This window comes from Triticum urartu, chromosome 2A, assembly GCF_056163025.1.
Source record: "Triticum urartu cultivar PI428250 chromosome 2A, HENAU_Tu73, whole genome shotgun sequence".
Taxonomy (NCBI): Eukaryota; Viridiplantae; Streptophyta; class Magnoliopsida; order Poales; family Poaceae; genus Triticum; species Triticum urartu.
In genome coordinates this window covers 365,502,597-365,574,685 of record NC_141874.1, presented here as the reverse complement: position 1 = coordinate 365,574,685, position 72,089 = coordinate 365,502,597, and positions in this window count along the sequence as shown.

Sequence of the window (72,089 nt, the reverse complement as noted above, 5' to 3'; positions counted from 1 at the left end):
ACCAGGGGCTTATTACAAAGGGTACTGTTTAGACCCGGTTTACACCATAAAGACCGAATACCTTAGGGAGTGTTCGGCGTCGCGAGTTTGGCCTTATACGCATCAGCTCCGAATCATGTCTTTGGTCAAATGTTGGGTTTGCCCGGCTCCTGTGTTTTGCTGCCTTATGTTCCGCTCTATCGGCTAAGGCGGCACCAGGAGAACTACTGCGATTGTGCCCTGGTTCATCCGGACGAGCACCTCAGTAGAGAAAGCCAAAAACTGACTTTCATGATATAACGTGAGACTGGTCAACCACTCGATGACCTATCGGAATCTTCGGGATTCCTCCGCATTAACGAAGGGCCATTTCTCGGCCAGGCATGTACGCACCCCGAATCGGGGCAAGTGCGGAGCCACCAGGGGCTATATAGTAGCCCCACTGTCAAACTCCTATGGCTAAGTGAAAGTGTAAAAGCATTATAGTCCGGTTACCTAGTTCGCTGCGCTATCACCTCCTTACTAGGACCAAGACGTTGGATTAAGTGTGAATACGCGTCTTCTGCGAATGCCCCCGCATTGTATGCGTGGGGGCTGAAGCCGACGACTGCAATCTTTCAGGTTATATACATATATACATAAACGGCCGCACAGGAGGCATCACAATACTTTCGGGAAAAAGTATAAACACAACCTAGATAAATTTAATAAAACATTGTTTTTACAATGGGAATACATGTCACTCAAACATAATATTCTTCGAGCACAGGGCCTCTATCAAACGAGCATGCTCAAGAAATTCTTCAAAATAGTGCTCGGCAGCCACTCGGCCTATGGCCGAACCCTGCGCCATGACAGTGGTAGCATCCATCTCTGCCAAGTATGCTTTGACACGGGCAAGGGCCATCCGCGAGCCTTCTATGCACGCCGACCTCTTCATCGCATTGATGCGCGGCACCACACCAATGAACTACTACACCAGGCTAAAATAACTGTTCGGCTTTGGCCTTTCCGGCCACAGCTGATCCACGACAGACCTCATGGCGAGTCCGGACAACCTATTGAGTTCGGCCCATTCGGCTAGCTGATCGGTCAATGGAAGCGGACGCTCTGGAACGTTAAACTGCGACCAGCACATCTTGTCCACTTCACGATCTGTTTGATCTCGGAAGTATTCGGCCGCATTGACAGCGCTTGCCACCAAGTCCAGATATGCGTCTGCCGAACTACACAGCCGATCCAGAGGGGCATACCGCGGATCTCCAAACTTCCTCCGCAGCAAAAAGGGCTTCCCAAACACAATGTCACATGCTTCACGCAGCTCCTCCTTCGCTCTCATGGCAGAACGGGTGTCTTTGGTTGCCATCGTAGCCTTTTCAAGGTCTGTTGCCTTCGCTCGGTTTTCTTCCTCAAGGAACTGGCAACGGTCGGCAGTGTCTTTCAACTTTACAACCATCTTGGCCTTTTCTATTTGCCCTCGCAATGCGCAGCCTTCTCGGCTCTTAACTCTTCGGCCACCTTCAAAGTAGCCGCATTACTACTCCTTGCTTGTTCTTTGGCCCGGACAAGTTTCGTCCGAAGGGTCTCCACAGTGGCAGCTCCATCTGCAGTGACAACATATTAAAGATATTGGCATCACGCTGCTCTTACTATGTGACATTCACCAGAAAATATCACTTACCCTGTGCCTCATCAAGCCGCTTGTTAACAAGCTCGATGTCGGCATCCGCCGCATCCAGTTGCCGCTTTAGTTCGGCAAACTCATGAGTCTGGCTAGCCACTGGAGCTTCCACTACCTGCACATAAAGGCGGTACAGTTATTACCTGGGACTACGATCCTCTGTTTGCCTCCGTTCTCGGTGACAACCAGAGTCTCAGGGGCTACTATCTACAGAGGGCACACCTAAAAATGTGCGGTATTATCACAAAGGTATATCATTTTACGTACATCAAAGCCCGTTAGTAGACTCATAAAGGCGTCATGCAACCCGCTTTCGGCGGACGAAATCCTTTCCATCACCGTACCCATCAACGTACGGTGTTCTTCCGAGATGGTCACTCGCTTCAGCAGATCCCTCAGTGCGTCTGACCGCATACCAGACGGCGCCGGACTCTTTTGTTTGCCCTCTTCAAGAGCCGGATGCTGGGGACTTCGGGTGACTATAGGATTATCTTCTGGCCTCACCGGATCCGGAGAGGCCCTCCGTGATGACAACTCAAGGTCGCTCGCTTCTTGAGCGGGGGAGTCCGGGGGAGGCGTTTCGCTCTCCATCATCTCCGGAAGAAGGTCCCCTGAAGACGAGCTCTGTTGAGAAGGGCTAAGATCTGAACTGCAAGATAAACGCTTCGGTTATTTTCCTCGGAAGTAAGGTAGAATATATCTACTATTAAGTAGATTTTGATCACTTACGACTCGTTAGAGGGCTGATCCCCGCGCGGGCTTTGTGCGAAAAAGCACCTTCCAGGGCAGGACCCTCTGCTAGAGACTTCTTCTCCCATTTGGAAGCCTTGGTTTCCGGATCTTCAGAGGCAGTCCTCTTCCTCCCGTGGAGCGAGAGAAGGTCAGATTCTCCCCCTTTGTTATCCTCCCTCACGGAGGCGCTCATTCCCTCGGTTGGAATTGGTAGTGGTGGGGGCCCGCTTTCGCCCTCATTATTCCCCCTTTATCTTCCTTTGAGGGCTCCGGGCAAGGTGCTAGCTCGAGCATCTTTTCTAGTACCAGATTGTCCAAACCCTCAGGAAGGGGGGCTGAACATCGAATCATCTTCGCCTTTGTTAGCCAGTCCTGGTCAGAGAGATTCTCAGAATGATGTCATGATAAACAAAAGACGGTGTGTTCGACTAGAGGATTACTTACTTGGTCGGCGGTGCGGTTGCTGCTCAGGCCCACATCCTTAGTAGTATCCGGACACTCTGTTTGGGGTCTAAAAAATGATTTGTACATCTCCTCGTGCGTCAGGCCAAGGAGATTCTGAATAGCGCGTGCTCCTTCTGGGTTGAATTCCCACAAACGGAGGGGCCGGCGTTTGCAAGCCTGGACTTGACGAACCAGCATGAGTTGCACTACCATAACAAAACTAAAATCTCCCTCGAAGAGATCCCGGATGCGGCTCTGCAGTATGGGCACATCCTTGGCTGGACCCCAGCTCAGCCCCCTGCTGATCCATGACATCAGTTGTGGTGGAGGGCCCGAGCGAAAGGCGGGGGAAGCTACCCAGTTGGCACTTCTGGGAGCAGTGATGTAGAACCACTCCCATTTCCATAATCCAGACACCTCTGGAAAGGAACCTTTTGGCCATGGAGCTCCAGCAATCTTCCTTACTAATGCACCCCGCACGCTGCATACTGCCCCTCGACCATCTTCGGCTTCACATTAAAGGTCTTGAGCCACAGGCCGAAGTGAGGGGTAATGCGGAGGAAGGCCTCACATACGACAATAAATGCTGAGATGTGGAGAAAGGAATCCAGGGCTAGATCATGGAAATCAAACCCGTAATAGAACATCAAACCCCTTACGAAGGGATCCAGAGTGAAGCCTAGTCCTCGGAGGAAGTGGGAGATGAACACGACGTCTTCTTGGGGTTCAGGAGTAGGGACAACCTGCCCTCAGGTGGGCAGCCGATGTGAGACTTCGGCGGTCAGGTATCTTGCCTCCCCCAACTTCTTGATATCCTCTTCCGTAACGGAGGAGGGCATCCACCAGTCCTGGAGGCTGGATCCGGACATGATTGAAGATCTGAAGCACCTGACCTAGGCTTTGAGTGTTAGAACTCGAGGCGGGGGAGGGATTCGATTGAGCACGGGAGGAAAAAAGTAAAAGCCTTGACCCTTTATAAAGAAAGTGAATATCAAGCATCCTCCTCGTGGCCGTTTGGGACTTGCCTAAAATCTAGGAGTCCTAGGCGTGGTCGGGTTACCCACGCCCGTATTGATGAGAATCCCGTAATAAGGCGGGCACGATCTTTGCTTTGACAAGACGTGTCAAAAAACTGCCTCGCGTTAGGTGCGGGGCTAGTTAAAGGAAACGGTTCGAATAATCACCGAGCCATGGCATAATGTCATGTTGCCAAAACAAGTCAGCAGATTAGATTTGTGGAAATATTATTCTCTCTACGGTGGTATGTGGAACTTATTTTGCAAGGTCGGACACTATCCTTGTATTCAAATTCTTCCGTGGTGTATTCGGAGGAGGAACCCGCCTTGCAATGCCGAAGACAATACTGCGCGCCAGACTCATCCTCATTGAAGTCTGGTTCAGGGGCTACTGAGGGAGTCCTGGATTAGGGGGTCTCTGGACAGCCGGACTATATCCTTTGGCCGAACTGTTGGACTATGAAGATATAAGATTGAAGACTTCGTCTCGTGTCCGGATAGGACTCTACTTGGCGTGGAAGGCAAGCTAGGCAATACAGATATGTATATCTCCTCCTTTGTAACCGACCTTGTGTAACCCTAGCCCTTTCTGGTGTCTATATAAACCGGAGGGTTTTAGTCCGTAGGACAACATACAATCATACCATAGGCTAGCTTCTAGGGTTTAGCCTCTCCGATCTCATGGTAGATCAACTCTTGTAATACTCATATCATCAAGAATAAATCAAGCAGGACGTAGGGCTTTACCTCCATCAAGAGGGCCCGAACCTAGGTAAAACATCGTGTCCCCTGTCTCCTGTTACCATCCGCCTTAGACGCACAGTTCGGGACCCTCTACCCGAGATCCGCCGGTTTTGACACCGAGAAGTATCAAGCATAGAAGCAGTTTCATCATAAGTATCATGCATAGCAGCAGTGGCATCATCAATAACATGCGACATATCATAGCAGAAGCAGGTTTAGGTGTCGCAAGCTTACTGAAAACAGAAGGTGAATCAAGTGCAGAGCTAGATGGTAGTTCCTTACCTCCCCTCGTAGTTGAGGGATACATCTTGGTTCTTGGATCTTTCAAGTTCTTCATAATGATAAGCAGATATATATCCCAAGTGACTCAAAGAATAGAGCTATGCTCCCCGGCAACGGTGCCAGAAAATAGTCTTGATAACCCACAAGTATAGGGGGTCGCAACAGTTTTCGATGGTAGAGTATTCAACCCAAATTTATTGATTCGACACAAGGGGAGCCAAAGAATATTCTCAAGTATTAGCAGCTGAGTTGTCAATTCAACCACACCTGGAAACTTAATATCTGCAGCAAAGTGTTTAGTAGCAAGGTAATATGATAATAGTGGTAACGGTAGCAAAAGGTAACAGTAGTAAAAGCAATGTTTTTGGTATTTTGTAGTGATGATAGCAATAGCGATGAAAAAGTAAATAAGCAAAGAACAATACATGGAAAGCTCGTAGGCAATGGATCAGTGATAGAGTATTATGCCGGATGCGGTTCATCATGTAACAGTCATAACCTAGGGTGACACAGAACTAGCTCCAGTTCATCAATGTAAAGTAGGCATGTATTCCGAATATAGTCATACATGCTTATGGAAAAGAACTTGCATGACATCTTTTGTCCTACCCTCCCATGGCAGCGGGGTCCTTACGGAAACTAAGGGATATTAAGGCCTCCTTTTAATAGAGTACCAGAACAAAGCATTAACAAATAGTGAACACATGAACTCCTCAAACTACGGTCATCACCGGTAAGTATCCCGATTATTGTCACTTCAGGGTTACGGATCATAACACATAATAGGTGACTATAGACTTGCAAGATAGGATCAAGAACTCACATATATTGATGAAAACATAATAGGTTCAGAACTGAAATCATGGCACTCGGGCCCTAGTGACAAGCATTAAGCATAGCAAAGTCATAGCAACATCAATCTCAGAACATAGTGGATACTAGGGATCAAACCCTAACAAAACTAACTCGATTACATGATGGATCCCATCCAAACCATCACCGTCTAGCAAGCCTACGATGGAATTACTTACGCACGGCGGTGAGCGTCATGAAATTGGTGATGGAGGATGGTTGATGATGACGATGGCGACGGATTCCCCTCTCCGGAGCCCTGAACGGACTCCAGATCAGCCCTCCCGAGAGGTTTTAGGGCTTGGCAGCGGCTCCGTATCGTAAAACGCGATGAATCCTTCTCTCTGATTTTTTTCTCCCCGAAACACAATATATAGAGTTGGAGTTGGAGTCAGAGAGGCACCAGGGCGCCCACGAGGTAGGGGGCGTGCCCTAGGGGGGCAGGCGCGCCCCCACCCTCGTGCACAGGTGGTGGGCCCCCTGGCCTTCATCTTTTGCAGGTATTTTTTATATTTTCCAAAAAGTTGCTCCGTGAAGTTTCAGGTCATTCCGAGAACGTTTGTTTCTGCACATAAATAACACCATGGTAATTCTGCTGAAAACAGCGTCAGTCCGGGTTAGTTCCATTCAAATCATGCAAGTTAGAGTCCAAAAGAAAGGCAAAAGTGTTTGGAAAAGTAGATACGATGGAGACATATCAGTGTCTATACTAGCCTGATCTGCTGCTCCGGCGCTCGCTCGCGCTGCTGCTGCTGCTCCGGCTCTCTCTCTCGTGCTGCCGCTACTGCTCCGTCTCCCGCTCGCTTGCTCGCTTTACTGCTACTACTCCCCCCTCGCTCGTGCTACTGCTCTGCTCTGATTGAGCTACACTTCAGTCGACGGAATCTACTTTTGGGTCATTCGATTTTTAGGGGGTGGGGGGGGGGGGCTCGCCGGAGTTAAGGAAGAACCACCGGCAGTGGGGAGGGGGTCTCGCTGGAGAGGTACCCCACTATCTATATTAGGGTTCATGGTGGAGGCGGTGGTCACCGGCGGTGGGGGGCATGGTGGTGGGGCGATGGCATGGGGATCGCTGGAGAAAAAGCTCGGCGCGGGGGGGGGGGGGGGGGGGGTAGAGGGCTGGCCGGGGCGGTGGCGGACCGGCGGTGGGGAGGTGTTTCGGGGCGGCGAGGCGGCGGCGGACCGGTGGTGGGGAGTTGTTTCGGGGCGGCGAGGCGGCGAGGCCGGTGGTGGCTAGTGGCTCAGGGGGGGTGCAGGTTGAAGATGAACAGCAGGCCCCCCTAAACTACATGTGAAGTGCCTCTCTGCTAGCATTGCGTTCAGTTTCGACAATAACATTCAGATTCCATAGTAAATTTTAGTTTCGTCAGTTAAGTTCATAGTCAACAATTTTTACCTCATCTGTTGTAGTCAGGTGGTTTTCAATGGTAATGTATTTTACATCATCTATAGGAGATGCTACTAGAATCCCACTTGAGATTAACGATGTATGTCTTGTGCTGCTTCAGCCTCGACGTCTTACAGCTCACCGGAGCTACTCCAATGACAGAACGATCCATCACAACAAAGTAGTGCCCTGGATGCCATCTACAGATTCCTTAGATCTTCCTCCACACCTCCGGTAGCCACCTCTGCCTCAACTCCTCAGCGACCAACCCAATGATGCTGAGGTCGACACGGCTACGACAAAGAGGTTGTACACTTGTCGCATCACTTATTACTCTACATTCATGTTGATCCATTAGGGCTATTTTGGTTCAACAGAAAAACTTAGCAATAGGAAATTTTCCTATGGCACTCTACTATTCAATTATTTATGCATTTTGTTGAAAGGAATGGAGCAAAACATCCACCTGGACCTACTTTTCAAAATCCTATGCATGAAAACAAGACCAAGTGCATTAGTGGCAGAATAACATTCTAACTGTACATGCTTTCATATGGTTTCACTTTATTCTGGCCATGTTTCTTTACATTCCTCTGCTCCTCCAATTCCTATGAACCAAACACCCAAGTTGACAGAAATTATGTGTTCACAAATGCTCTGTTTCCCATGTGCATTCCTAACCTATTCTGGTGTTTTTCCTCCTATCCCTGCGTTTTTAGAATCATGCAAGCCAAATGAGCCCTTATAGAATTACTTCAGTTATAGGTAGGTGTCGAAGAAAATTTCGTGTGGCTTGTCCTGCTCCTGCCGGGACATCGTCCACCTCACCTGAGCTGCTCCATCGACAGAAGCATCCACCAAACCACACATCACGGCTCCTGACCATCTTTTGCCTCCTTAGATCTCCTTCCCTGCCGCCGGCACCCACCGCAACGACATCACCATCATCGACTCAGCAGATGAACCTGAGGAGTACACGGGTCCACAAGAGAGGTCACACTCTTTTGTTTATTCTTATGTTATGCATTGCTTAATATTATCTGCTACGTTATTGTTCTATTCACCTCTTAGACTCCAAGTCAGGTCCAAATTGATGTTCACACTTGAGTTCTAAATTAGTTGTGGGGCACATATCGAGGCGCAATTAATAGTATCTCTATCTAATATCTGGTTCACCTAGGGTATGCCTATGTTGTTCATCTTGGGTGGGAAACAAATAGTAAACCAATCATCAACTGTTTTTTATTAAACTAAAGCAATCATCAGCCTGCTATCATTATTTTTGGATCCATCCACTGGTTGTTACCATTACTCTAGATTTCTGCATGCTCTCCATACATAATCTCACTATATTTTATTGTATGCATGTCAGATATTGTACACAGTCATGCTGAACATGTAGAGAATAAGAGAAGGGTTTTGCACGGCAACATAATGTCATGCAGACATCGCTCCATGGTGGGTTCAATGGCAAACCCTTGCCCCTCTCTAGATTGTAATCCAGAGGATGATACCTGTTCTGAGGCGGATTCAGACACAGCTGACCACTCCTATTTACCACCCAAGGTGTTTGCTCTAACTTAGCATGATGATGTTAGTCATATCATGCATATGTTGCCTTGCAGTGCCTACTTTCGACATCATATATGTCATCTACTTAGTTTAGACAAGTTCTGTAATGCCACCTGTTTAGTTTCAACATCATATATGGGAATTATGCAGTCTCATGTCTTTTAGCCAGCCATAATATATGTGAAATGTGCAATGCCATCCTGTTTAACCAGGCAAAGTATATTTGAATGTTATCTTGCCCATCCTTTTCTTCATTACATTTCCATTTGTCGACAATGTTTGTACATTAAACTACTCTTCTTGTGAATCATCCATTTGAGTGGGTGATGGAAAAATCTGGAGTGAAAACAAGGCCTTCAGAGCAGACTGTCGGTGTCAAAGCCGGTCGATCTCGGTTAGGGGTCCCGAACTATGCATCTAAGGATCGAAGGTAACAGGAGGCGGGGGACACGATGTTTACCCAGGTTCGGGCCCTCTTGATGGAGGTAATACCCTACTTCCTACTTGATTGACTTTTATGAGTATAGGGGTTACAAGAGTTGATCTACCTCGAGATCGTAAGGGCTAAACCCTAGATGTCTAGCTTGTATGATTGTGATTGCCTCTACGGACTAAACCCTCTGGTTTATATAGACACCTTAGGGGCCTAGGGTTATACAGAGTCGGTTTACAGAGAAAGGAATCTTCATATCCGAACGCCAAGATTGCCATCCATGCAAAGGAGAGTCCCATCCAGACACGGGGGGAAGCCTTCTATCTTGTATATTCACAACCCACCAGTCCGGCCCATGTCACAAAGCCCGGACGCCCGGGGACCCCCTAATCCAGGACTCCCTCAGTAGCCCCTGAACAAGGCGTCAATAACGATGTGTCCGGCGCGCAGATTATCTTCGGCATTGCAAGGCGGGTTCCTCCTCCAAACACTCCAAAGTAGTTGATCAAAAGAACTATATCCGGCTCTATACAATAGTTACAACCCTGAACCACAAAGGCAAAATACTTAAAAATAGGTCATCTCTTCCGACAGCTTTTTAGGCGAGGGGTTGTGTTCTGGCCTTATTATTATTTCGAACCATTTTTCAGCCTCCCGCTTCACGTTTCGAGACGCGGTCTTCATTAACACATCTCGTCAAAGCGGAGATCGTGTCCCCTTATTGCAGGATTCTGATCAATACGGTTTTGGGCAATCCAACCGTGCCGTTTGCACGACCCCTGGTGAATAGGCGAATTTTAAGGCTCGTGGGGGGACACTCAATATTCACTGCCTTTTTAAGAAGATAAGGATCCACCTTTTTACCCCACACCTTCTTCCTCCTCAGCCCATCTGTCCTCGAGCTCTAGCGCCCCAGCTTCAACCCCTTTCGCCTCCAACTAACACTCTAGCCATGTCCGGATCTGGAGTGCAGGGCAAGTGGATGGCCTCCTCTGTCATGGAGGAGAACATCAAGGAACTCTAGGAAGCTGGGTACTTAGCCAAAGAAATCGCCCATCGGCTCCCTGCCAAGAAGAAAATCATCCCCACCCCGGAGCCCAATGAGAGGGTAGTATTCATCCCCCACTTTCTTCGCGGGCTAGGGTTTCCACTCCACCCTTTCGTTCGCGGGCTCATGTTCTACTACGGGCTAGATTTCCATGATCTAGCCCTGAATTCATTCCTCAACATCTCGGTGTTCATCGTCGTGTGTGAGATGTTTCTTCGCATTCCCCTCCACTTTGGCCTATGACTCAAGGTCTTCAACATGAAGCCAAAAGTGGTTGAGGGTCAACACGCGGAGTGTGGCGGTGCCATGGTGAGCAAGCTCCCTAACGTCACCTAGCTCGAGGGGACCTTCGTGGAAACCGTGAAGGGATGGCAACAAGAGTGGTTCTACATCATGGAACCCTGCGACACCACTGGGCCGCCACCCTTGAATTCAAATCCGGTCCTTCAATGCAGCTTACATCATGCATCAAAAAAGGGCTGGACTAGGCGTCATCCGATGATGTGATGACGCTGCATAAGTGGGTCCAAAGCATGATAGAGAAGAACACCAACCTTGCCAACGTGATCAAGGTGATGCTTTTTTGCCGGATTCTTCCCTGCCAGCGCCGGACTCTCTATATGTGTTGTTTGATCCGGCCAGTCCTCGGACCTTGCAGCAGTTCTTCGGCACAACGCACGAAGATATATGGAAGCTACTTTTCAAGGCCCAGAAGTCGTGGCCGGAAGCGACCGAAGACCTCGGCCTCAACCGCGCTCATCCAGCTACTCCAGTAAGTTTTTTAGATTTGCAAACATATCCTCAACTTGTAGATCCAAGGAGCATACCAAGCCTTCCCCTTATTCTTCAGGGATGGACCAAGAAGGCGGAGCGGATCCGGTGTCCGGATCCACTGCCCAAAGACCCAACTATTCCTCATCTGACAAAGATGCTGGTTCCGGCACCGTACCAGGCACCGGAGAAGAAGGCCAAGAAGAAGGGCAAGGAGGCCAGAAGTGGCCTTCACCGTAAAGGTACTTCGGATGCAACGTCCGAAGATACCAAAGCTCCCTCCTCCCACGACGGAGACAAAGACGAAGAGGTCGAGGAGGAGAGCAATTCTCCCCTTAAGGGAGGAAAGAAGAAAAGGGGGGCTTCCACAGACCTAGAGGCGGAGGCGTCCAAGAAGGGGAAGCTCTCCCTTTTGGAGGATTCGGAATCGGACATCGAAGCCATCCCCGAGCGGAACCCCAGGCCGAAGCCCCTGGCCAAATCGTATTCAAAGATAATGCATATGTCCGGGTTTTTATAAATTATAGGGTGATATATCATCTATGTTTCCAGTCCGGCCCGTGATCTCCCCCAACAATCATTGTCTTCAAGGAATTCTTTGGCACCAAAGATGATGCAGAGCGAGTCGCCTCCACTAGCCTCCCCGCCACATGCCACAGATGACATCGAGGTGTTATCCCAAAGGACCTCTCCAGGCCAGGGAGAAGTGCGGAGGGCCGCTAAAATGGTGCCAGAGGGCAATGCGTCGGCAACTGGAGAATTGGGGGGCGTAATCCCCATGGAGACTGATGGGGGGGGGGCTTGACCAGTCCGGCCCCCAACTGAATATTGCTTCGGTGTCCCACACAGCTCCGGATCCCGAGCGAGCAGTCCCCTTCGAAAGAGGGGGGAGTGCCGACTCCACCGATGACCTCCATCAATCTGGAGGTGCCGGATACATTGAGGGAAGCACTTCACCATGCTTCCATCATGGATGAGCACCGTGCCCTAATGGGGACTGAACCAAGCGTTGACTACCCTGCTGACAGGTTTTGAGGTATGTGATATAATATGTGTGGTCGCTTTTTCCTGTATAATCATACACCTATGTATAGATAGTAGCCCCTGAGACACTGTTCAGGTTTTTGAAGAAAGGGCCGGATAGAGGGTCGAATATTCTAGAGGTAACATACTTGTCTATTTTGGTGAACAGGCTTCGCTGCTGGCAACTTCGGCCAAGAACATGGAAGTTTCTGAATTCCAGTGGGAACTGAAGCTCGCCGATGATGAGATCGACCAATATTAACAAGCGGTTCGATGAGGCCCAAGGTATGCTTTTAAAAGACCCCTTACAAGCCTGAATTATAATACAAACACAGAGTTTTACTCTCATGCGTGACTACTAATGATTGTAGGCAATGTGACCGAGGTCGAGGCCCTCAAGAGTGCCCTTGCCGAAGCCAAGGAGGAGGCGAGGGTAAGCAAAGCAGCCGCAGAGAAAGCGGCTGTGGATGTGGAGGCCGAAAAGGCCTCCCGCCTTAAGTATGAGGCAAGGGTGACCAAAGTAGAGCAAGCGCTCCAGGAGGCCGACACTAAGTGTGAGTCCTTGGAGGAGAGTAACAAGGCCCAAGCGGCCGATCTCACCAAGGCTCTTCAAGCTGCGAAGGAGGTGCGGTCCGAGTCCCGGGCGGCTCGCGAGGAGATCAAGCAAGCTGAATAGATAGCGGCTGGTAAGACTTTTCTTTTACAGAGTATATTCAATGGTCAAAGATATGCTTTGCTAAATCGACTGTGGAGTGCTCCAGACGCTTTCACGGATCTCCCGAGGAGTGCGGCTGATGCCGCCCAACATTTTCGGGCCCAAGATGGGAACATGATGGAGAAGCTCTTCTGGTCGCAGCATTTGGCACCAGAGCGACCAACGCTACTCAACAATCAGATGATGCAGCTGGCGGAGCTGCACAGGATGTCCGATTTGGCCATGAAGGACATCTTTGTCTGGCTATGGCCAGCCAGACCCATTCCGAGCAGCTACTTTGGCCTGGTCAAGCGACTCGGCGATGCCTTGCCCCGAATAGAGGCAGTAAAGCGCTCGACATGTATCGAGGGCGCGCGGATGGCCTTTGCCCGCGACTGGGCGAAGATGAAGGTTGCCATCATAGCCGTTGAAGGTCCGCCCGGAGACAAGGTCCACCGCACGCAAGAGCGCTACTTCGACGATGTCCTTGAGGGTGCCCATTTGATAAAGGGTCAATGCTCGAAGGATATTATGTTTGAGTAAATGTATCCAAGCCACCTAGGCATTTTATCATAAACCGAGGCTTTTGTAATATATTTGTGCCTGTTATCTTGAATTACTTCTCCTGTGCAGCTGTTTGTATGTTTGAGAGTTTGCGAGTCGTCGGGTTCAGCCCCCACGTAACTAGTACGGGGGTGTTCAGGATAGCACATAATCCCTCTTGACCCAACGTCTTGGTCCGTATAGTAGGTGTTAGTGCGGCGAGCGAGGCAATTGGACTATGCGGCTTTACCACTCTCACTTAGCCATAGGAGTTTGACAATGGGTTTGTAAGTTAGCCCCTGGTGTGTATGCAGCTATCGAACTTAGATGGCTTTAGACGCGTTTCTGAACAAAGCTATACCTTCATGTAATACGGAAGAAATTGCTAGAGATTTAGTAAGTCACCGAATTGCGGACCAGCTCTCAGCGCATCACGACAGTCAGTTTTCGGCTTTCTCTACTGAGGTGCTTGACCGGGCTAGCCGGAAACAGAATCGCAGTAGTTCTCCCTTTACTACCTTAGCCGAAAAACGAAACGTAAGGTGGCAAGCACAGGAGCTGGGCATCCCAACTATTGACCAAAGACGTGATTTAGAGCCGATGCATATAATGCAGTCTTCGGGACGCCGAAGTATACTCTGAGAATGTTCGGACTTTCTATTTTTGAAGATATGTATATGGCTTGAATAGAGTCCCTGGCGATTTAAGTTGTACCTAGTTGTATATGCCAATTTGAATGTAAAGTGGGAAAACAGAAAAAGGCCAATACCAAATGAGGCTAGGCGAAACTGTTTCCATTATAATCTGATTGGTATGTCCAAACATATTTTTACAGAAGATGCAATAAGCATCACCGCTATTTTACATGCCGAGAACAAGGGAAATCTGTATACAGGTCCTAAATTTGAAAAATGATCTAGAAAATCCTTTGGACATACTGCCGCGCGTCTGCGCTGCTTTTCACCTTGGTTTAGGATCCTTTGAGAGGATCGACAATCGAGTATGTATAAGGGGCCTAGAAGGGGGCCCTTGCTAGCTCTAGTAATTGATGCGGGTTGTAAAGAACCTGAAAAAAGAATAAAAATAAGAAGAAAAAGGTGGTGCAATATGTAGGTCCGGATAGGGCCAAGCCGTATCGTGGACCCTATGTTTAGCATGCCTCTGTCCTTGCCCATGGTATTTTTAATGCGTAGTTATGTATGCGTAGTACGCATGCCGCTATCAGGCTCGGGCATTGGCGGAGGCCGAATTGCTAATCTAGCTCTAGATGAGTCAGACTGTCATTCTATAGGGTAGATCGGACTCGTTTAACAGTGTCCGGGAGCTTGACTGCCAGTGTGGTTTTCGGCTTAGTGAGGCCACCCTGCGCCTCGGCTGCGAGGGCCGCGGTATGCTCCTCTATACGGAGGGAGCGCTCCATGTTTCCATTGACTGTTATAACGCCACATGGTCCAGGCATCGTAATCTTGAGATAAGCGTAGTGCGGGACTGCATTGAAACTGGCGAAAGCGGTTCATCCGAGTAGTGCGTGATAGCCACTTCGGAACCGGACAATGTCGAAGATCAGGTCTTCGCTCCGGATGTTATCCAGTGAGCCGAAGACGACTTCTAGCGTTATGGATCCTGTGCAACAGGCCTCTACACTCGGTATTACCCCTTTAAAGGTGGTTTTAGTGGGCTTGATTCTTGATGGATCAATGCCCATTTTACGAACGGTGTCTTTGATAAAGCAGATTGAGATTGCTGTCGCCGTCCATAAGGACTCATGTGAGGTGGAATCCGTCGATAATTGGATCGAGAACCAATGCGGCCGATCCTTCATGATGGATACTGGTCGGATGGTCTCTGCGATCGAAAGTGATCGGAAAAGCTGACCATGGGCTAAATTTTGGGGCAACTGGCTCTATGGCGTAGACGTCCCTTAATGCGTGCTTGCGCTCCCATTTAGGGATGTGAGTGATGTAGATCATGTTCATCGTTTTGACCTCGGGGGGAATTTCTTCTGTCCCCCTATGTTCTGTGGGCAAGGCTCTTCATTGCCGTCCTCGCTGGGTGGCCCTTTCCCCTTATGTTCGGCGTTGAGCTTGCCTGCCTGTTTAAGGACACAACAATTTCTATTGGTATGATTGGCAGGCTTATCGGGGGTGCCGTGAATCTGGCAAGGCCAATCGAGTATTCTGTCCAAACTAGACGGACCATCTCTGTTTCCTTTGAATGGCTTCTTCCGCTGACTGGGTTTAGAGCCACTGAATCCGATGTTGACCGTTGTGTCTTCGGTATATTGGTTGTTGGATCGACGCTTGTGCTTGTTGCGTCGTGGCTCGCCATTGCCATTCATGGCTTCGGAGGTGCCAGGGTCGCCGGTGCTATTGCTTCTACGAGCTAGCCAGCTATCTTCTCCCACGCAAAAGCGGGTCATAAGTGCGGTAAGGACTGCCATGGACTTGAACTTTTCTTGGCCGAGGTGTCGGGCGAGCCACTCATCTCAGACGCTGTGTTTAAAGGCCGCGAGGGCTTCCGCATCCAGACAGTCCATAATTTGGTTCATTTTAATTAAGTACCTGGTCCAGAGCTTCCCGGCTGACTCTCCGGGTTGTTGGACTATGTGACTGAGGTCATCGGCGTCTCGAGGCCAAACATTGATACCTTGGAAGTTGTCTCTAAAGGCATCCTCCAAGTCTTCCCAGCTGCCGATGGAGTTCTTTGGGAGGTTGTTTAACCAGTGCCAAGCTGGTCCCTTTAATTTGAGCGGGAGGTATTTGGTGGCATGGAGGTCATGACCGCATGCCATGTGGATATGGAGAAGGAAATCTTTGATCAATACTGCGGGGTCTGTCGTACCATCGTATCATTCAATGTTGACAGGTTTAAACCCCTCTGGGAACTGATGTTCCATCACTTCATCGGTGAAGCATAGGGGGTAGGCAGCGCCCCTGTACTGGGCGATGTCGCGGCGTAGTTCGAACGAAGCCCGTATGCGGTTTTCGGCCCGGGTGAGGTTGTGCCTGTCACGCCAGCTCTGATGGCCATCCTCTCGCGTTGGGGCACGCCCCCTCGATCCATAGATTGATCTTGTCTGACCGGCTCTATTGTCCAGGTCCTTGCGTAGGTCATAGGTGTAGCCCCGCGCCGCTGCCTCCCTGCCCCAACGGCAGGGTGGTGTGGGCTGGTGTTCAGCATGAGAAGCCGGTCTGTCCCATCGAAGTGGTGGTCGGTCGGGCTCGTCATCAGTTTTGTGCTCTGGCGGTATTGGCTCAAGGGCCTCGTCATCGAATTATGGTAAGAGCTTGCACTATAGGTAACTCTTAGTTGGGCATTCGAGGCCGTACTCCTCGGCTGCCAGGACATTAGTCCATCTGTCATTGAGTAAATCCTGATCAACTTCTTGAAGTGGCGATTAGCCGGCACTTAAAGCACTCTTGTTCGAGGGGTTCCTCCAGCATGATGAAATCTTCGTCGCCGAGGCTCACATCCTCTTCAGAGATCGGTAGGTAGTTACTGTCCTCTGAGTCCTCGTTCCCCACATGATCGTCAGGGTTAACTTGCCCATCCTCCCAATCATCCTGTTCGGATGTTGGCTCGACAGAGGCTTCGGGGTCTTCGGCGTTCTCTATAGTGTTATTGTCTTCGGTGCTGGTATTGCTGTCTTTTTTGCAACGCGATTTTGAGCGGCGCTGCTGACGTTGACGCTTTGGAGGTGCTTCGGCAGGCTTGTCCTCAACCGGATCCTTCTTGTCGTCGTCGGCATCCTCTTTGGGTGTATCCACCATGTATACATCGTATGTGGAGGTGGCCGTCCAACGTCCGGTAAACGGAGGGTTTTGGACTTGATCGTCTTCGGCATCGTCATCCATACCGTTGATGTCTTCGGAGGCATAGTCCAGCATGTCGGTTAGATCTTTAACAGTGGATATGAAGTGGGTGGTGGGTGGGACATGAAATTCCCCACTCTCAGCTCCTAGTCCGAGCTGGGTGTAATTCAGAAGCGATTCCTCTGTTATGGCGAGGGATCACATTAAGTCCAGAGCCTCGTTTAGGAGCGAGGTTTGGTCATAGAGTCAAGTGTTCGATGGGTCGACCGGGGTGAGGGTCTCCTGGCCGCGCCCGCTTGTCGCGAACCTCGAGAGTTCGGATTTAGAGTCTGAGGGAGAGTCCGGCGCTCTAGCGACAAGGGGAGTTCGGTTCGTCTTTGGGTTTGCTGATGACGCTGTCCCCTCCGGATCTCCGGTAGTGAGCTCCATAATTGTAGGGAGTCCGTCGGGCTCTAAATTCCCGTCTTCGGACCCGGTGGTTTGCTCTGGATCTAAGGACGGAGCGGCGGTCGGGGCTGCGAATCCTTAGAAGATCCAGTCTCCTCGGATATCAACGACATAGTTTAGGTTCCCGAAATTGATCTGATGACCAGGGGAGTAGCTGTCGATCTGCTCAAGGTGGCCAATCGAGTTGGCACATAGTGCGAAGTCGCCGTATACAAAAATTTGGCCGGGGAGGAAAGTCTCCTCCGAAACAGCATCATTGCAGATGATTGAACGAGCCATCGAACCTTACGTCGACAGCACAAGGGAACTCTCAATGAAAGCACCGATGTCGGTGTCAAAACCAGACGATCTCAGGTAGGGGGTCTCGAACTGTGTGTCTGAGGATCAAAGGTAACAGGAGGTGGGGGACACGATGTTTACCCAGGTTCTGGCCCTCTTGATGGAGGTAATACACTACTTCCTGCTTGATTGACTTTGATGAGTATAGGGGTTACAAGACATGATCTACCTCAAGATCGTGAGGGCTAAACCCTAGATGTCTAGCTTGTATGATTGTGATTGCCTCTACGGACTAAACCCTCCGGTTTATATAGACACCGGAGGGGCCTAGGGTTATACATAGTCGGTTTAAAGAGAAAGGAATCTTCATATAGAAACGCCAAGCTTGCCATCCACGCAAAGGAGAGTCCCCTCAGGACATGGGGGGAAGCCTTCTATCTTGTATATTCACGACCCACCAGTCCAGCCCACGTCACACAGCCCGGACGCCCGGGGACGCCCTAATCCAGCACTCCCTCACAGACAGTGCTACCTGTCGAAGCAGATCTCTTGCTGGGTACTGATAGCTCCTCAGAGATGGATTCAGAGGAAGATGACCAGTCCTATTCCCCCACCGAGGTGTATGCTCTAACTTGGCACGGTTATACTACTCATATCATGCATATGGTGTCTTGCATTGCATAGTTTAGACATCATATACACAATATTCAACACCATGTTCTTAGTCGAGTCATCATATATGCGAATGCCCTCTGCTTAGCATATAAATCACATATGTGAATTAAATCATGCGATCCTGATTACTTAGATAACATGTATGTGAATTATGTCATGCGATCCTGTTTAGTTAGTCATCATATCTTCGAATTATGTTATGCTATGCTATCCAGTTTAGATAGACATCATATATGTGAAATTATGTCGTGCTATCCGTTTTAGTTAAACAATATACATGTCAACTATTTCATGCCCTCCTTTTCCCACCCTTTCTATTGCATCTGTCTCTCATACAATGTCTGTACATTCAACTATGTTTCCTGTTTATCAGCCATTTGAATTGGAGTGGGTGATGGCACTATCTAGCGGAGTAAAAACACAGTCTTCAAATAAAACAGTGCTACCACTTGGTGGAGATAGCACCCCGGTTGTCCATGCACGAGAACCAGCCTACCACACATAACCCAGACTCTCACAGATTTTACCCCTACTGTGATGGACAGAGAACCAACTTCACCCAATCTAACCCCAACTGTCGTGGGTTTGTCACAGCAAATGTCCTCGTGAAAGGACTTAGTCGTGGAGCCATCGCTACGGGTTAGCTTAAAGGGGTTAAACCGGACAAGGGACACGGGGGATTTTATACTAGTTCGGCCCCATCGATGAAGGTAAAAGCCTACGTCTAGTTGTGATTGGTATTGCTAGGGTTTCGATGACCAGGGAGCGAATCCGCTTTGCCTGGCTCTCGAGTTGTTGTCTGTTGTCCCTAAACCGCGGCCGGGTTGCCCTTTACATACATAGGTTGATGCCTGCCGGTTTACAGAGTCCCGAGGCCGGATCATACACGTCTCCGGCTCGGTCTCTATTCCTTCTACTTACAATACAAGTTATATGAAACAATCGGTTTACATCGACAGGCTTTAACCCGCCTTTGGGCCTTGGGCCTTCGTAAAGCGCCATCATCTTCACGTCTTCATGGGCTTCTATCTTCATGGAGCTAACCCGGCTACTCCTAGCCGGTTTACCTCCAGTAATCATATCCCCAACATTAGGCCCCAGATTGATTTGAACTTGTTCATGTCAATCTTCAACACTTAGAAAAATTCTTGCCCTGTCACCTTCATATAGATCTGGTAAACCGCCGTGATGTCATCCTTTAGATCCGTAGTAAACCGCCCTGACGTCATCTATTCGTTGAAGCCGAAGATTCCCTTCATTAATGAATATACAACCATCGTGGCGACATCCTTATTAACTATCCATTTTTGAGCTCCTCGATTTCCGCAGTTGTCGCTTTATCGCTTCGCCTTATAAATAGGACCACGGCCCCTTCTCCTTTTCCCCTTCGTCTCCTTCACTTCTTATTCCTCCTCGCGACATCTCCGCCCCTGAGCGCCGCCGCTGTCACCGAGCTTCGCCTCCGTCTCTCCGCCGGCCACTGCATCAACCTGGTTGCACCGGAGGACCGCGGCATACCTCCGCTGCTTCAACAGCCACTGTAAGTCCCTTCCTTTCTCCGTTGTAGATCTATCTAGGGTTTCCTTGTTCGTCGAAGTTCACCGAGACTCTGGCGCTGTTCTTCCCTTCTTTCTTCTTAGTCCATGGATAAACACTTCAAACTTGATATATCCACGTAATGTCTTATCTTCGGTTACCAAAACAAACCTTTATGAACATAAAACACTAATCTGGTCCCTTGTGAACTGCTTCGAGATCAACCTTTTAGGTCTAAATCCTTTTATTTTCCTGTCTTACGGTAGATCCAAAATTTCACTGCAACCTTATGAAATCTGTTTTTACCTTACTTAGTCATTCTTGCCTTAGATCTGTATCCTCTTTACCACATAGGCAGTTTACCTTTGTAAAAGCAATCTATCATATACCATTAGCCCTCTGGTGAACTGGATAAGCCTTTTACCTCCGTTGTTATACTCCGGTTTAACAGTATGTGCATTCCTTTGTTCTGATATTGCCTTGTCATTCATTATAGTATTAGCCTCTGGTTTGCACAATTTACATACTCGTATGTCTTTGTTCTGTCGCATCTTATGTACCACCATGAACGATTTGTAAACCGGTATTTCCTTTCAGCTTTTCGTTTGCAATTGCCAAACAGTTTTATGCTTACAACTGGGCTCCATCCTGGGTTACCGAAGAACAGCTTAACGGAATGGTCCGGATTGGTACTTTTCCCAAAAAGAATGAGATCCGGTGGCGAGTTCCAGGAACGGAAAATCCCCCTACCCCTAAGCAGGGTGAGGTAGTGGTATTTGTTGACCATATAGGTCGTGGTTTCAAACCGCCTGGGTCAAAGTTTTTCCGGGATGTGCTTGCCAGTTTCCAGCTCCATCCTCAAGACATTGGACGCAACTCGGTGTCTAATATATGCAATTTCCAAGTCTTCTGTGAGGTTTACTTACAAGAACAACCAACTGCTGAGCTATACCAGGATTTTTTTCATCTGAACCGGCACACTGAATTTGTAGACGGACCCAACACTGAACTTGGTGGCGTCTCTATTCAAAAAAGGAAAGAGGTTGAATTCCCTCATGCAAAGCTACACAGTCACCCCAAAGATTGGAACCAAACATGGTTCTACTATAAAGATACTTCCCCTGAAGACGAGAATCCTCTGCCGGGTTACCGCGCCCACCGGCTTTCTGACACTCATCCACTGCCGCAATGTTTAAGTGCTACATAACGGGCCTCCTATGCCCCTCAACTTGATAAGCTCCATGCTTTTATGGCTAACGGTTTATCAGGCGTCGACTTTGTGCGTTGCTGGATATCCTGGAGCATCTTGCCATTAAGCCGCCGCTCTGGTTTAATGTGTGAGTACACTAGTGAAGTAGAAGACTCCCAACGCCACATCAACATTCAATTAACTGATGAAGAAGTTACTGAGGGTGTCAAGAAGATTTTCAATGAATCGGAAGCTGTCTGCCAGCAAACCAGTTTAAACCCCTTCTACACAAAAAACAAACCGCCTGCTGTAAGTACTGTCCTTCCTTTTTATCTTCAACATCTTCTTAAACTACTCAACCTGTGAATAACCGTCTGCTTGTTTATAAACAGGGTGATGATCCATTCTGGAAGAAGAAACCTGTAGAGAAAGCGGCAAAGCCATCCCGTCCCAAACCAAAAGCCGTCAAGAGAACCTCAAAGCCGAAGGCGGCTGAACGCATCAGTACGGAACTTGATGACGACACAGATGAACCAGAAGTTGAGGTAGAGCTTGATTCACTTGGCTCCCTTTTCATGCATCTCATTAACAATGATACTTATCAGGAGGATGTGGAGCATAGCCAGGCTGACGATGTAGAGGTAATTACCCTTTCCTCCGGTTCAGACTCTATGCCAACACAAAAAACCCATCAAGTGGTCCGGAAAGTAAGCTTTTCTCATCCTCTTGCTTACTTGGATCCAACATTTATTTTGAAGACACATCAGCACGAGGCTCGACGGACAACCAGGCACAGTGGCCAACATGTCACTTCAGCCGGTTTACCTGACACCCCAGTTCGGAAGCGCCGATCTGAGGTCTCCCCCACTTCTGACAATTCTTATCCCAAGGTAGGTTATTTCCGACAACCTCTTAATCCATCCGATTCAAATTATCTGGTGACACCTCCCTCATCCTCTGGCGAGTCAACAGTGACTCAACTTCCTCCTCTCAAAATCGTAGCTGGGTAAGTACTTGAACTCCTTCTTTAGATGTTGTTCATACTTTGTAGTGTGCTTTAACTTTCACATCTGTTGCTATTTTAGGGCCAAATCTAGACCCAACAAAAAGGCTCGGGCGAACAATCCGCCCGAAGACCAGGTGGTTCGTGAACCCGAGCAAACGGTTGAACCGGAACAGACGGCTGAACCGGCGTGTCCAAATCCAGAAGCCATGTTTGACGAACCACCCCCTCAAGATCTGAATATTGATAATCAACTAGAGGCTAACACTGCAGTACCTGACAGTGAACCGGCAGATCCATTCTGGGCTGACGACATGTCTTCCAGTCCAGTGAGAGCCACTGACACTCCACCATCACCCGTAAAAACTACCAGAGGCCAAGGAGATGATGTTATCATTACCGGTGTGGGCCACAACTCTCCTGGCCATCCTGTAATCTTGGCCAAACATAGTGCCAAGGAAGAGCGTGCTGCGATGGAGAAGGGTAAATGGAGCACTGATTTGTCAAGCTATGCCCATCTCAGCGCTGAAGAACTCCACTCCGGTTTTTTAAACCGTCTACACTCAAACCGTGATTATGAAGCCGGTTTGGTAAACCTAATGAAGGAACGCTATGAGGTATTTTCATCACCTTTCCTTTCTTGATTCCAAAGTATAGACATCAACCCAAGTAGCCCCCAAGGGCCGGTTTATGATGTTAATCATAAACCGGGACTTTGTAATATCTTAATCCTTGCATGTTGATCCTCAATATGTCAAGTCCTCAGTAAAAAAAACCGATATTTTATCATTGTATTCATGTAATTTTCATCGGTGTAGCCCCCAAGGGCTGGTTTAGCTTTGCAAGGTAAACCGGGTCTTGAATCAATGCGTCAGTTTTGAACAGATGTACATTAGCCCCCAAGTGTTAAGGATAATGCTCGCATTGTACTTGAGACTTGTGAAAGATTTGTTGATAATAGAGCAAATAGGCATTAGCCCCCAAGTACAAAGTGCATGACTTGTTATACGCTTGGTACTTAGAAAATACATATCCCATTGTTGATATATCTTCGCCATTGCTGGCCGAGCTGAGCAAGAGGGATGCTCAAACCGCTGATCTTCAAGAGAATGTAAAGTCTCAACAAGCAGAGGCTTCCAAAGCCAAAGAGGAGCTGACCAATGCCCTGGCAGCTATGGAGAAGTTGAAAGAGACTTTCAACAAGGAGTGTGCTGACTGGGAAACAGAAAAGGCCGGTTGAGCCAGGAAAGTTGAGGATGCAGAAACAGCCCTGAAGCCAGTGGTAGACGAACTGACCGGCTTGAAGCGGCAGATTGATGCCATGATGTCCGTTATGTTTGGTAAGTACCTGCGCATGCCGTTTGTCTAGTTCATAAGATCTTATCATTGACCGGTTTACTAATACTAAACCGTGACAGGCACCCGCATTGCTCATCTGAGATCTGACATGCGGATGAAGCTTAAAGCGGCGTACACCTTAATGGAACAACTATATTCTGGATCCCAGCGTGCAATTTGCACTGCAGCATATAACAAGCCGCCGCAGTCGTTGATAAAGGAAACTCTTGAGAAGCTATCCATGCTGCCTGCCCGAATTACAGAACTGAAGAAAGCAGCCGCAAGAGTAGGAGCGCTAACCACACTAATCCAGGCCAAGGCATGGATTCCGGATCTTGAAGCGGCAGATATCATTAAAGGATATCCAGGTGTGAAGGAGGACGGTTCAGACCTCATCAATGATGATCTCTGAAAGCTGACAAAGGAGATGCAGCCAATAGCCAGCAAACTGGCGGAGGACAAAGACTTATCTCATTTCCAGCCAGTTTATGATGCTGAAGGAAAGAGACAGCCTGCCGTGATCCATGATGTTGAAGAACTTGTGCCACCAATCCGTAAGCATACTTACGCTCCTGACATTGATCCCTCTAGCCTTATCCATGAAGAGACCGTGTTTCAAGCTTTAACCGGAATCGATTGGTCAACGGCTGATTTCCAACATCTTGGGAGGGATGAAGAAGATGTGACTGCACAAGATGACCCTCAACCGTCAAGCCGTCCCAATGAAGCATCTTAGACCGACGACCGGCTTACAAGCTACAGTCTGCTACTGCTTGAAAACAATTATTCAATTTGGGCCGTTTTGAAGCTCCTTGTAATAAGATAGCAGAAACACCTTTATCTGTCATGCCATCGAGCATGCTTGTGTTGCTTGATATTTTGAAATTTTGTTTCACTTTTGGGATCTATTTATGCACAGTCCATTATGCTTTGTGTTCCTGCATACAAGAACTTGAAAGTGTCCTAGTGGTTTACCATTGGAAGGGTCATGATACCCAAAAATATACATAACTTGGATGAATAACCAAGATTTGTATTAACCAGATAAAATAAATAATATCTGTGACATACCTCATTGGCTGACCAACTGCTTGTATGGTAGAGGTGAAAACACCAATCCGAAGTGTTGATAACTCCTGGCCCTCTTGCCGGTTCATATAGAAATCGTATTGGGCTAGAAAAGCCGTTGATTTGTTCGTATAATGCTGGTGACATCTAGTCAAAACTAGACCGGAGCAGTATGCTACCGGTTTAGAATCTGATCATGTACTGACAACTAAGCCCTGAAAGTCATGCTGGGTTGTAATGGACACCGGTTTATCAGAAAAATATTTATAAATCCCTTATCATAAAAACAACAAAAACAAAAGAAATATGCAAGGCTTTTCATGGGCTGCCAGGCCCTAAATAGAGGCTTTTCATGGGCTGCCAGGCTGCTGAGTTAAACCATTTTGCAAAGCCTTTTAAGATGGACCTCAATCTTTAACCAATCACCAGTTTAACTTTGACAAGTTCAGGGTCCATGGGATTGACTTGTCAAACGTTCGATGGGTCATACCAGGTTTACCTGGACGGAGTGGCTTACTTAAAGTGGCAGGATAACCCGGGGTCTTAGGTGAATACACCTGGCATCCAAGCCTGGCTTGATAGCCTATTACAAGGGTACAAGCTCATTGTTCTTTGAGAAGCAAGGAGCACCCAGGTAATATGTGAGTTGTGCTCAGTGGCTACCTATGTTTGAGCTGTGCTTAATGCAACAGACTCTCTTTGGCTCCACATAATGTCCTTTTGGCTTAAAGCCTATCAAGAGGTGTAGCTATGGTGTGAAGACAACCAAGCCCCCTAGTGATATCCCTTTTTGGTTTTAAACCAATCAAGAGGTGTATCTATGGTTCGGATACGACCAAGCCCCCTAGTGATTTTCTTTATATCCGTGTGGCTGTATAGGCCGGTTTAACAAAACGCCGCTTTGTCAGTAGAAGCTCTTGTAGGCTCACACATGATGTAAAAAGAATAGAGACCCCGCTTTATTCGAGGCTCCGGTTTATTATATAATATATACATTGTCATAAATATGTACATAAGAAGAGCCTGTGGCTCAAGTATAGTAAGGCCGAAGAAGAGCTATATTCCACGGCCGCTTGGTCTCCTCCTCCGATTTACGTGAGTCTTTGTGCTCTCGAACATCAATGAGGTAGTATGACCCGTTGTGCAGATTCTTGCTGACCACAAAAGGTCCTTCCCAAGATGGGGATAACTTTTGCATATCAGTCTGATCCTGGATGAGCCGGAGCACCAGATCGCCCTCTTGAAAAGTTCTGGTCTTAACCCGGCGGCTGTGGTAACATTGGAGGTCTTGTTGATAAATCGCCGAACGTGCTGCTGCGAGATCACGCTCCTCATCTAACAAGTCCAGTGAGTCCTGAGGTGCCTTCTCATTATCAGCTTCAACATAAGATGCCACCCGGGGCGAGTCATGACGGATGTCACTAGGAAGAACCGCCTCTGCTCAATAAACCATGAAAAAAGGCGTGTAACCCGTAGATCTGCTAGGTGTGGTGTTGATGCTCCATAACACAGAAGGTAACTCCTCCACCCAACAACCCGGTCTCTGCTTTAAAGGAACCATAAGCCAGGGTTTAATACCTCTCAAAATTTATTGATTTTCCCTCTCAGCTTGACCATTAGACTAGGGGTGAGCCACTGATGCTACATCAAGCTGGATGTGCTCACGTTGGCAAAATTCCTCCATCTCACCCTTTAACAGATTAGTACCATTGTCAGTTATAATACTGTGTGGGAAACCAAACTGGAATATCACCTTTTTGATGAATTGAACCGCCGTGGCTGCATCACACTTACTGACTGGCTCTGCTTCCACCCACTTGGTGAACTTGTCCACTGCCACTAGCAGGTGGGTCTTTTTGTCCTTGGATCTCTTAAAGGGTCCAACCATATCGAGCCCCCAAGTCGCAAAAGGCCAAGTTATTGGAATCATCCTCAACTCCTAAGCCGGAACATGAGTGCGGCGTGCAAATATTTGACAACCATCACACCTTTTGACTAAATCCTCAGCATCAGCATGATCTGTTAACCAATAGAAACCGTGACGAAAAGCTTTAGCCACCAAAGATTTTGAACCGGCGTGGTGACCAGAATCCCCTTCATGGATTTCGCGCAAAATCTCACAACCCTCTTGAGGAGAGACACAACGCTGAATTGCCCCTGTGATGCTGCAACAATGTAACTCCCCGTTGATTATGGTCATTGACTTGGAATGCCGGATTATCTGCCGGACCGAGGTTTCATCCTCCGATAACTCGCCCAGGTTCATGTAAGCTAGGTACGGGATTGTCCAATCCGATATAACATGCAAAGCTGCCACAAATTGAGCCTCTGGGTCAGGAATAGCCAACTCCTCCTCTGTTGGTATCTTGACCGACAGATTATGCAGTACGTCGAGGAAAACATTCGGTGGGACCGGTTTACACTGAGAGCCAAGGCGGCTTAAAGCGTCGGCTGCTTCATTCTTTTGACGGTCTGTATGGTCAACTTGATAACCTTTGAAATGACCAGCCGCTATGTCCACATCTCGTCGATATGCAACCATGAGTGGGTCTTTAGAATCCCAAGTGCCAGATACCTGTTGAGCCACCAGATCCGAGTCACCGAAGCACTTAACCCGGCTTAAGTTCATCTCCTTAGCCATCTGAAGACCGTGGAGTAAGGCCTCGTACTCAGCTGCATTGTTAGTACAAGGGAACATCATGCGGAGGACATAACAAAACTTGTCACCTCGTGGGGAAGTTAATATGACTCCAGGCCCCGAGCCCTCCAACTGTCTGGGTCCATCAAAGTGAATAGTCCAATACGTGTTATTTGGCTTTTCCTCTGGTGCCTGCAACTCTGTCCAATCATTGATGAAGTCCACGAGTGCTTGGGATTTAATCACCGTGCGAGGTGCATATTTGAGCCCGTGAGATCCAAGCTCAATAGCCCACTTGGCAACCCGGCTGGTTGCCTCTCTGTTTTAAATGATATCTCCCAGAGGGGCTGAACTGACCACTGTGATAGGATGACCCTGAAAATAATGTTTGAGCTTCCAGCTTGCTATAAACACCCCATACACCAGCTTCTGCCAATGTGGATATCTTTGCTTTGATTCGATAAGCACCTCACTGATATAATAAACCGGCCATTGAACCGGATACTCCTTTCCAGCCTCCTTGCGCTCTACCACATTAGCCGCACTAACAGCTCGGGCATTAGCAGCCACATATAGCAGTAAAGGCTCCTTATCGATCGGAGCTGCAAGGACAGGTGGTTCAGCTAACTGCCTCTTCAAATCCTCAAACGCTTTATCAGCCGCATCACTCCAGACAAAATCATCTGTTTTCTTTAACATCTGATATAAAGGGATAGCTTTCTCTTCGAGACGACTGATAAACCGGATCAAAGCCACAATCCGGCTGGCTAAACGCTGGACGTCATTGATACACGCCGGTTTAGCCAAAGACGTGATTGCTGAATTTTTTTCCGGATTAGCCTCAATGCCCCTGTTTGATACCAGAAAGCCCAAGAGTTTGCCTGCCGGGACACCAAAGACACATTTGTCCGGATTGGGCATCATCTTGTAAACTCGGAGGTTGTTAAAGGTTTCTCTCAGGTCATCTATCGATGTTTCGTCTTTCCTGGACTTTATGACAATATCATCCACATATGCATGAACATTGCGCCCAATATGCTTATGAAGACAATTCTGAACACAATGTTGATAAGTCGCCTGGGCACTCTTGAGCCCAAAGGGCATGGAGACATAGCAGAACGCTCTAAAGGGGGTTATAAAAGTTGTCTTCTCCTGGTCCGTAACTGCCATTTTGATCTGACGATAACAAGAATAAGCATCCAAAAAACACAAGCGGTCACAACCCGCCGTAGCATCAATAATCTGATCAATACGAGAGAGGGCAAAGGGATCTGCTGGGCAAGCCTTGTTCAAGTCTGTGTAGTCCACACACATACGTCAAGTGCCGTTTTTCTTGAGAACCAGCACCGGATTAGCCAACCACTCCGGGTGAAAGACCTCCATGATAAACCCTGCGGCCAACAACCGAGCTACCTCTTCACCAATAGCCTTGCGCCTTTCTTTGTTGAAGCGGCGGAGAAACTGTCTGACCGGTTTAAACTTAGGATCAATATTAAGTGTGTGCTCAGCGAGTTCTCTCGGTACACCTGGCATGTCAGAAGGCTTCCATGCAAAGATGTCCCAGTTCTCATGGATGAACTCGATGAGCGCGCTTTCCTATTTTGGATCCAGGTTAGCGCTGATGCTGAACTGCTTGGATGAATCGCCAGGAACAAAATCAACCATCTTAGTGTCTGTGGCCGATTTAAACTTCAACGCCGGATCATGTTCCATGGTTGGCTTTTTCAAAGAAGTCATATCTGCCGGATCAACCTTGTCTTTGTAAAACTTCAGCTCTTCCATGGCACAAACCGACTCAGCATAAGCCTCATCACCTTCCTCGCATTCCAAAGCAATCTTCCTGCTCCCATGTACTGTGATGGTCCCCTTATGACCTGGCATCTTAAGCTGCAGATAAACATAACACGTCCTCGCCATGAACTTGGCATAAGCCGGTCGCCCAAACAGAGCATGATACGGACTCTTGATTTTCACCACCTTAAAAGTCAATGTTTCTGACCTTGAATCATGATCATCTCCAAAGGCCACCTCTAGGGCTATCTTTCCCACCGGATATGCAGATTTACCGGGTACCACACCATGAAAAACGGTGTTCGACGGTTTAAGATTCTTATCTGTCAACCCCATATGGCGGAGGGTATCATAGTAGAGAATATTGATACTGCTTCCCCCATCCATGAGCACCTTGGTGAACTTATACCCCCCAACTTGAGGTGCCACCACTAAGGCCAGATGACCCAGATTGTCAACCAGGGGTGGGTGATCCTCTCTACTCCATAAAATGGGTTGCTCAGACCAGCGCAAATACTGAGGCACGGCTGGTTCAACAGAGTTCACGGCCCTCTTGTGAAGCTTCTGATCATGCTTGCACAAGCTAGTGGTGAAGACATGATACTGCCCAACATCATGGTGAAGTATTTAGCACACACTGCTTCATCCACATATAACATCTCCATTGCCATCTCATAACTTTCAACCCATGCCTCTGGTTGCAGATCGGCGGTTTAATTTGGCACCTTACGAGGTCCTTTGAAATCCTTGGGTAGTTGTACATTACGCAAAGCAGGGGTGAGACACGGCACCCCTAAGGAACTGAAGACCACACCTGGCTCCACTGAAGCGGTAGGGTGAACCGGAGTAGGTTGACGAGTTCCATGCAGAGCTGCTAACTCTGCCCCTCGACGTGCACGACCATGAACCACCACATCCTACACATTAGCACCTCCACCTGTCGGGTTGTGCCCTCACGGAGAGTTACGGCGACGTGCACTGCTTGACACGACCGGTTCATCCTCAATGTGCCTGCTGTAGCTCCGGCTCAGGCGGGGGGTGGAATTAATCCTCTCGCGACTATGCGAATAAGCCTGTTGCTGGTTTAAAGCTGTTTGAAGGAGATCTCTGGCCTGTCGTGCCTCAATCGCAACCGGTGACTCGCTGTCGGTTGGGAGGGCTGCCAATCATGAAGCTGCGGCCATAATGTTGTCCAACGGGTTGGAGTAATGCCCCAGGGGCGTTGAAACATACTGCGGCACAATGTTGCTTTAACGAGGCGGGTCCATCGTGCGCGGCTGAACCGGCGCTCCTGTTCCCGGCGCCTCCATCCGGTTTCACACTGGCTGGTTACTAGTTCCTGCTCCTGGCGTGTTGAAGAGATTTCTTGGCTCATAACCCGGCGGGAGATGCGACCGCTATCTTCTTCTCATGACTTCCTCTGAAGCGTTCTGATCCAGCCTAAGCCGGTAGGCCTGAGCTTCCAACTCGGCCCGTTCCGTAGCCACCCTAGCGTTCTCTGCTGCTAGGTCCGCTTTAGCATGAGTTATCTATTGATCCCGATATAATTACTTTGGTTGAATCTAATCCTTTTTATGGGTATGCATCTGAAACTGTTGTGGCAAATCTTAATAAACTAAATGATATAGCCACCCTGTTCACTAATGATGAGAGAACTCGCTACTTCTATATCCTTAAAATATTTCCGTTCTCATTAAAGGGTGATGCTAAGATATGGTTTAATTCTCTTGATCCTGGTTGTGTGCATAGTCCCCAGGATATGATTTATTACTTCTCTACTAAATATTTCCCTGCTCATAAGAAACAAGCTGCCTTAAGGGATATATATAATTTTGTGCAAATTGAAGAAGAGAGTCTCCCACAAGCTTGGGGGAGGCTCCTCCAATTCCTTAATGCTTTGCCTGATGACCCTCTTAAGAAAAATAAATACTTGATATCTTTTATAATGGACTAACTGATGCTTCCAGAGATTACCTGGATAGTTGTGCTGGTTCTGTTTTCAGGGAAAGAACATAGGATGAAGCTGAAATTCTATTGAATAATATGTTGACAAATGAAAATAATTGGACACTTCCTGAGCCAGCTCCTGAGCCAACTCCCGATCCTATTCCTAAACCAACTCCGAAGAAAAGAGGTGTTCTATTTCTCAGTCCTGAAGATATGCAAGAGGCAAAGAAATCTATGAAAGAAAAGGGTATTAAAGCTTAAGATGTTAAGAATTTACCTCCTATTGAAGAAATACATGGTCTTAATTTACCGCTTATTGAAGAAACACATGGTCTTGATAACCCAACACAGATAGTAAAGGTAAATTCTCTCTATAGATATGATAAAGTTGAAATCCCTCCTACTAAGTTTGCTAGCCAATGTTTGGATGAGTTTGATAACTTTATGGTTAATCAAGAAGACTTCAATGCTTATTTTGGTAGACAATTGAAATGAAATGCTTATATGATTGAACACGTGGGTGATTATATGTCTAGAGTTAAAGGTGAACTTAAACTCACTAGTAAACATGCTTCTATGGTTACCACTCAAGTAGAACAAGTACTTAAAGCTCAAAATGATTTGCTCAATGAATTGAATAGTAAGAGTAATGACTATGCTGTTAGAGTGGCTACTAGAACTGGTAAAATGACTCAGGAACCTTTCTGTCCTGAAGGCCACCCTAAGAGAATTGAGCAAGATTCTCAGAGAAATAATATAGATGCACCTAGTCATTCTAAAAGGAAGAAAAAGAAAAATGATAGGACTCTGCATGCTTCTAGTGAACCTGTTATTGACAGACCTGAGAATCCCAATGATATCTCTATTTCTGATGCTGAAACACAATCTGGTAATGAACATGAAACTAGTGATAATGTTAATGATAATTTTCATGTTGATGCTGAACCTAGCAATGATAATGATGTAGAAATTGAACCTACTGTTGATCTTGATAACCCACAATCAAAGAATCAACGTTATGATAAAAGAGACTTTGTTGCTAGGAAACACGGTGAGGAAAGAGAGCCTTGGGTTCAGAAACCCATGTCTTTTCCTCCTAAGCCATCCAAGAAAAAGGATGATGAGGATTTTGAGCGCTTTGCTGAAATGATTAGACCTATCTTTTTGCGTATGTGTTTGACTGATATGCTTAAAATGAATCCTTATGCTAAGTACATGAAAGAAATTGTTAGTAATGAAAGAAAGATACCGGAAGCTGAAATTTCCACCATGCTTGCTAATTATAATTTTAAGGGTGGATTACCTAAGAAACTAGGAGATCCAGGAGTACCAACTATACCATGCTCCATTAAAAGAAACTATGTTAAAACTGCTTTATGTGATCTTGGATGTAACGCCCTCGATGCGGCTATATCTCCCATGTGTCGAAGCACGACTTAGAGGCATAACCGCATTGAAAGCAATGTCGCAAGTGTGGTAATCTTCACACAACCCACGTAATACATAAGGGAAAGAGATACATAGTTGGATTACAATCGCCACTTGACACAATACATGAATAAAGCATTACATCATCCAGATACAATCAAGGTCCGACTATGGAACTAAAATAAAATAAGACTACCCAAATGCTACACAAATCCCCGATCGTCCCAACTGGGCTCCACTACTGATCAACTGGAACGAAACAACACAAAGAACAAGATCTTCATCGAGCTCCGCCTTGAGCTCGGTTGCGTCACCTGCACGGGTCATCGGCACCTGCAAGCTGGTTTTGGAAGTATCTGTGAGTCACGGGGACTCAGCAATCTCACACCCTCGCGATCAAGACTATTTAAGCTTATAGGTAAGGTAAAAGGTATGAGGTGGAGCTGCAGCAAATGACTAGCATATATGGTGGCTAACGTACGCAAAAGAGAGCGAGAAGAGAAGGCAAAGCACGATCGATGAAGTATGATCAAGAAGTGATCCTAGAACAACCTACGTCAAACATAACTCCGACACCATGTTCACTTCCCGGACTCCGCCGAGAAGAGACCGTCACGGTTACACATGCGGTTGATGTATTTTAATTAAGATCAACTTCAGGTTTTCAACAACCGGACATTAACAAATTCCCATCTACCCATAACCGCGGGCACGGCTTTCGAAAGTTCAAATCCCTGCAGGGGTGTCCCAACTTAGCCCATCACAAGCTCTCACAGTCAACGAAGGATATTCCTTCTCCCAAGACAATCTGATCAGACTCGGTATCCCGGTTACAACACATCCTCGACAATGGTAAAACAAGTCCAGCAACACTGCCCGAATGTGCCGACAAATCCCGATAGGAGCGGCACATATCTCGTTCTCAGGGCACACTCAGATGAGCACTCCGTACAACTAAAACCAAACCTCGAGTTTCTCCGAGGGGGCGCTGCAAAGGGCTCTATTTTGGACCAACACTCAGAGGAGCACTGGCCCAGGGGGTTAAAATAAACATGACCCTTGAGTCTGCAGAACTGAAGGGAAAAAGGGGCTAGGTGGCGAATGGTAAAACCAACATTGGGCATTGCTGGAGGAGTGTTATTCAAGCTGAACTGTCAAGGGGTTCCCATTATAACCCAACCGTGTAAGGAACGCAAAATCCGGGAACATAACACCGATATGACAGAAACTAGGGCGGCAAGAGTGGAACAAAACACCAGGCATAAGGCCGAGCCTTCCACCCTTTACCAAGTATATAGATGCATTAATTATAAGAGATATAGTGATATCCCAACAAAATATCCATGTTCCAACATGGAACAAACTCCAATCTTCACCTGCAACTAACAACGCTATAAGAGGGGTTGTGCAAAGCGGTATCATAGACAAACAACGGTTTTCTAGGACAAGGTGGGTTAGAGGCTTGGCTTAACAATATGGGAGGCATGATAAGCAAGTGGTAGGTATCACAGCATAGGCATAGCAAAAGAGCGAGCAACTAGCAAGCGAAGATAGAAGTGATTTTGAGGGTATGTTCATCTTGCTTGAAATCCCGCAAGGAAGAAGAACGAGTCCATGAAGAAGACAAACGGATGTAGCCGAACGGATCCTCACAAACGCGACGTTATCGGAACCAACCCGAAGAAGCAACAACGGAAAGAAGCACACAACATAGTAAACAACCATCACATAAGCATGGCATGATGCACAACCAAGTATGATGCATGTCCGGTTTAATGAAGCATGGCATGGCAAAGTGCACAAACAAAACTACAAATTAAGTGGAGCTCAATATGCAACGAGTTGCATATTGACGAAACACCACGTCAAATATTTAGTTCCTCTCGTTTAGGTACTCAACAATATTAAATGTTGGTTAACATGGCAAGAGGTGAAGCAAAAGCAAACTACACAATCTAAGCAATTTAAATGGGGCCGGAAACATCAACCAACAATTCCGGTAAAACCCCATATGCATTAGCAATTTAATGCAACAACAATTTTAAACATTTTAAATGTTGTTCTCATGATGCGGATGACATGTGCAAGCTTATGCAATTTTTATTAAAAGTTGACAAGAGCATTATGAAGCATTTGTCACCGCGGTGGAAAGGATAGGGGTGCCACGGCAACGATAACGAAAACAGTGCCACGGCAACATATCGGTCTCCGGTAACTCCTTTGAGATGCCGGTGCAAAAGGAAGTGTGACGGGAGCGTGTCGTGCAAGATGGTGGGGTGATCCCGGTAACCGGGTTCCCATGGGTTAGCGGCGGAAGAGGAGGACCAAGCAAGTGACAACTCGGGCACGGTGCAAACATAGGGTGCAACTCATACATCACACAACATGCATTCGATCCACGGGTCATCTTCTCGGCGGTTATACCTTCGAAGCGTGCAAACGTGATGTTTCGGGTTCGTCGAGGGAAGTAGAGGAAGTAGTGGTACTATCGGTCATCGGTGATCAACGGGATGGTAGTGGAAGTAGAGGTACACAATGTCTTGACGAAAATAACGGCGGCGGTAGTTGTGCCCATGTGGTCATTGAACTTGATGGAACCAATGTCCTCGAGGGTAGTCGTGGGAAGTAGTCGTACTCGCGAACTTGTCGGATCCACGGCGACGGTAGTTGTTCACGGTTCATAGGCAGACTTGATGGGTCCGAGGGATCCGGCCATCATGGTACTTGGCACAACACCGTGTAGTCGTACATTTGAAGAGGAACGTGGCCATCCGGAGGTGTACTTGGCGAACAACGATCGTCGTGGTACTCATCGGTCCCCGAAGTTGTTCTCGTAGGTTTTTGCGTTTCGTTCGGTACTCGTTCGGGCATCCGTGTGGTCTTGTCGGTGGTGTACTTGGCGAAATTCCATGGAGGCGGTCTTGAAAGGCAACGAGCAGCGACACGGTGTACCGACGCAGCAACGCAGGCGGGTGCTTGAGCAGGACTTGGCGCCGGTCGTCGTCCACGCGTTCTCGCACGACAAAAGTAGGGGACGGAAGGAAAATCACGGGCAGGAGGAAGGCCATGGCAGAGACAGGCTCTGGGTGCTTGGGGCGCCGGCGGTGGCCTCGGCAAGGAGAAGGTGGGACGACGAGGTTGAGGCAAGGTCGCTGGACGAGGTCAGGGTACGGAGCAAGGCGTCGGGTGGCTTGACACGGTGCAGCTCGCACACGAGGAAAAGCAGAGGGGCCCGAAGAGGAAGGGGGCTCGCTGGCTTGGAGGCCCTGGTGGCTGGTGCCATGACGGTTGGGGCCAGCGGCCTATGCCGAGAACAACAAGGAGAAGACCTGGAGTGGTTGTGCTTGTCGGCGGCGGGCGGCGGCCTCTCTGGAGTGGGGAAGGCGGCGGTACTGGCATGGCCTCGCCGGAGTTGACCTCTATGCCAGAGCTTGATGGCGGAGGAGGATGGATGCAGCAGCAGCAGCAGGGCGCGGTGGAAGGCAATGGCAGCGCGCCTAGTAGTTGAGGAAGAGGGGAATGGCACGGAAAAGAGCGGTGGGGCGGCAGCCGGCAATAGCTTCGGTGGCCGGCCGGTGTGACGTAGCTGGAGGCGCCAGGCGTGCGCTGGGAGGCGATGGGAGAACGAGAGGGAGATGGGTTACGGGCGAGAAGAGGGGTCGAGCGCGGTGCCTCCTCTCCTGGCGGCGCGAGGGGGGGATCGAGAGGGAGAGGTGCGCGAGGGATCGGGCTAAGGTAGCGCTAGGGTTAGGATTAGGTGGGCTAAAAGGCCAGCCCAGTTGGGCGGGCACCGGCTGGGCTAGGGGAGGTTTGGCCGGAAGTGGATGGGCCCTAGAGAGGCCTGGGTCTCTCTTCTCCCTTAAGTCTTTTAAAAAAACCTTTTAGAAATCAGAAAACTGCAAAGAAAGAAAGGAGAGAAAAGAAAGGATTAGAGGAAGGATTTGGGCATGCGGAATATTTTTCTGGACTCGCAAAAATATGCTCGTTCCGAGAAAATAGAAAATGCCATGATAGAAAGATTTAAATTCAAACTCATTTGATTTAAATTCAAATGATTTGAATAGGAAGTGGGTGATAGGAGGTCCAAAAATGTTCGGTTACTTGGTGGAGCTCCGGAAAATAGAGAAAAGATATATAGCAAAGATAGAGGCCAAGAGTTGTGATAACTATAGCATTGGGATTTTTGCAAGTGTGTTATGGTGGATTTCAAATTAAAGAAATATTTAATATAGCTCCCTACTATCGGGAGGATATGTTATAAAGAGAAGTCACCCTTCCCTCGCTTTAAATGGATCAAAGATCCATGCCATTTATTTAGTCGAGTTAATAAAAGAAATGACCTGATGGCATGATGACGTGATGCAATGCACATGATGCAATGAAGAAAGCAACGAACCAAACAAAACACACGACGAAACCCGGAAACCCTGGGAATCATCTGAAGCTCCAGACTTGGGGCATCACAACACTCCAGCACTACAAGAGGATCTCGACCCGAGATCCTAGGGATGGCACCGGAGAAAAAGGAAGAGGATGGGGAAGAGGTAAAACTAAGTTGCTTCCTTGACCAATGAGTGAAACCATAGAACCTTGCGAGGTAGAACAAATTGAAAGAAAGGATACAACGAAGACGAACAAAGTTGAAAACACTCCATTAGAAAAGAGGATCAAGGAACATTACTAGAACCTTGTAGGTTGAAATACATAAGAAAAGGGTTGCAATGGACAAGATGTACATGCAAGCACTCCGGTAGAATGACATGCACAAGGAACGATAAGGATCAATTATGACAACACTCCCATTGGAAATGGAAGGTAAAGAATATGAGCTTGGCAAAACGAAAGCACTAGGATGAAGACTCCAATTGGAAGAGGAATGATAGACATAACACTCCGGTTGAAACAAGATAGAGAAGGGAAAAGAATGATATAATTTGGGCAGCATTCCGACTGAAAAGAAAAGGAATTGAATAAGAACTTGACAAGATGAGAGTATGCTTGATGAAATCAACAACACACTGTCTTCGGAACTATTGAAAGAATGGCACAAGGGGTAAGAAAGATTTCAGACAGCACTCCAGTTGAGAAGGGATGGAAAACTTGATAAGATGAGAGGACTTGAGCAGAGGGAACAACACTCCGGTTAAACGAATAAGCAAGGAAAGGAACATGATATTGACAAGACAAGATGATGGGTCGAAGAGGGCAACATCACAATGCCTCCGGAACAAAAGATAGAACGGATTGAAAGTAACGAAGAAGAAAACAACATCTTCTACCTCGAATGAATTTGAAAACATCCTTAGGAGAAAGTTCGAACGGAGTTGTTGGAAAACCAACAACGAAAAGAATAAGCTTGATATGGTCTTATGGAATACATCTCAAATTATGAGGTGACAACCAGCCACTCACGGGAAAAAGAATTGGATTGGTATGAACAAGGAGACGAGAAAGTATTTCACCGGGAGGATAAAGAAGAACTTGGATCATTTATAAGCACCATAATTAGCAACAATCCTTAGGGAAAGTTTAAGGTGAAATATAACCCAAGATAACTCCAACGAAGAGGTTGATGGATTTAAAATACCTCATTCTTGACAACATGTGAATCATGAAACATGAACTCAAATTTTCAAGAATGACATAATACCATCTCCAATGATACGGTAGAAAGAATTGCACTCCAGATTGCAAGAAGAAGAATACTTGAGCTCCTGTGAAAAGAATCTCGATGCATACTTTGATAAGGAATTACATCGTTGGTGAACCACCATATTGAGCCTCCATGAAGAACTCCGGTAATAAAAGGATGATCAAATGAAAAGAAGGATGAAAATAATAAGATTGAAGCCTTGCAATGATTAGAAGGAGCTTCGCGATGAGATAAAGTGGAAACTTGGAACTCCAAAAAAGAAAGATGAATCAATTGAAACCGAGAATTTGGTGAACCTTCAGAATAAGTAATTGAATTCACTTGATGAAAAAAGAATAAGAATTACATTATGCTTATCCTTCATCAATTAAATTGATGACGAGCAAACGAATTTGGCATAGTACTTATTCTCGAAGAAAGGATTAGAATAGATATAGCGCAACTTGAGAATGTCTTCGATGATCCACTGGTAGGATGACATAACGGATGAATTTATACAAAATAAAGGAAGCGAAATATTGAACGAACCACTGTAAGAATTGAAAAAGAGTGAAGTAAAGGGATGAATCACCGGGTAAGAATTGTGAAATGAATGACGATACTTGAGACAATCTAGATACATGAGAACAAAGGGATCATGACTGGTTAGAGATCACTTGAACGATGCACCGGTAAGATTGGAGAATGATAACTGAAAGCTGAGAATGAATAAATCTGAGATGATGGACTCCGGATGATCAAACTGAAAAGACTCCTGAATTGCTCCAGATAGGTGAAAAGAAATCTCACAATCGAAAACAATTATGAGAGGATGGCATAACGCTAGAACCACGAATCTTGAGAGAACGGGCCAAGATTTGAGTCTTCGGACTTCAAATCTCCGAGAACGACGACGAGAAACACCACCATGAATTATTTAGACACTCCAGAAGAATCAAAACGAAGAGGTTGAGCCAACGATGAAAAGAATTTGACAGATCTTGGAGAAGTACATCTGACTGATGAAAATTCATTCTTACGTCAAACTTTGAGATGAATTTGAAAAGCTCCGAGAGAATAGGAAGAGTCAGGTAAGATCCTGGGAAAAGACCTGTGGGTTAGGGCCCACTCAAAAGATACACCGTAGAACGATTTAAAAGAGAGAAAGCACCGGTTGAATTAAATGGCTTGAATAAGGTAAGACCTCGAAAATAGCTTGGATTGATCAAGAATAGAAGCACTAATCTTCCGAGATATCTTCAGTACAACGGAACAAATGGAAAAACGAGAGGTGAATAATTAAGAAGTGCACTGGCATAAGAAAGCATTTGAAACAAGGAAATGATATGATCGACAAAGCTAGAATTGAATCCACCGGAGAAGAAAAGAATTAAGGATGATGACCTTGAGGCTCCATTAAAATCTTCATGAGAATCACCGGATAAGAACATTGACGGAAAAGGAGTGGAGAGGCTTCACATGAATAAGATGGATACTTGATTAAGATATATTAGTCCTTGAAGAAAAAGGGTGGGAGGGCAGGAAAACAAAGACAACTTAGGACGGATGAAACAAACAACGTTGAGAAGACTTTGAGATGATCTTGCGGATGTTGAAATGAACGGATCCACTTGAAGAGAGACACGCCGGTTGAAAAGAATTGACATGACAATCTCAATTATCATGAAGGATTAGTATTCGCATAGGATTATGAGAACACCACTTAGGAAAAGGCATGAAATAAACACTTGAGATTGAAGCAACTCGAATACCACAACTGAAAACAAAACAAAGGATTGGCTTGCAGAATAAGCCGGAACAAACATATGATAGAGATTCCGTCCGAAGTTTTTGTGGTGGGGCCCACACGGGCTCGATCGTACAACACCATCATGTACAAGGCAGTGCACATGACATACGAAGCATTCCCGAGTCAGCATAGCCAAGGACTCTTTAAGACACAACGAGACCACTGTAAAACCAACCGTGGATGGGCGGACCACTAGACGTTGACCCCCAATTTCATATCATACATCTGTCGGAAAGATATCCTAGGAGCTACTTGAATTCCCACTTATAAACTCCCGAAATTTTCCGGTTATGCAATCAGGTGTTGGGGATACAGGGGAAGCATAATATCTCACCCAAAACTAACAAATCCTACATCCAGCTGTATCCATCCTTCAACACATAACCAAGAAATCTTCGGAAATCATTTACCTCAACCTTCGAAAAGCATCCGTTATACAAGTTATGGCAGTACTCCCGAACTCCCGCTCCAGTACTGGGTGGCGTCGAGGTTATCTCATCAACAATTGCATAAAAGAGATTTTCGATGTCGGCGAACTCAGGTATTCCAGAATTGTAACGATAAAATTGTGACGACAACACCTCGGAGCTCAATTCCCCGGGACACTGCCGCAACCCCTAAATGATAGGAGGCACCAAGAACAATGTTCTCGTCACAAATCGATCGGAACGATTCCGAGATACCCGCGTGATCCTAAATTTTTTTAAGTGAAATTTGAGAAGAGAAGAGTCAAAAATCTACGTCAGGATGCCTCACCAGAGCAACGAAGGGACTGGGGAGTAAAAAGAATCCTACTCTCCGATATATATAATTCCTAAATGACTCAAAAAAAATTTCTAGACTCAACAACGCCGGAGATTCAATCAAGCAGGGGGCTCCTATGTCGGGGAAGGCTCTGATTACCAACTTGTAACACCCTCGATGTGGATATATCTCCCACGTGTCGAAGCACGACTTAGAGGCATAAGCGCATTGAAAGCAATGTCGCAAGTGAGGTAATCTTCACACAACCCACGTAATACATAAGGGAAAGAGATACATAGTTGGCTTACAATCGCCACTTCACGCAATACATGAATAAAGCATTAAATCATCCAGATACAATCAAGGTCCGACTATGGAACCAAAATAAAAGAAGACTACCCCAAATGCTACACAGATTCCCGATCGTCCCAACTGGGCTCCACTACTGATCAATTGGAACGAAACAACACAAAGAACAAGATCTTCATCGAGCTCCGCCTTGAGCTCGGTTGCGTCACCTGCACGGGTCATCGGCACCTGCAAGCTGTTTTTGGAAGTATATGTGAGTCACGGGGACTCAGCAATCTCACACCCTCGCGATCAAGACTATTTAAGCTTATAGGTAAGGTAAAAGGTATGAGGTGGAGCTGCAGCAAGCGACTAGCATATATGGTGGCTAACATACGCAAAAGAGAGCGAGAAGAGAAGGCAAAGCACGATCGATGAACTATGATCAAGAAGTGATCCTAGAACAACCTATGTCAAACATAACTCCAACACCGTGTTCACTTCCCGGACTCTGCCGAGAAGAGACCGTCACGGTTACACACGCGGTTGATGTATTTCAATTAAGATCAACTTCAAGTTTTCTACAACCGGACATTAACAAATTCCAATCTGCCCATAACCACGGGCACGGCTTTCGAAAGTTCAAATACCGTAGGGGTGTCCCAACTTAGCCCATCACAAGCTCTCACGGTCAACAAAGGATATTCCTTCTCCCAAGACAATCCGATCAGACTCGGCATCCCGGTTACAACACATCCTCGACAATGGTAAAACAAGTCCAGCAACACCGCCCGAATGTGCGGACAAATCCCGATAGGAGCTGCACATATCTCGTTCTTAGGGCACACTCAGATGAGCACTCCGTACAACTAAACCCAAACCTTGAATTTCCACGAGGGGGCGCTGCAAAGGGCTCTATTTTGGACCAACACTCAGAGGAGCACTGGCCCCGGGGGGTTAAAATAAAGATGTCGGATTTCGGGTTTCGGCAGACCCTAGAGGTTCGAACACTGGGGTGCGCGCGGAGATTCTACCTTCTACCTACCTGCACCCCACCGCCTCGCTAAGATCTAAGCTATGGAAAGAACAGCATAAGAGACACAGGGTTTATACTAGTTCGGGCCACCATTGTGGTGTAATACCCTACTCTAGTTTCTGGTGTGGTGGATTGCCTCTTGGGCTGATGATGATGAGCAATACAAGGAAGAACAACCTCGCGAGGGTCTGTTCTTGGCTGGGGGATGAACTCCTAGGAGGAGTTCAATCACCCTTCTCTCTCTCTCTCTGCATGATGCTACTCGATCCGATCCCAGCTTGTTTCTGGATTGGCCGATCCTCTCTACCCTGGGGGTGGCTAGTCCTATTTATAGGCAAAGGCCCTGGGCCTCTTCCCGAATATTGAGCGGGAAGGGCGCCAACAATTGGCCATTTTGAAGGGGAACATTTGGTACACTTATCCTGACTAAAGTTGGTCCTCGCCTGCCAAAGGCTCGGGTGGTGACGCTGGCTTGGGCTCCATAATGACTTCCTCCCTACCATTGGGTTGGTCTTGGTCTCATTGCACCGAAACGGGTGCCTTTGCTTGATGCTCTCGCCTGCGCTTGCTCCCTGTGCACCAAAGAGGAAAGGAGGACACTGCGCGGGCTGGCACCCGCCTGGCGTCCTTGGTCATCATGTCTTGCGTCACGGGCACCTCGTGTGGTACCCCGCCTTGATCTCTCCGCCTCCTCGCGAGCCAGCCTGATGAGGCCGTGCCTGAGGAAGCTCCGTGTCGTCCACCCCACGAGGCTTGGCCCCTCGCGAGGGTCTTGGGTCTGTGTTGATGAAGATGGGCCGTGCTGGGCCCCCTTTGAGCCACGCCGCAGGCCGCAGGCAGGCAAGTCTGGGGACCCCCATTCCCAGGACGCCGACAGTAGCCCCCGGGCCCAAGGCGCGCCCGAACTTGGCCGTGCAGGGAGGGGAAAGGGCAAGGGCGGAGCGCCGCGGGCCCTAACAGCCTGCGGCCTTGGGCGCCACGTGGTGGTTGATTGGGCGTGGGCGACACTATTCCCCCACGCCCCCCTTATTTTGCTCCATGCTAGGCGGACTCGTAGTCGTACACAGCCGCTCCCCTTTTTGTTGCTCGAGCGCCCTCTGTCCTTCCTCCTCTCGAACTCCAGCTTCTGTTTTCAACCCAATCTCGAACCTTCCCCCCCCTTCCCATCGCCATGGCTCTGACGAAGAAGGGAAGAGGGAAGAAACCCATGCCTCCGCCTCGCTCGCCGCCGTTGGCGGCCCCTGCCGTCGACCAGTCGATCATAATCAATCGAGAGGGCTTGGGCAAGGTCAGCTCGGCTCTGGCCACTATCTTCAACGAATGCGGGAGGACGACGGCCTGGCCCGCGTCTCACTTCTCCATCGACAGGATAGTCACCGAGGTCCAGTATTTTGCCGACGCCCTGTGGGCGGGTCTGGTTCCCCCCTTTTCTGATTTCTTCAATGTTGTGCTTTCCCACTATCAGATCCACATGATGCATCTGGGTCCTGAATCCATCACCCTTCTTTCGGTCTTCGCCTTTGTTTGCGAGGCAATGATGGGCATCCTTCCTTTGGTTGCCTTGCTGCGCCACTTCTTCTCTCTGCGCCTTGTCTACCCTACCCAATGCTCGGCGTGCGTGAGCTTCGCTGCCGCGTCTAAGACAGCGGCCTCGGGGATTGACTTCAGGCTCCCTCCGCCTGCGGCTAGGTTCCGCGAGCGGTGGCTGTATGTGGATGTAGGGGTGCCCAGCCCCCTGCTATCGGAGCCAACTTCGCCTGCCGTCCCCAATTCGGGCTGGGGCCAGGAGACGCTCGAGAGCCCCCGGCTCGTCTTCGTCTGGCACCGCTTCGCGTTCTTGAGGTCGCTTGGCGTGACAGCGCCCAAGGTAGTGAAGGAGTTCCTGCTACGCCGCATTGCTCCTCTCCAACACCACTCCTGCCGGATGTGGGCCTTCAGCGGGCATGATGATCGTATGAGGCTCCAGGAAGAGGACCTGACCCCAAAAGTGCTGAGGACAGTGCTCTTGATCCTGACTGGGGACCCCAACCCTGGTAGCATCCAGCAAGGAGGGGCCTTGCTATACCTCTGCCCGAACAGGGGCGATTTTGTGAATCAGATGCCTATCTTTGATGAGTGGGGGCCGCACCCCGCCGGCCTCCAGGGGCCTCGCAAGAACCCAGTGACGGTGACTGCCCTTCCAGTCGGCCAAGGCAACTCTTCCTCAAGTGGCGGAGCAGGGAGGCATGAGGCGCCAGAGGCCGAGGGGGCTCCCGACGGGGTGACAGCGCCGGGCGGTGCTCATGAGGGAGCAGCTCTTGGGGCCCGTGCCGCTGAGGCTGAGGGCGGCAAGCAGCTACCCTCAGCACCTGCGGCTGAGGCCCCTGAGGCCCCAGCCGCTTCTCTTGGCGAGGCGACTGGCAGTGCGCATCAGGCAGGCGCCCCTGACGCGGATCGCCTTGACGCTTCGTCCTCGTCGCAAGTTGATCCCTGCGCTCAACTCTTGGGCCGCTTCCGCATGGACTTTGAGGCCCTCCGGAAGAGAAGGGAGGCCCTGGGCGATGATTACCCTTGTCGCCTGCTGAAGCATAGGAAGTACTTCGCGACTGATGAGTAAGCCTTCTCCTTTTCCAGCTCCCGATCCTTCTGTTGCTTTTACTGATCCTTGCTTCGCAGGCCCCTTCCAGCCGAGCTCGCGGAGATGGCTGAGGTGCCGCCCCCTTTGCTTCGCCCCCTCTACCGTCCTCAAGCACTCTGAGCAGCAGAGCCCTTGTGGTGAGGGCGATCGGATAGGCGAACCGTCCCGAGGCGCATCGAGGCCCTGTGCACCTCGCGATCCTCCCTCGCATGCCTTCTCGTGGCATAGCCAGCCTGCCGTGGGCTTCTCGCCTGGTCGTGGACTGCGATTGGCTAAGGCGCTCCCTGCGCTCTTCATCTGGGGACGGGCTGGCTCCAGGCCGGGCTTCTGGCATGGCGTGCCCGGCCGTCGCGAGGGTGCCAGCCCCCAGCCCCCTGCCTGGAGGGGGTGTGCTGATTCGTGGCTCCCGGCGCTTGCTTGGGGCCGATGATGATGTGGAAGACGTGCTCGAGCGCGCCCGGGAGCGTCGCGGTCTTCGCCAAGGATTCCTTCAAAGGGCGGCTGACGCGGTGAACCTGCTCAGTGAGGAGCTTGCTGATGAAGACGCGCGCCTTGAGGCCGAGGGCCTGCGCCTGGCTGCAGAGAGGCCCGAGCTGGAGGGTGCCATCGCCCTTGCGCGCCATCAGGGCGATCTTGACGACGAAGAGGCCAAGGCGTCGCTGGTGGCCTCTCGGGAGGCCCGATCTCTGGCCGCTGAGGAGGCCCGGTGTCGGTGTTCTGGGAACGGGGGTCCCCAGACTTGCCTGCCTGCAGCCTGCGTCGTGGCTCAAAGGGGGGCCAGCACGGCCCATCTTCATCAACACAGACCCAAGACCCTCGCGAGGGGCCAAGCCTCGCGGGGCGGACGACACGGAGCTTCCTCAGGCACGGCCTCATCAGGCTGGCTCGTGAGGAGGCGGAGAGAACAAGGCGGGGTACCTCACGAGGTGCCCATGACGCAAGCCATGACGACCAAGGGTGCCAGGCGGGCGCCAGCCCGCGCAGTGTCCTCCTTTCCTCTTTGGTGCAAAGGGAGCAAGCGCAGGCGAGAGCATCAAGCAAAGGCATCTGTTTCGGTGCAAGGAGACCAAGACCAGCCCAACGACAGGGAGGAAGTCATTGTGGAGCCCAAGCTAGCATCACCACCAGAGCCTTTGGCAGGCGAGGACCAACTTTAGTCAGGATAAGTGTACCCGATGTTCCCCTTCAAAATGGCCAATTGTTGGCGCCCTTCCCGCTCAATATTTGGTAAGAGGCCCAGGTCCTTTGCCTATAAATAGGACTAGCCACCCCAGGGGACAAAGGGGAGGAGGAACGAGAGAAGATCGGATCGGCAAGAGAGAGAGAGAGAAGGGTGACTGAACTCCTCCTAGCAGTTCATCGCCCCAGCCAAGAACAGACCCTCGTGAGGCTGTTCTTCCTTGTATTGTTCATCATCATCAGCCCAAGAGGCAATCCACCACACCACATACGGGAGTAGGGTATTACACCCCAACAGTGGCCCGAACCAGTATAAACCCTGTGTCTCTTGTGCTGTTCTTTCCATAGCTTAGATCTTAGTGAGGCGGTGGGGTGCAGGTAGGTAGAAGGCGAAATCTCCGCGCGCACCCCAGTGTTCGAACTTCAAGGGTCTGCTGGAACCTGAAACCCGACATTTGGCGCGCTAGGTAGGGGTGCGCCGGAATCCACCTTCTACCGCTTCGTGTCCCGTTGCGTTGTCATCACCATGTCCGGCGACCAGGCGGGCAACCCAGATCCTTGGGCGGCGTGGCCCGCCCGCGCAGAGCCGCTCGCCTCGGGCGACCCCGTGCCCCAGGCAGCTCGCGGTCCGCAGGGCGCTGCTGGCCGCGGGTGACGTGGACAAGCTTCGACAGCTCTCACACCGCGGCAGGCGCGGTCGGCAGCAAGGGCCTCCAATCACGCCGCGACCATGACACAGTGCACCCGCGGGGAGCAGGCGAACTCGAGGGCCGCTCTCACGGTGGCCTGAGAGCTGCTGCAGTGTAGGCTGCTGGAGGGCGGCCGCGACGTGTTGTTGGAGCGGGTGGCAGATCTCCTGGGCTTTGCCGCCTCGGGGGCTCACCCCTTCTGCACCCAGCTCCCATCTCTAGCCCAGGGCGGCCCGCGTGGTGGCTCCGTGCGCGCCGGCGGGCTCCAAGGCTACTCCAACGCCAGCGAAGCTGTCAGCACCGGACCGGCGGCGGCGCTGCCCCCGCTCCCGGTCCGCGAAGAAGAAGGACTCGACGCGACCCACGGCCCCAGTGGACAGCCGCGCTACCACCCCACGGTGGGCGCGTCAAGCAGAGCCGCATGGCACGCGGAGCACTACGGCGTGGCCTTCGGGATGACGGCGCCAGAAGAATACGTGCCCCACATGATGGACCAAGGGCACCCTCGCGAGGGCGAACAAGGCTCACTCCTCAGCCCAAGCTGGGGGGACGAGACGCCAGAAGCTGAGCTCTTCCAGGAGCCCCGGGACGGTCCCACTGGCCACGCTGGGGGCAACGATTATCGGGTACCGCTAATTCCTCAGGAACAGGCAAACGCTAATCATGGATCGCAGGAGGTGCAGGTCGCCACAGCGAGCAGCTGCCCCGCTCCCACAGTCTCCTACCCCTCGGGAGGAGGGCGCAGGGGGCTGTAGGAGAGGGGCCGAGATCCGAAATCACCACCGCGGCGTTCGGAGCAAGGTGTTCTCAGGAAGCAGGACCTCTGCTGGGGAGGTGCCTCAGGGCCTGCCCCTGGCGGAGGACCCGTGGTCGTCCGGGGAACCGTTGGCGACCGCTCTACCCCATCGGCGGCGTCCTGGTTTCCGGTCGTCGTTGATGGCACTAGAGTGTGGCGCAAGGCAGGGCCCTCGTCTGGCGATATGAAGCAAGGCCAGTACCTGTGAAGAAGGCCCAGTGCCTGTGAAGCTCGCCGCCCCGTGACACTCTCATGTAATAATGAGTGGGGCTGTACACGCCCAGAGTCTCAGGGGTGCCGGCCTTAGGCCCTGGGGCTCCCTCCCACGCCCAGTGGCAGCACTTAGCTCCGCGCTGGTGAGAAGATGTCGAAGACTAGATTAGGTGCCGGACGCGGCCATTTGTCTGCTTTCATTGCTTTTCCCTTTGGTTGTCGTTTTCCCCCGCTGGATTTAAGTTGGATACGAATTTGAGATTTGCGTGTGTTCGGGGAAGGGGTGCTTAGTCTCGTTCGAGCAATTCCTCGCGCTTTGGTTACCACTCCGCCTCAGCTGCCTCCCCTCGCGAGCCCCTCGCGAGCCGGGTCAGGCCTAGCTTGCGCGCAGCCCAGACTGCCGCCACCGCGTCCTCTAAGGAGGGTTTTTTACTGCAGATCCTACGGATTCGATCAGGGAACACTCGGGATACCACAGCCTCCCACAAGCTACCTCAGGGCCCGCACGGGACGAAGGTAAAACTAGCCGACCAGCACGTCGCTTAGCCAACCACTTGGCGTGGGCGCATGGCCAATGTAACGTCTACTAATACAATGAACACAAGTTTTACATGAGGGGCTCCCCCTCCCAAAATGCTCTCACAGCCATCAGGCCAAGGCCTGAGTTCTATTCATGCAGGGTAAGGAAACAGGAATGATGCACAATCAGTCGGATGAATCCCCCAATGCGCCCTCAGGAGCACCTCCCAAACCGTTGCTGGCGTCGCTGGACTCGCCATCGCTGTCTGCGTTGCCGCCAGCGGCGTCAAGGCCGTTCACCACGCTGCCCTCGTCGGCGGCCACGATCACGCCGTCGTTATCCGAAGCGAAGGCCCTAACAAGAGCATCCACATTGTCTTCCACCCAGTGCGCCAGGTCGACACGGACGGCCTGGGGGACTGGGGCGATGGCAGCGTCGAAATCGAAGTGGGGATCCATGTTCCGGAGATGGCTGAATACGCGAGAAAAGGCGCGCCCGAGCAGGACGCGGCTCCTCTCCTCCACCAACCTGTCGGCCCTGACCGACCGCGCCTCCAGCTGCGTCACCACGTCGGTGAAGAACTAAAGGTTGCCAGCATAGTTGACTGCGTGCGGCTCGCCAACAGCCGCCTCGTAGATGTTGCCCAAGGCTGTATTGGCTCTCTCCCGGAGCGTGGTGAGCATGGGGCCGTGCTCATGCTCCAGGATCCGCAGCTGACGTATCTCATCTGCATTCTGGCACGCGACGGCCTCAGCCTCCTCCACCCGATGGTGTAGAAGGAGCACCTCGGCCTGGGAGGTGGTTGACTCCCCTTGCGCTACCTCGAGGGCGGCCAGAAAGGCATCGTCCCGCCGCGTCGCATCCTCCAGCTTGGCCCTCAAAGCAGCAGTCCTACCTTCAGCCTCGGCCCGGATCAGCCCCAGCCTGTCCTCGAACTAGCGCTCGAGGTTCAAGCGCGCCGTCGCCACCCGACGTCCGACCTCCTCCAGGACACGGGCTTCCCGTGCAGCGACATCATACTCCGCCTGCATCACCAAGCGCTCCCTCATCTCCAGACGCTCGTACTCGTGGGCACGTTCGGCGGCTTCCAGCGTCAGCACCTCCTCACGCTTCTGGAGCTCTGCTGGGTCACCAGAGGCCACCCTCATCGACGCGAGGGCTGCCTCACGCAGCTCCGCTTGCTCCTCCAGTGAGTGGCACCGGGCCAGGAGCTCCCGAGCCCGCTCCTCCGCCGCCTCTCGCCGCCGGTCAGCTTCCAGGGCCTCCTCAGCGGCCTGAGATCGGGCCTCCCGAGAGGCCACCAGCGACGCCTTGGCCTCTTCATCGTCAAGATTGCGCTAATGGCGCGCAAGGGCGATGGCGCACTCCAGCTCGCGCCTCTCTGCAGCCAGGCGCAGGCCCTCGGCCTCAAGGCGCGCGTCTTCATCAGCAAGTTCCTCACCAAGCAGGTTCACCGCGTCAGCCGCCCTTCGAAGTAATCCTTGGCGAAGAACGCGACGCTCCCGGGCGCGCTCGAGCACTTCTTCCACACCATCATCTGCCCCAAGCAAGCACCGGGGGCCATGAATCGGCACACCCCCTCCGGGCAGGGGGCTGGGGGCTGGCACCCTTGCGACGGCCGGGCACGCCACGCCAGAAGCCCGGCCTGGAGCCAGCCCGCCCCCAGATGAAGAGCGCAGGGAGCGCCTTAGCCAATCGCAGTCCACGACCAGGCGAGAAGCCCACGGCAGGCTGGCTATGCCACGAGAAGGCATGCGAGGGAGGATCGCGAGGTGCACAGGGCCTCGATGCGCCTCGGGACGGTTCGCCTATCCGATCGCCCTCACCACAAGGGCTCTGCTGCTCGGAGCGCTTGAAGACGGTAGAGGGGGCGAAGCCAAGGGGGCGGCACCTCAGCCATCTCCGCGAGCTCGGCTGGAAGGGGCCTGCGAAGCAAGGATCAGTAAAAGCAACAGAAGGATCGGGAGCTGGAAAAGGAGAAGGCTTACTCGTCAGTGGCGAAGTACTTCCTACGCTTCAGCAGGCGACAAGGGTAATCATCGCCCAGGGCCTCCCTTCTCTTCCGGAGGGCCTCAAAGTCCATGCGGAAGCGGCCCAAGAGTTGAGCGCAGGGATCAACCTGCGACGAGGACGGAGCATCAAGGCGATCCGCGTCAGGGGCGCCTGCCTGATGCGCACTGCCAGTCGCCTCGCCAAGAGAAGCGGCCGGACCCTCAGGGGCCTCAGCCGCAGGCGCTGGGGGCAGCTGCTGGCCGCCCTCAGCCTCAGCGGCACGGGCCCCAAGAGCTGCTCCCTCATGAGCATCGCCCGACGTTGTCATCCCGCCGGGAGCCCCCTCAGCCTCTGGCGCCTCATGCCTCCCTGCTCCGCCACTTGAGGAAGAGTCGCCTTGGCCGACTGGAAGGGCAGTCACCGTCACTGGATTCTCGCGAGGCCCCTGGAGGCCGGCAGGGCGCGGCCCCCACTCATCAAAGATAGGCATCTTGTTCGCAATGCAGCCTCTGTTCTGGTAGAGGTACAGCAAGGCCCCTCCTCGCTGGATGCTGCCAGGGTTGGGGTCCCCAGTCAGGCTCAAGAGCACTGTCCTCAACACTTCAGGCGTCAGGTCCTCTTCCTGGAGCCTCATACGATCATCACGCCCACTGAAGGCCCACATCCGGCGGGAGTGGCGTTGGAGAGGAGCAATGCGGCGTAGCAGGAACTCCTTCACCACCTTGGGCGCTGTCACGCCAAGTGACCTCATGAACGCGAAGCGGTGCCAGACGAAGACGAGCCGGGGGCTCTCAAGCGTCTCCTGGCCCCAGCCCGAATTGGGGACAGCAAGCGAGGTTGGCTCCGTTAGCAGGGGGCTGGGCACCCCTACATCCACATATAGCCACCGCTCGCGGAACCCAGCCGCGGGCTGAGGGAGCCTGAAGTCAATCCCTGAGGCCGCTGTCTCAGGCGCGGCAGCGAAGCTCACGCACGCCGAGCATTGGGTAGGGTCGACAAGGCACAGAGAGAAGAAGTGGCGCAGCAAGGCTACCGAAGGAAGGATGCCCATCATTGCCTCGCAAACAAAGGCGAAGACCGAAAGAAGGGTGATGGATTCAGGACCCAGATGCATCATGTGGATCTGGTAGTGGGAAAGCACGGCATTGAAGAAATTAGAAAAGGGGGGAACCAGACCCGCCCACAGGGCGTCAGCAAAATACTGGACCTCGGTGGCTATCCTGTCGATGGAGAAGTGAGACGTGGGCCAGGCCGTCGTCCTCCCGCATTCGTTGAAGATAGTGGCCAGAGCCAAGCTGACCTTGCCCAAGCCCTCTCGATCGATTATGATCGACTGGTCGACGGCGGGGCCGCCAACGGCGGCGAGCGAGGCGGAGGCATGGGTTTCTTCCCTCTTCCCTTCTTCGTTGGAGCCATGGCGATGGGAAGGGGGGGAAGGTTTGAGATTGGGTTGAAAACAGAAGCTGGAGTTCGAGAGGAGGAAGGACAGAGGGCACTCGAGCAACAGAAAGGGGAACAGTTGTGTACGATTACTAGTCCGCCTAGCATGGCGCAAAATAAAGGGGGCGTGGGGGAACAGTGCCGCCCACGCCCAATCAACCGCCACGTGGCACCCAAGGCCGCAGGCTGTTAGGGCCCGCGGCGCTTCACTCTTGCCCTTTCGCCTCCTTGCACGGCCAAGTCCGAGCGCGCCTTGGGCCCGGGGGCTACTGTCGGCGTTCTGGGAACGGGGGTCCCCAGACTTGCCTGCCTGTGGCCTGTGGCGTGGCTCAAAGGGGGGGCCCAGCACGACCCATCTTCATCAACACAGACCCAAGACCCTCGCGAGGGGCCAAGCCTCGCGGGGCAGACGACACGGAGCTTCCTCAGGCACGGCCTCATCAGGTTGGCTCGCGAGGAGGCGGATAGAACAAGGCGGGATACCTCACGAGGTGCCCATGACGCAAGCCATGACGACCAAGGGTGCCAGGCGGGCGCTAGCCCGCGCAGTGTCCTCCTTTCCTCTTTGGTGCAAAGGGAGCAAGCGCAGGCGAGAGCATCAAGCAAAGGCATCCGTTTCGGTGCAACGAGACCAAGACCAGCCCAACGGCAGGGAGGAAGTCATTGTGGAGCCCAAGCTAGCGTCACCACCAGAGCCTTTGGCAGGCGAGGACCAACTTTAGTCAGGATAAGTGTACCCGATGTTCCCCTTCAAAATGGCCAATTGTTGGCGCCCTTCCCGCTCAATATTTGGGAAGAGGCCCAGGGCCTTTGCCTATTAATAGGACTAGCCACCCCTAGGGGACAAAGGGGAGAAGGAACGAGAGAAGATCGGATCGGCAAGAGAGAGAGAGAGAAGGGTGACTGAACTCCTCCTAGCAGTTCATCGCCCCAGCCAAGAACAGACCCTCGCGAGGCTCTTCTTCCTTGTATTGTTCATCATCATCAACCCAAGAGGCAATCCACCACACCACACACTGGAGTAGGGTATTACACCACAATGGTGGCCCGAACCAGTATAAACCCTGTGTCTCTTGTGCTGTTCTTTCCATAGGTTAGATCTTAGCGAGGCGGTGGGGTGCAAGTAGGTAGAAGGCGAAATCTCCGCGTGCACCCCAGTGTTCAAACTTCAAGGGTCTGCCGGAACCCGAAACCCGACACCCGGGAAGCTGACCGGCGGTGAGATGCGGCGGAGGAGCGGGCTCGGGAGCTCCTGGCCCGGTGCCACTCACTGGAGGAGCAAGTGGAGATGCGCGAGGCAGCCCTCGCGTTGATGAAGGTGGCCTCTGGCCACCCAGCGGAGCTCCAGAAGCGTGAGGAGGCGCTGACGCTGGAAGCCGCCGAACGTGCACGCGAGTACGAGCGTCTGGAGACGAGGGAGCGCTTGGTGACACAGGCGGAGGATGATGTCGCTGCATGGGAAGCCCGTGTCCTGGAGGAGGTCGGACGTCAGGTGGCGATGTCACGCTTGAACCTCGAGCGCGAGTTCGAGGAGAGGCTTGGGTTGATCCGGGCCGAGGCTGAAGGTAGGACTGCTGCCTTGAGGGCCAAGCTGGAGGAAGCGACGCGGCGGGCCGATGCTTTTTGGGCTGCCCTTGAGGTAGCGCAAGAGGAGTCAACCACCTCCCAGGCCGAGGTGCTCCTTCTTCGCCATCGGGTGGAGGAGGCTGAGGCCGTCGCGCGCCAGAATGCAGACAAGATACGTCAGCGGCGGATCCTGGAGCATGAGCACGGCCCCATGCTTACCACGCTCCGGGGGAGAGCCAATACAGCCTTGGGCAACATCTGCGAGGCGGCTGTTGGTGAGCCGCACGCAGTCAACTACGCCGGCAACCTTCAGTTCTTCACCGACGTGGTGATGCAGCTGGAGGCACGGTCGGTCAGGGCCGGCAGGTTGGTGGAGGAGACGAGCCGCGCCTTGCTCAGGCGCGCCTTTTCTCGCGTCTTCAGCCATCTCCGGAACATGGATCCCCACTTCGATTTTGATGCCGCCATCGCCCCAGTCCCCCAGGCCGTCCGAGTCGACCTGGCGCACTGGGTGGAAGACAATGTGGATGCTCTTGTTAGGCCCTTCGCTTCGGACAACGACGGCGTGATCATGGCCGCCAACGAGGGAGGCGTGGTGAACGGCCCTAATGCCGCTGGTGGCAACGCAGACAGCAATGGCGAGTCCAGCGACGCCAGCAATGGTTCAGGAGGTGCTCCTGAGGACGCATTGGGGGATTTATCCGACTGATTACGCATCGTTCCTGTTTCCTTACCCTGCATGAATAGAACTCAGGTCTTGGCCTGATGGCTGTGAGAGCATTTTGGGAGGGGGAGCCCCTCATGTAAAACTTGTGTTCATCGTATTAGTAGATGTTACATTGCCCATGCGCCCGCGCCAAGTGGTTGGCTAAGCGACGTGCTGGTTGGCTAGTTTTACCTTCATTCCGTGCGGGCCCTGAGGTAGCCTGTGGGAGGCTGTGGTGTCCCGAGTGTTCCCTGATCGAATCTGTAGGATCTGCAGTAAAAAACCTCCTGAGAGGACGCGGCGGCGGCAGTCTGGGCTACGCGCAAGCTAGGCCTGACCCGGCTTGCGAGGGGCTCACGAGGGGAGGCAGCTGAGGCGGAGTGTTAATCAAAACGCGAGAAATCTCTCGAACGAGACTAAGCACCCCTTCCCCAAACACACGCAAATCTCAAATTCGAATCCAACTTAAATCCAGCGGGGGAAAGTGACAACCAAAAGGAAAAGCACTGAAAGCAGAAAAAAGGCCGCGTCCGGCACCTAATCTAGTCTTGGACGTCTTCTCACCAGCGCGGAGCTAAGTGCTGCCACTGGGCGTGGGAGGGAGCCCCAGGGCCTGAGGCCGGCACCCTTGAGACTCCGGGGCGTGTACAGCCCCACTCATTATTACGTGAGAGTGTCACGGGGCGGCGAGCTTCACAGGCACTGTGCCTTCTTCACACGTACCGGCCTTGCTTCATATCGCCAGACGAGGGCCCCGCCTTGCGCCACACTCTAGTGCCATCAACGGCGACCGGAAACCAGGACGCCGCCGATGGGGTAGAGCGGTCGCCAGCGGTTCCCTCGACGACCATGGGTCCTCCGCCAGGGGATGGCCCTGAGGCACCTCCCCGGCAGAGGGCCTACCTCCTGAGGACACCTTGCTCCGAACGCCGCGATGGTGATGTCGGATCTCGGCCCCTCTCCTGCAGCCCCCTGCGCCCTCCTCATGAGGGGTAGGAGACTGAGGGAGCGGGGCAGCTGCTCGCTGTCGCGACCTGCACCTCCTGCGATCCATGATTAGCGTATGCCTGCTCCTGAGGAATTAGCGGTACCCGATAATCATTGCCTCCAGCGTGGCCAGTGGGACTGTCCCGGGGCTCCTGGAAGAGCTCAACTTCTGGCGCCTCGTCCCCCCAGCTTGGGCTGAGGAGCGAGCCTTGTTCGCCCTCGTGAGGGTGCCCTTGGTCCATCATGTGGGGCACGTATTCTTCTGGCACCGTCATCCCGAAGGCCATGCCGTAGTGCTCCACGTGCCATGCGGCTCTGCTTGACACGCCCACCGTGGGGTGGTAGCGTGGCTGTCCACTGGGGCCGTGGGTCGCGTCGATTCCTTCTTCGCGGACCAGGAGCGGGGGCAGCGCCGCCGCCGGTCCGGTGCCGACAGCTTCGCTAGCGTTGGAGTAGCCTTGGAGCCCGCGGGCGCGCATGGAGCCCCCGCGCAGGCCGCCCTGGGCTTGAGATGGGAGCTGGGTGCAGAAGGGGTGAGCCCCCGAGGCGGCAAAGCCCAGGAGCTCTGCCACCCGCTCCAGCAGCACGTCGCGGCCGCCCTCCAGCAGTCTGCACTGCAGCAGCTCTCGGACCACCGTGAGCGCGGCCCTCGAGTTTGCCTGCTCTCGGCGAGTGTATGGTGTCGTGGTCGCGGCGTGATTGGAGGCCATTGCTGCCGACCGTGCCTGCCGCGGTGTGAGAGCTGTCGAAGCCTGTCCGCACCGCCCGCGGCCCGTGGCGCCGTGCGGACCACGAGCTGCCTGGGGCACGGGGTCGCCCGAGGCGAGCGGCTCTGCGTGGGCGGGCCACGCCGCCCAAGGATCTGGGTTGCCCGCCTGGTCGCCGGACATGGTGATGACGACACGACGGGACACGAAGCGGTAGAAGGTGGATTCCGGCGCACCCCTACCTGGCGCGCCAAATGTCGTATTTCGGGTTCCGGCAGACCCTAGAGGTTCGAACACTGGGGTGCGCGCGGAGATTCCGCCTTCTACCTACCTGCACCCGACCGCCTCGCTAAGATTTAAGCTATGGAAAGAACAGCACAAGAGACACAGGGTTTATACTAGTTCGGGCCACCATTGTGGTGTAATACCCTACTCTAGTTTGTGGTGTGGTGGATTGCCTCTTGGGCTGATGATGATGAGCAATACAAGGAAGAACAGCCTCGCGAGGGTCTGTTCTTGGCTGGGGGATGAACTGCTAGGAGGAGTTCAGTCACCCTCTCTCTCTCTCTCTGCGTGATGCTACTCGATCTGATCCCAGCTTGTTTCTGGATTGGCTGATCCTCTCTACCCTGGGGGTGGCTAGTCCTATTTATAGGCAAAGTCCCTGGGCCTCTTCCCAAATATTGAGCGGGAAGGGCGCCAACAATTGGCCATTTTGAAGGGGAACATCTGGTACACTTATCCTGACTAAAGTTGGTCCTCGCCTGCCAAAGGCTCGGGTGGTGACGCAGTCTTGGGCTCCACAATGACTTCCTCCCTGCCGTTGGGCTGGTCTTGGTCTCGTTGCACCGAAACGGGTGCCTTTGCTTGATGCTCTCGCCTGCGCTTGCTCCCTGTGCACCAAAGAGGAAAGGATGACACTGCGCGGGCAGGCGCCCGCCTGGCGCCCTTGGTCATCATGGCTTGCGTCACGGGCACCTCGTGAGGTACCCCACCTTGATCTCTCCGCCTCCTCGCGAGCCAGCCTGATGAGGCCGTGCCTGCGGAAGCTCCGTGTCGTCCACCCCGCGAGGCTTGGCCCCTCGCGGGGGTCTTGGGTCTATGTTGATGAAGATGGGCCGTGCTGGGCCCCCCTTTGAGCCACGCCGCAGGCCGCAGGCAGGCAAGTCTGGGGACCCCCGTTCCCAGGACACCGACAAAAGATGACCCTTGAGTCTGCAGAACTCAAGGGAAAAAGGGGCTAGGTGGCGAATGGTAAAACCAATGTTGGGCATTGCTGGAGGAGTTTTACTCAAGGCGAACTGTCAAGGGGTTCCCATTATAACCCAACCGTGTAAGGAACGCGTAATCCAGGAACATAACACTGATATGACGGAAACTAGGGCGGCAAGAGTGGAACAAAACACCAGGCATAAGGCCGAGCCTTCCACCCTTTACCAAGTATATAGATGCATTAATTAAATAAGAGATATTGTGATATCCCAACAAAATATCCATGTTCCAACATGGAACAAACTCCAATCTTCACCTGCAACTAACAACACTATAAGAGGGGTTGTGCAAAGCGGTAACATAGCCAAACAACAGTTTGCTAGGACAAGGTGGGTTAGAGGCTTGGCTTAACAATATGTTTGGCATGATAAGCAAGTGGTAGGTATCGCAGCATAGGCATAGAAAAAGAGCGAGCAACTAGCAAGCAAAGATAGAAGTGATTTCGAGGGTATGGTCATCTTGCTTGAAATCCTGCAAGGAAGAAGAACGAGTCCATGAAGAAGACAAACGGGCGTAGCCGTACGGATCCTCACAAATGCGACGTTATTGGAACCAACCCGAAGAAGCAACACCGGAAAGAAGCACACAACATAGTAAACAACCATCACATAAGCATGGCATGATGCAGAACCAAGTATGATGCATGTCCGGTTTAATGAAGCATGGCATGGCAAAGTGCACAAACAAAACTACAAATTAAGTGGAGCTCAATATTTAGTTCCTCTCGTTTAGGTACTCAATGATATTAAATGTTGGTTAACATGGCAAGAGGTGAAGCAAAAGCAAACTACACAATCTAAGCAATTTAAATGGGGCCGGAAACATCTACCAACAATTCCGGTAAAACCCCATATGCATTAGCAATTTAATGCAACAACAATTTTAAACATTTTAAATGTTGTTCTCATGATGCGGATGACATGTGCAAGCTTATGCAATTTTTATTAAAAGTTGACAAGAGCATTATGAAGCATTTGTCACCGTAGTGGAAAGGAAAGGGGTGCCACGGCAACGATAATGAAAATGGTGCCACGGCAACATATCGGTCTCCGGTAACTCCTTTGAGATGCCGGTGCAAAAGGAAGTGTGACGGGAGCGTGTCATGCAAGATGGTGGGGTGATCTCGGTAACCGGGTTCCCACGGGGTAGCGGCAGAAGAGGAGGACCGAGCAAGTGACAACTCGGGCACGGTGCAAACATAGGGTGCAACTCATACATCACACAACATGCATTCATTCCATGGGTCATCGTCTCGGCGGTTATACCTTCGAAGCGTGCAAACATGATGGTTCGGGTTTGTCGAGGGAAGTAGAGGAAGTAGTGGTACTATCGGTCATCGGTGATGAACGGGATGGTAGTGGAAGTAGAGGTACACAATGTCTTGACGAAAATAACGGCGGCGGTAGTTGTGCGCATGTGGTCGTCGAACTTGATGGAACCAATGTCCTCGAGGGTAGTCATGGGAAGTAGTCGTACTCGCGAACTTGTCGGATCCACGGCGACCTTAGTTGTTCATGGTTCGTAGGCGGACTTGACGGGTCCGAGGGATCCGGCCATCGTGGTACTTGGCGCAACACCGTGTAGTCGTACATTTGAAGAGGAACTTGGCCATCCGGAGGTGTACTTGGCCAACAACGGTCGTCGTGGTACTCATCGGTCCCCGAAGTTGTTCTCGTAGGTTTTTGCGTTTCGTTCGGTACTCGTTCAGGCATCCGTGTGGTCTTGTCGGTGGTGTACTTGGCGAAATTCCACAGAGGCGGTCTTGAAACGCAACAAGCAGCGACACGGTGTACCGATGCAGCAACGCAGGCGGGTGCTTGAGCAGGACTTGGCGCCGGTCCTCGTCCTCGCGTTCTCGTGTGACAAAAGTAGGGGACGGAAGGAAAATCACGGGCAGGAGGAATACCATGGCAGAGACAGGCTCTAGGTGCTTGGGGCGCCGGCGGTGGCCTCGGCAAGGAGAAGGAGGGACGACGAGGTGGAGGCAAGGTCGCTGGACGAGGTCAGGGTATGGAGCAAGGCGTCGGGTGGCTCGACACGGTGCAGCTCGCGCACGAGGAAAAGCAGAGGGGCCTGACGAGGAAGGGGGCTTGCCGGCTTGGAGGCCCTGGTGGCTGGTGCCATGACGGTTGGGGCCAGCGGCCTATGCCGAGAACAACAAGGAGAAGACCGGGAGGGGTTGTGCTTGACGGCGGCGGGCGGCGGCCTCTCTGGAGTGGGGAAGGCGGTGGTACTGCCATGGCCTCGCTAGAGTTGACCTCTATGTCAGAGCTTGATGGCGGCGGAGCATGGATGCAGCAGCAGCAAGGCGCGGTGGGAGGCGATGGCAGCGCGCCTAGTAGTTGAGGAAGAGGGGAATGGCACGGAAAAGAGCGGTGGGGCGGCAGCCGGCAATAGCTCCGGTGGCCGGCCGGTGTGACTTAGCTGGAGGCACCAGGCGTGCGCTGGGAGGCGATGGGAGAATGAGAGGGAGATGGGTTACGGGCGAGAGGAGGGGTCGAGGGCGTTGCCTCCTCTCCTGGAGGCGTGAGCGAGGGATCGAGAGGGAGAGGTGCGCGAGGGATCGGGCTAAGGTAGCGCTAGGGTTAGGATTAGGTAGGCCAAAAGGCCAGCCTAGTTGGGAGGGCGCCGGCTGGGCTAGGGGAGGTTTGGCCGGAAGTGGATGGGCCCTAGAGAGGCATGGGTCTCTCTTCTCCCTTAAGTCTTAAAAAAACCTTTTAGAAATCAGAAAACTGCAAATAAAGAAAGGAGAGAAAAGAAAGGATTAGAGGAAGGATTTGGGCATGCGAAATATTTTTTCGGACTCACAAAAATATGCTCGTTCCGAGAAAATAGAAAATGCCATGATAGAAAGATTTAAATTCAAACTCATTTGATTTAAATTCAAATGATTTGAATAGGAAGTGGGTGATAGGAGGTCCAAAAATGTTCGGATACTTGGTGGAGCTCCGGAAAATAGAGAAAAGATATATAGCAAAGATAGAGGCCAAGAGTTGTGATAACTATAGCATTGGGCTTTTTGCAAGTGTGTTATGGTGGATTTCAAATTAAAGAAATATTTAATATAGCTCCCTACTATCGGGAGGATATGTTATAAAGAGAAGTCACCCTTCCCTCGCTTTAAATTGATCAAAGATCCATGCCATTTATTTAGTTGAGTTAAGAAAAGAAATGACATGATGGCATGATGACATGATGCAATGCACATGATGCAATGAAGAAAGCAACGAACCAAACAAAACACACAACGGAACCCGGAAACCCTGGAAAGCATCTGAAGCTCCGGACTTGGGGCGTCACATTGGAGCCGGTGTTAGTGTTATGCCTCTCTCTTTATATCGTGGACTTGATTTGAATAAGTTGGCACCTACTGAAATATCCTTCCAAATGGCTGATAAATCAACTGCTATACCTGTCGGTATTGGTGAGGATGTGCCTGTTGTGGTTGCAAACGTTACTATTTCAATGGACTTTGTTATTCTTGATATTCCCGAGGACGATAGTATGTCTATTATTCTTGGAAGACCCTTGTTGAATACTGCAGGGGCTATTATTGATTGCAACAAAGGCAATGCCACTTTTCATGTTAATGGTAATGATCATACGGTGCACTTTCCGAGGAAGCAACCTCGAGTCCACAGTATCAATTCTATTGGAAAAATTCCATCGATTATTTTTGGAGGTTTTGAATTTCCTATTCCTACTATCAAGAAGAAATATGATATTCCTATTGTTGGGGATGTGCATATCCCCGTTGAGGTAACATAGTGTCATTCGAAATTTCTCCGGTTTCATGTTACTCGAAATGAGTTTGTTGCCAAGACTTGATCAACCTTGTTAGTGGATTCCTTTTGATGAGCATGAGATGGATGAACTAGAAAGCACAACCTTATATACCCTCTTTTTGCTTTTTTCTATTTATATTAAATAAAGCAAAACTAGTAATTTCTGTCTGTTTTTTGAACTATCCGTGCAATATAAAAATACCCCGAAAATAAAGTTCTCCAAATGCCCTGAAATTTAAATATGATTTTTTCTCGAATATTTGAGAATATCTGGCACTGAGAACACATCAGGGGGAGCAAGCACCTGGCCACGAGGTTCCATGGTGCGCCCACCCCCTGTGCGCGCCCCCTGCCTCATGGGCCCACGGTGGCTCCCCTCCACTTATTCATGCACCCACACACCTCTGCTTCCTCCAAAAAAAATCACCATCCAGCTCAAGCACGAGTTCTAGCTCATTTCGCTGCGATTTTCGATCTCCTTGCTCAAAGCACCTCTTACAAAACTTCTTTGGGGGATTGTTCCTTGGTATGTGACTCCTCCATTTGTCCAATTAGTTTTTGTTCTAGTGCTTTATTCATTGCAAATTTGTGCTACCTAGGTGACCATGTTCTTAAGCTTGCATGTCCAATTTATATGGTTCCAAGTAGTTCTAATGCATGATATAGGCTCTAGGCACTTGTTGGAGTAGTTGCTATCAATTTTGTTGAGTTTGGTTTACTTTTATTTGAAGTTACTAAAAATTTCAGAAATTTTTCAGAAGAAGAAATATGTTTAGGAAAATGTACCAAGGTGGTTCTTCAAGGAAGCAAGGCCCCAGGCTTGCAATGCGTGATGCTGATGATGAACCACCAAGGGATGCCCAGTGCGGCCTTGTGAATGGCCTTCAGAGGACTTCATGGATCGAGCAAGAATTAAGGAAGAATTTAAAGCATATTTGTGTAACGCTAATCTTGAGAGTTTCGAGGCAGAAAAGTGTCGTCCGTACCACTATCTCACTAGTTCCTTTGTGAGGAGGTTTGAATTTTCATCTTCACGCAATTCTCAGACTGTCCTGTTTGATCTTTATGAAAATTCTTATACTATGGACTTAGAGGATTTTACCACTGCTTGCAAACTTCCACAATGGCGTAGTGCTAGTGAAGCTCGCAAATCTGAATTTAGAGATTTTCTTGCTAATATAACTGCGGGGGAATCTAGAGATATAACACAAGCTACCATAGGGAGCCTTCATTTTCCTGCTATACATTATTTTGCTCTCTTCATAGGTAGGTGCATAAATGGTAAGGATGAAGCATGTCACATGTGTGTCCCTGACCTCAGTATTCTTAGGAGTGTTGTGTTAGGAGATAAATCTTATAATTTGGGAGCCATTGTTCCACGTAGGTTGCATCATAATAGATTTAATGGAGATTTCTTTGGTGGAATTTATGCAACCCGTATAGCTAATTTTCTTGGTATAACCATACGTGAGGATGATATTGAGTTGCCTCCTCCTTATTTGGATTATGAGGCTATGGTTCGTCATCATTTTGTTGAGAGGAATGATCAATTCCTCCAGTACCGACTAATCTTTGACAGACGACGCACCTATCACGTCGCTCTCCCTGCTTCTACTTTCTTTGACTCTCGGGCAAAAGGGAGATACTTTATAACTAGAGAGGAGGGGAAGAGTATAAGAGGAGGGCTGAGATAGCTCACCTCCAAGATGCAGCCCACGATGCAATGACTGTTGTATCTTAGTACGACCCCAACTACAACTTTGGATATCCGCCAGGCCAGCCATGGCCATAGACCAACTTAGGCCAAAAGCCTAAGCTTGGGGGGAGTACGTATTTCCCACCGACATTATATTCATGTTCACACACTCATTGCTAGTTGTCGGTGCTCATACTTTTTCATTGTATCATCCATACTAGTTTATTTCCTTTTTATGCTTTCTTCTTGTGTGTTTGATAATCCTTAAGAAAAAACCAAAAAAATTAGTTGTAGCTTTTAGCTAGCTTTAATTTCTATGCTTGTAGTAGTAATTGAAAAGGAAACCCAAAAAGATTTCCTATTCTTCTTTTGCTTGTTGGGAGTTTTCCCGTGTAAATAGTTTTATTTCTTTTCTTTTCTTTGGGGGGTCGATAGGAGAAGACCTTAATTAAATTGTTAAAGTGGCTCTTATATGCATTATTGTTGATCTGACAAAAGAGCCCATATTGCCTTGTCTTCTCCTGTTTACTGAATGCTTGCAGATTCCAACTTAGTCCAATGCACGTGCACTGTTATTATTATTCACATCATTTGGTCGTGCAAGTGAAAGGCAATTATGACGATATATGATGGATTGATTGAGATGGGAGAAGCTGGTTTGAACTCGACCTCTCTTGTTTTTGTAAATGTGATTAGTTCATCGTTCCTGATTCAGCCTATTATGAATAAACATGTTTGCAATGACAATTAGAGATTATAGTTGCTTATGCCAGGCTTAATTAGCCAGGAGCTTATAATGGTTTACCTTGCGTGCCAACATTCTATTAAAATGGTTTCGATGTGGTATGATAGGGTGGTATCCTCTTTTGAACGGTTCGAGTGGCTTGACTTGGCACATGTTCACGCATGTAGTTGAAACAAAATCAACATAGCCTCTATGATATTTATGTTCATGGTGCATTATATCCTACCCATGCTTGCATTTGGTGTTGATTAATTTTAATGCATGTTCATGACTGTTGTCACTCTCTAGTTGGTCGCTTCCTAGTCTTTTTCTAGCCTTCACCTGTACTAAGCGGGAATATTGCTTGTGCATCCAATTCCATAAACCCCAAAGTTATTCCATATGAGTCCACCATACCTACCTATTTACGGTATCTACCTACCGTTCCAAGTAAATTTGTATGTGCCAAACTCTAAACCTTCAAATAAACATTCTATTTTGTATTCTCGAATAGCTCATGTATCAACTAGGGTTGTCCGTATCTTCCATGTTAGGCGGGTTATTCTCAAGAGGAGTGGACTCCGCTCCTCACTCACGAGAAAATGGCTGGTCATCGGGATGCCCAGTCCCATGCTTTATGCAAATCAAATCAAAATAATTGCAAACAAAACTCCCCCGGGACTATTGTTAGTTGGAGGCACTCGTTGTTTCGAGCAAGCCATGGATTGATGCTTGTTGGTGGAGGGGGAGTATAAACTTTACCATTCTATTTGGGAACCGCCTATCTTGGTTGTTATGTGTGTAGCATGGAAGATATCGCCATCTCTTGGTTGTTATGTTGACAATGAAAGTATACCGCTCAAAATATTATTCAGCTCTATTTCAAAATCGAGCTCTGGCACCTCTACAAATCCATGCTTCCCTCTGTGAAGGGACTATCTATTTACTTTTATGTTGAGTCATCATCCTCTTATTAAAAAGCACCAGTTGGAGAGCACCGTTGTCATTTGCATTCATTACTGTTAGTTTACATTGAGTATGACTTGACTGGATCTCTTTTACCATGAATTACAATGTCTAGTCATTCCTTGATCTTTAAAGGTGCTCTGCATTTATGTTTTGCGGTCTCAGAAAGGGCTTGTGAGATACCATCTTGTTATATCATATTATGATTTTTTTGAGAAAGTGTTGTCATCCAAGATTTATTATTATTGCTCGCTAGTTGATTATGCCATTGATATGAGTAAACATGAGACCTAAGAGTTATTGTGAATATGGTTAGTCCATAATCCTTGCTGAAAACTTGAATGCTGGCTTTACATATTTGCAACAACAAGAGCAAACAGAGTTTGTAAAAGTTTTTCTTTATCACTTGCAGTTTGTCAAATGAATTGCTTGAGGACAAGCAAGGGTTTAAGCTTGGGGGAGTTGATACGTCTCCATCGTATCTACTTTTCCAAACACTTTTTCCCTTGTTTTGGACTCTAACTTGCATGATTTGAATGGAACTAACCCGGACTGACGCTGTTTTTAGTAGAATTGCCATGGTGTTATTTATGTGCAGAAACAAAAGTTCTCGGAATGACGTGAAACTCCACGGAGATTATCTTTTGAAATAATAAAAATACTGGCAAAGAATCAAGGCCATGGGGCCCACACCCTAGCCACGAGGGTGGGGGCGCGCCTGCCCCCTGGGGTTGACTACGATGAGACCTTCTCATCTGTAGCGATGCTTAAGTCAGTACGAATCGTGTTAGCAATTGCCGCATTTTATAATTATGAAATCTGGCAAATGGACGTCAAAACTGCATTCCTTAATGGATTTCTTAAAGAAGAGTTGTATATGATGCAACCAGAAGGTTTTGTCGATCCTAAAGGTGCAAAGTGTGCAAACTCCAGTGATCCATCTATGGACTGGTGCAAGCATCTCGGAGTTGGAATATACGCTTTGATGAGGTGATCAAAGCATATGGTTTTATACTGACTTATGGTGAAGCCTATATTTACAAGAAAGTGAGTGGGAGCTCTATAACATTTCTGATAGTATATGTGGATGACATATTATTGATTGGAAATGATGTAGAATTTCTGAATAGCATAAAAGGATAATTGAATAAGAATTTTTCAATGAAAGACGTCGGTGAAGCTACTTATATATTGGGCATCAAGATCTATAGGGATAGATCAAGACGCTTAATAGGACTTTCACAAAGCACATACCTTGATAAAGTTTTGAAGAAGTTCAAAATGGATCAGTCAAAGAAAGGGTGCCTGTGTTACAAGGTGTGAAATTGAGTCAGACTCAAAGCCCGTCCACTGCAGAAGATAGAGAGAAAATGAAAGTCATTCCCTATGCCTTAGCCATAGGATCTATCATGTATGCTATGTTGTGTACTAGACCAGATGTGTGCCTTGCCATAAGTTTTGCAGGGAGGTGCCAAAGTAATCCAGGGGTGGATCACTGGACAGCAGTCAAGAAAATCCTGAAGTACCTGAAAAGGACCAAGGATATGTTTCTCGTTTATGGAGCTGATGAAGAGCTCGTCGTAAATGGTAACATTGATGCTAGCTTCGACACTGGTCCGGATGACTCTAGGTCACAAACCGGATACTTATTTATATTGAATGGTGGAGTTGTCAGTTGGTGCAGTTCCAAGAAGAACGTTGTGGTAGGATCTACGTATGAAGCGGAGTACATAGTTGCTTCAGAAGCAGCACATGAAGGAGTCTGGATGAAGGTGTTCATATCCGATCTGGGTGTAATACCCAGTGCATCGGGTCCAATGAAAATCTTTTGTGACAACACTGGAGCAAATGCCTTGGCGAAGGAATCTAGAATTCACAAGAGAACCAAACACATCAAGAGATGATTCAATTCCATTCGTGAAAAGGTCAAGGATGGAGACATAGAAGTATACAAAATACATACGGATCTAAATGTAGTAGACCCATTGACTAAGCCTCTTCCACGAGCAAAACATGATCATCACCTAGACTCCATAGGTGTTAGATTCATTACAATGTAATCTAGATTATTGACTCTAGTGCAAGTGGTTGACTGAAGGAAATATTCCCTAGAGGAAATAATAAAGTTTTTATTTTATATTTCCTTATATATGATAAATTTTTATTATTCATGCTAAAATTGTATTGATCGGAAACTTAAATACAAGTGTGAATACATAAAAAAATACCGTGTCCCTAGTAAGCCTCTACTAGACTAGCTCGTTGATCAAAGATGGTTAAGGTTTCCTAATCATAGACATGTTTTGTCATTTGATAACGAGATCACATATTTAGGAGAATGATGTGATGGACAAGACCCATCCCTTAGCTTAGCATATTACTCGTTCAGTTTATTGCTATTGCTTTCTTAATGTCAAATACATATTCCTTCGACTATGAGCTTACGCAACTCCCGGATACCGGAGGAATACCTTGTGTGCTATCAAATGTCACAATGTAATTGGGTGATCATAAAGATGTTCTACAGGTATATCCAAAGTTGTTTGTTGAGTTGGCATAGATCGAGATTAGGATTTGTCACTCTGAGTATCGGAGAGGTATCTCCGGGCCCTCTCGGTAATACACATCATAAGCAGCCTTGCAAGCAAAGTGACTAAGGAGTTAGTTACAAGATGATGTATTACGGAATGAGTAAAGAGACTTGCTGGCATGAGATTGAACTAGGTATGAAGATACCGATGATCGAACCTCAGGCAAGTAACATACGGATGGACAAAGGGAATTACGTATGTTGTTATCAGGTTTGACCGATAAAGATCTTCGTAGAGTATGTAGGAGCCAATATGGGCATCCAGGTTCCGCTATTGGTTATTGACCGGAGAGGTGTCTTGGTCATGTCTACTTAGTTCTCAAACACGTAGGGTTCGCACGCTTAACGTTCATTGAAGATATAGTGTTATATGAGTTATAGGGAATTGGTGACCGAATGTTGTTCGGAGTCCCAGATGAGATCATGGACATGACGAGGAGTTCTGGAATGGTAATGAGGTTAAGATTTATATATAGTACAATGATATTCGAACACCAGAAGTGTTTCGAAGTACACCAGGTAGTCATCGGATCACCGGAAGGGGTTCCAGACACCCCCGGAGGTCTATGGGCCTAATGGACCAGGGGGCAGACCAGCCCACAAGGGGGCTGACGTACCCCTCTCCCTGGACGGCCAACCCTAGGGTAAGGAAAGGGGAGGGGTGGCCCCTCCTTCCTTTCCGTCCTCATGACAGAAAGGAAGGGGGGGGCTGCCTTCCTCCCGCACTCAAATAAGGAAGGGGGCGTGGCTTGGGGAGGACCCCAAGTAGGATTCGACCATACTTGGGGCGCCTCCTGGCTGCTCCCATCTCCCCCACCTATATCTCTCTCCCTCTCTCTCTCTCTGTCTCTCTCTCTCTCTCTATATATATATATATATATGGGAGGGGGGCACCACACAGAACCACGACAATCTCTTAGCCATGTGCAGCGCCTCCCTCCACAGTTTCGTCCATCGGTCATATTTTCGTAGTGCTTAGGCGTAGCCCTGTGGAGATAGCATCAGCATGACCGTCACCACGCTGTCATGCTGCTAGAACTCATCCACTACTTCGTCGTCTTGCTAGATCAAGAAGGTGAGGACGTCACCGACCTGAATGTGTGATGTACGTGGTGGTGCCGTACGTTCGGTACTCGATTGGTTGGATCCCGAAGAAGTTCTACTAGATCAACCACGTTAACAAACGCTTCCACTTATGGTCTACGAGGGTACATAGACACACTCTCCCCTCTCGTTGCTATGCATCTCCATGGATAGATCTTGTGTGTGCGTAGAATTGTTTTTGTTTTCCATGCAATGTTCCCCAACAGCTATGTCATATGAACTCGGTGGTGCTGGATAGAAAGAATCGGTGGGGCCGAGTTGGAGTTTAGGATTTTGACATATTTGGATGGAGAAAGTGGCTGAGGGTTTTGGAGCAACATCACTAAGCATTTGAGCAAGCAAGCCATTAAGCAACACCTCATCCCCTTTTAATAGTATTGGCTTTCCTATGGACTCAATGTGATCTTGGATCACTAAAATAAAGATGGAGAGTCATGAGCGTTTGCCAATATATGTCCTTAGCATTTTGAGGGGTCCATATCTCTAGTCCATGCCATGCCATTCATTAAACTTCCTGAAATATTTATCTTGAATGGATATTACTTCAATGAGCTATATGTTGTTATGAATTACCAAAAACACCCGGGGATTAGTTGGACTTTCACCAGTTAACGACATGTTCGCAAATAGCCCATTTACTGCTCGCTAACTCATGACATGTTATGGCCTATCCGAATTAGGCCTAGTAGCGTCATCTGGGCCATCGAATATGATTCTAGCCCATTGTAACTTCCGGCCCATGTATGGCCCATTACGTCTTTCGGCCTATATGAGGCCCTTTGTAACTCTGGGCCCTTTAACGGCCTATGGTGAAACTGGCCCATAATGAACAGTAGATCGCTTTATACCCATTAACGGCCTATTATTCCATTGGGCCGTTTCCAGCCCATGTTATCTTTCGTCCTTCTAAGGGTCCATTTATTCTTGGGCTCATATCTAGAATTCGATTACTTATGGTCTGTTACTGGTCTGTTCCGCCGATGTGCGAAATTCAGCCCGTGGTTATAGTCAACCCGTTTGTGGCCCATTAATCCATGTGGCCGTTTTCACAGCATTATCTAATACGGCCCATTAACGACCTATTATGCATGTCGATAGAATTAAGCCTGTTATACACACTGGTACATCGAGCTGCTATACAAATGGTTTGTAACCCCTTTCCACGATGGCATTTTAAACCGTCGCCTAGTGAGTGTGGGCGATAGGGGGGGTCCTTCCCACACGACATAGACACCGTCGGGGATAGGGACCCATGATGCATATAGTTATCACTATAAAGCTGTTTTTGATATCTCGAATATCCCAAACGCTCCATTCTTGCTATTCATGTGTGCTGGCATTACCATCGCAATCGGTATTCTGTGGTGCTACATTTATGCTGTGTGGCCCATCACAAACAGTTCACGATTATAGAACATGTATGATAAGCAGACAATCACACACATTCACTTTTCCCAAACCATATGCGATAACTTATTAAGAAGATTAGCTAATCATCGTATGAGTGTCGGATAGGATTACGAAATGCCGGACCATCGTAACAGCATCGTACATGATAACTATCGCACACGCTATTTAGTGGTGCAACGTTTATGATGCGTACCACATCGGAAACAGTTCATGATTGCAAATCATGTACGATAAGGCAACTATCACAAACATTGATTTGCCTGCACCGTTTGTGATATTGTCTGACATCACACACTCTTTGCAAATGGCAACTGTGTGCATGCTCGCACATGTTTCCTCTCTGTGAACCGTGTCGTATTATGGTGTAAATCACAAACGTTTGAGTTTTACCGACCATGTGCGCTGTAATGACCTAAAGAGCGTAATTTCACCGTAATTTAGTTGCTAATATTTAAAATTGTACTGGATTTGAATTTTAAAGTATGGCATAACTTTATTCATATCCATCAGGTTCAAACAACCAATGCATTATTTGATTCACATGTACATATGTTCAAGAATTATATAAGCACCAAATAAAGAATGATGAACCACAGTTGTATACTTGTACTATTAAAGATGGTAAATAAAGAGGCGAAATACATTCTTGTTGCTGAACAAGGTGAAGTGGAATGCCCATATTATGCCCTCCTCCATGCAGAAGGCACACATGACTCTAGTCCAACCCCTTGTGATGGCCGACCACCCATTCTTCACTGTCTTCATGAACACATCTAGATAGTCATCGTGTTCTAGTAGAAATACTTTAACCTTTGCATGCCCACCAATCATGTAGTTTGAGAGGTAATCTTAAGTAAACTGCTTTGGAAACCAGTCATGTGGTCACCTATTACAGCTAGGGTCAAGGAACCATCATTTGGGATCCACATGGGGCCCATCACCATCATAGGTATGTCCCTGGACCGTGCCAACATTCGGATGCATACATTGGGAAGTTCACTCGGACGGCTCTGCGGCACTCGGACGGTCACATGTCACTTGGCTGATGAATCACCACTCAGACATAGATGGCAGGATGACGTCGTGGGAGATGCAACGGTCGAGGAATCCTAAGTCATCCACTAAATATAGTTATAGCTACCGTTATGTGAAACTGCTATAGTAGAGGCTCATTACACTAGTAATTGGCTCATGCAATGTCATTTATTGCCTCGACGGCATGGAAGACATGGGGCTGCAACACACTCTATATAAGTCGCACCCCTCTCCATAGCCAGGCAGGAGCAATCTCTGTAACTATACCCATCAAAACAAAGCAAGCCTCCAGGCACGAGACGTAGGGCTTTTACCTTCGCCAAGAGGGGCCCAAAGTCGTTAAAGACCGAGTGTTACACCTGCGCTTTAGCTAGGTTCTGCCCCTTATTCGTACCCCTAGCACTCATTGTCAGGATCGTAACCTTCACAGTTGGTGCCCACTATGCGGCTAGGCATCTAGCAAAGTTTTGTGGCGTAGGTGGTTTTCTTCGTCATCATGTCAGTCGGCGGTGAAATCCATTCCAGGGCACTCTCCTTCATCGCGACGACTTAGCATGGCTTCGCGAGGCCCCACTGGACGTGGAGGCGTTGCCCATCCGCGGCGCGACGCATTTCCGCGTTTTGACTATGAAAGTGCTAGTTATCGACTAGAGGGGGGTGAATAGGCAATTTTTACGGAAGTCTTCAAAACATGAAGTCTTTGAAGACAAACAGATGAAATGAATCAATTGATATGAAGTGGAAGATAGACTACACTAGACAAGCCATAGTCAAGTAAGCAATATAGTGAAAGTACAAAAACTATCAGCACCTAGGTAGTATGGATCAAAATGGAAGACAGTATGAAGCCAAACAGGTAATAGTCTTCACACAGAGAAGTCAATCAGATCAGACAAGTAAGAAATGACTTCATGAAGACAAACTGAAAAGTAAAGGAGGTTGGGGATAGAACCAGTTGCTTGATGAAGACAGAGATTTGGTAGACCAGTTCCAGTTGTTGTGAGAACTGTACGTCTGGTTAGGGAGGCTGAGATTGAACTCAAGACCATGTCTTCACCTTATTCCCCTTGAGATAAGGATACCCAGTCCTCGCCCAATCACTCTGGTAAGTCTTCAAGGTAGACTTCCAAACCTTCACAGACTTCATTCACCAGCAATCCATAATGGCTCTTGGATGCTCAGAACGTGATGCCTAACCAGCTGGAGGATTCATAGTCCTCAAGTGTAACAAGTCTTCAGGTCACGCGGACAGAAATACTTCAGTGATGCCTAACACTCTTTGGCTCTAGGTGTTTTGGGCTTTGTCCTCGCAAGGATCTCTCTCTCAAAGGCTTCGGAGGTGGGTTGCTCTCAAACGAAAAAAGTTGTGCACTAACTCTGAGCAGCCACCAATTTATGGTGTATGGGGTGGGCTATTTATAGCCTGGAGGCAACCCGACATGATATGTTCAAAATGACCCTGGGTCACTAAGGAACCAACACGTGTCCAACGATCGGATTTCAAACACACACGACAGCTTGGCTTGGGCTACAAGCAAAGCTGACTCATCCAGCTCTGGATAAGATTTGCTCTCATAGTCTTCGGTCGAAGACATAGGAGTTTGGTTGAGCATCAGATCAGTTATCTGACTTTGTTCACTTGGACCCCACTTAATAGTATGATGGTTCCTATGATTCAATAAAGAAGAAAAGGAAACTATGAAACAACTATGTCTTCGCACTCCATAGTCTTCAAGTGAATGTCTTCACATGTCATTATCTTCATCATGAATGTCTTCACGAACCACCATTGTCTTCCATGTATTCACACATTTTTAGGGGTCATCTCTAGTAGGTAAACCGAATCAATAAGGGACTACTACCTGTGTTATCCTGCAATTCTCACAAACACATTAGTCCCTCAACCAAGTTTGTCGTCAATCCTCCAAAACCAACTAGGGGTGGCACTAGATGCACTTACAGACTGATACTTCTCCAACGTATCTATTATATTATCTATCTTGGATGTTTTATATGTATTTATATGCTATTTTATACGATTTTTGGGACTAACCTATTAACCTAGAGCCCAGTTGTAACACCCACGGTGCGGCTATATCTCCCACATGTTGAGGCACGACTAAGAGGCATAACCGCATTGTGGTTTTGTTGCAAGAAGGGTCATCTTCACACAATCCCATGTAATGAACAATAAAGGGATGAAGAGGGTTGGCTTACAATCGCCATGTCACAC